General features: G+C 35.3%; 1 protein-coding gene across 7 annotated transcripts; it reads right to left on the bottom strand.

Annotated features, from left to right (window-relative positions):
- Positions 1 to 33,871: 33,871 nt before the first annotated feature.
- LOC115981985 (inorganic pyrophosphatase TTM2-like) lies at positions 33,872 to 48,666 on the bottom strand. 7 transcript variants are annotated; one of them, XM_031104451.1, is made up of 12 exons: positions 48,364 to 48,666; positions 46,027 to 46,383; positions 40,872 to 40,986; positions 39,627 to 39,822; positions 39,417 to 39,530; positions 39,132 to 39,305; positions 37,995 to 38,189; positions 37,352 to 37,474; positions 37,157 to 37,278; positions 36,086 to 36,209; positions 35,681 to 35,938; positions 33,872 to 34,462 (listed from the first exon to the last, which is right to left on the bottom strand). In XM_031104451.1, the coding sequence occupies exons 2-12, from the start codon at positions 46,361 to 46,363 to the stop codon at positions 34,247 to 34,249; spliced, it is 1,974 nt and encodes a 657-aa protein (XP_030960311.1). In that variant the 5' UTR covers positions 46,364 to 46,383; positions 48,364 to 48,666; the 3' UTR covers positions 33,872 to 34,246. The 7 variants fall into 7 exon arrangements, 5 of the variants coding, with proteins under 5 accessions (XP_030960311.1, XP_030960310.1, XP_030960313.1 ...); XM_031104450.1 differs by having other exon boundaries at positions 33,874 to 34,462; positions 35,681 to 35,953; XM_031104453.1 differs by lacking the exon at positions 33,872 to 34,462 and having other exon boundaries at positions 35,849 to 35,938; positions 36,086 to 36,181.
- Positions 48,667 to 72,089: the final 23,423 nt, after the last annotated feature.

Below are 72,089 nucleotides of genomic sequence, written 5' to 3'. Positions count from 1 at the left end.
TGAGATCCACTTGACGAACCAGAACAGAGAAAATTTCTGGATCGGTGGCGGTTGAAGCCATCTCATCGAGCCGCTCCAACTCGTCCAGGAGAGTGGTGTAGTTCACGCTGTCTCCTACATCGCCATCTTCCAGACCCTTCCGCCGCTTTACGTTGAAGCCGTACTCCATTGTTGTTTTTTGATCGGATGACAAAAACAGAGAGAGATAGAGATAGAGCCAAATTCAGAAATTTCAAATTAGAGTGCCGTTGTGTTTCTGTGTGATGCGGTAGGAGCGTGTAGTACTTCGAGTTAGATACTTATAGGAGCCCTAGGTGTGTAACTCTGTTGTTGTTATTTTACAACCTTAGGCAGCAAAAATTCTTTTTTTTTTTTTTGGTAAAAGAAAGACAGCAAAAATTCACTCAATTTGAGTTTGTGCCCTTAAAAAAACTTGCAATCTATGCAACCTTACTATTCATAGGTTGTAAAGAAAAAAAATATATTTAATCTTGTGGTTGTGTGTAAAGAGAAAAAGATAATCGGAAGAAAGAGAGAGAATAATATTTTTTATTATTTTATTAGGTAATTTATATTATTTTATTGGATGGTAAAAATAAAAACTGAGATGCAGAATGAGTTGTAAAATAAATAAAATAATGTTTGAAAATGCAAAACAGCTTACCAATATATGTGTATATATATATATATATATATATATACACACTAGCATCATATGAGGCTTTTTTTTTCTTTTTCTTTTTTTGTCTAGTGTTAATTTTGGATAAGTTTTTTTTTATTATTTATTTATTTTTTTACAAAATAGAAATTTTAATCTAACTTAATCTAAATATACATGTGTGTGAAACTCTTTTCTAGACACTTGAACCCCAGTCTTTGCCCCACATACTCCATAAGCACTTATACTTATGGAGTGACCATCACGCCAATGGTGTGCAGTGGTGATTAAGTTTGTTTTAAAAATATGGATTAGTGGAAGAGTGTCCTATTTTGTAGGCATTTTAAGTGGAGTTGGAGATATTTTTTCCAAGGTTGTCCTCAAGTTTTTTTTTCTTATTAAACATTATTTTTTAAATTTTGGATAAGTTCGTTTTGAAAACATAGATTAGTAGAAGAATGTTCTATTTTGTAGGCATTTTGAGTAGAGTTTAAAATATATTTTTGAGAGGTGATACGTCCACAACATTTTTTCAATATTTTCACAACAAATCATAGGTGGTTAGTTGTTATTGGTTCAAATTTGAACCTAATACTAAGATTACTTTTTGCCCCAACAATAACAACCAGTAACAACTTGCCATTTAGGATTTGTTGTAAAAATGTTGTAAAAAAAGTTGTGGACATATCATTTCTCTATATTTTAACTGAGTTGTCCTCAAGTATTTTTCCTGACGTAAGGTTTAGGAATATTTCTAAACCACATAAAAGTCAAGCCCAAAGAGAAGAATCTTCTTCTATCTATACTTCTATTTAAGAGGATTCCACTATTTAGAATGGATTTTTCGATGGTTCAAAAATACCTCTCTACTCTAAATTTAAGCACAAATATAACTTGAGAACTGTAGTAATAATACATCTTAAACTCTCACATGAAACATGGTCTACAATATAGGACAACTCTCTTGGTGGTTTTCAAACTTAACTTCAAATATATTAGAGATTTAAACTGCTACAACTCTCCCATATTCCCTCAATCACTAAACATACTCAGCCCATGTTTTCAAAATTTTTTTTCAACACAATGGATGGACCATAGTACTCTGCAAGTATGATCTACTACTTGGATTACAGAGATTTATATATAATAACCAAAAGAATTGAATGTTGGTTTTGGAAGTGTTGTGTTTAGGAATCGTCTTTGGATTCTTTATAGGCGTATCAATTCCTTCTATTTCTTTGTCCAATGGTATGTTGCCCTGAATCCATTTCTTCCTTCTAATTATTGAATTCTGATGGTGAACTAAAAATCAGATCATCTCCAATTCATCCATAGAGTCATCTGGGATCAAGAAGGTTAACCCAACATAGGAAGGCCAATCCACTGTGGGGAGGTCGTTCGTGGGTATGAAGGTCGTCCATCAGGGAAATAGCTTGATGACCTCGCAACACTTGGAAAATTTTCAGAATGGATTTACGCATAAAAGCTTATGATTCGGACCACATTCTACTGTTTAAAAGTATGAGCAAAATCCTTGTTCATCGCTATAACTTCCCACTAAGTTCTTAACTTCTAATGACAGCTGTAAAAGATAAGATTGAACCTTCTAACTTCTATAGTAGTTGTGGGAGTTAAGTCTGAATTTTTTAACTTTCGTACGCGTTGAGGAAGTTACTAAACAAGTAACCACTCCAAAGCTCACTATATAAGGACCCATCCACATCAAATGAAAGTAAGTTTCCACTGCTCCTAAAGTTGGAATTCTTGAGTTCTAGAGGAAAAACTAACTTAAGCATCGGAGGGTTCTTGGCCGGTTCACCCTGGTTACCTTTGATCTAGTGTTTCTTTCTTTTCAAGCCTATTTCAAGTCCATTGAAGCCCGGAGCATTCAGCCTACTAATTTTCTGTGCATCATCAGTTGGCGTCATTTGCGGGAAAGAATAAATTTGTGATTTGCAATTTATCTTTCTTAGACAAAAGGCTGTATGGTTCAGACAAGGTCAATGGCTACTAGTCTAGGCCATCAGGAGAGTGGGAACGCTTCCATTCACCCTAACTGTGCTCACTAGTCAGCACCTATCACACAATCGCCTTCCATCCAACAAATACAATCCATGGTAGGCGCCATGGCAGAATTAACCCGTCAGAATCAAGAACTGATCCGGGAGATCAACCAAAGGAGGCAACATCACGAACGATGTGTGGAAGGACAAGCTTAAAGTCAAGAAGTTAGAGAAGGAGAAAATGTTGAGCATGAGAAATACTTTAGGGGTACCACTTCATGAAGGGTGCCACATTTGGAGAGGGAGATGGATCAAATTAAGAGAGTCATGGATGAGATGAGGGAGAATCCGCGAAGGATGAATCACGTAGATGATTTAGTTCATCAAACTAATTCCCCTTTCATAGCTTCTATCAATAGTTATCCCTTGCCTTCCAAGTTCAAGATGCCTTCCTTGGATTCATATGATGGAATACGCGATCTGTGTGATCACATAGCAACCTTCAAGGAGTTCTATATGAGATAATGTGCAGGGCCTTCCCAACCACCCTTAAGGAGCCAACGCGAGTGTGGTTTAGCAAGATACCTCCAAACACTGTTGATTTTTTCGAAGAGTTAAGTAAGTTGTTCGTCAACAACTTTATCAGAGGACAAAGGCATAAACGCTCCTCTTCCAACTTGTTGACTATAGAGCAAGGGGAAAATGAGAGCTTGCGGTCTTTCATCACTTGCTTCAATAGGGAAGCCTTGATGGTAAACGAGATGGATGACACGCTATTATTGGTAGCCTTCCATAATGGAGTTAGTTCGGATTTATTCATCCACAAGCTATATGATCAAGAGCCACATACCATGGCTGAACTCATCCACTCAGGCCAAAGCTTCATGAATGCAGAAGATGCAATCATTACCAAAAAGAGGAAAAGAGCAAAGTGAATGGAAGCAGACCTCCCACACCATCTTGAGCAAGGCCTTTGACTAAAGAAGGCCCGGACGGGAGTGAAGAAAGATAGAGATAACAGGAAGGTAGGATCATCTTCAGGAAGGAGTCAACACTACACACCCTTGAATGCACCACTTGATCAGGTGCCTATGCAAATCAAGGATGATCCATCCTTAAAGTGGCTAGAAAAGATAAAGAGAGATCCCAATAAGCGCAATAAAAGCAAGTATTACTACTTCCATAGAGATCATGAGCATGACACGGACGAGTGCTATGATTTAAAGTAGTAGATAGAGAATCTTATTAGGCAGGGAAAGTTGAGGCATTTTATTGGATGAGATCATAAAGATGAGAAGTTGAAAGGAAAGGTAGAAGAGCTGTCACGGCCCCCACTTGGAGAAATAAGAGTTATTGTAGGAGGAACTTCGACAGAGCAATCTTCCAAGTCAAGGAAGACATACCTGAAGGTGGTACAAAACGTCCAACTCTTGGGACGACCACCAAGGATGAGGGGGGCAGATGAGTAGGCCATTACTTTTACCGACGAGGATGCTGGAAGGGTCCATCACTCACATAACGATGCAATCATCATCATTTTGCTCATTGCGGATTACAATACTAGAAGGGTGTTGGTAGATCATTCTATATTACCCCCCGCCTTCCAGCAAATGAGACTTGGACGAGATCAATTTCGTCCAGTAAATTAGCCCTTGGTAGGATTTGGAGGAATGAAAGTGTAACCTGTGGGCACTATTACACTACTTGTGGTGGTGAGAGAATATCCATAACAGATAGCCAAAGAAGTAAATTTCCTTGTCGTGGATTGTTCATCTTCCTATAACATCATCATTAGACGACCAACTTTAAATAGTTGGAAGGCAGTAACATCTACCTACCACCTATTTGTCAAGTTCCCAACAGATTACGGAATAGGGCAAGTACAAAGGGATCAGTTAGCCGCTAGAGAATACTACCTAGCCATGTTGGCCATGGATGAGCATGTGCAGACGATGAACATAGAGGAAAGAAGGGTTGTTGTAGAGCCCACTGAAATACTGGAAGACATCACTCTGGAAAAGGGTAATCTCGAGAAGTTTATCAGAATTGGAACAAGTATGAAGGAGAAGACGAAGCAAGACCTCGTCTAGTTCTTAAGGAAGAGTATCAATGTTTTTGCATGGAGTCATAAAGACATGCTAGGAATTGACCCAAGTGTTATTACCCATTGATTGAATGTGTATTTATCTTCCAAGCCCGTTCGTCAGAAAAAGAGGGTCTTTGCTTTTGAACGGGATAATGCTATCAAGGAAGAGGTCCATAAGTTAACCACAGCAGAATTTATTTGGGAAGTCTATTACCCAGATTGATTAGCTAATGTGGTGATGGTCAAGAAGGCAAATGGCAAGTAGAGGATGTGTGTAGACTTTACTGATTTAAATAAGGCTTGCCCCAAAGACAGTTATTCGTTGCCACGCATTGACCAGTTGGTAGACTTAACAGCAAGTCATCAATTGCTAAGCTTCATGGACGCCTTCTCAGGATATAACCAGATAAAGATGGACGAGGCAGATCAGGAGAAGACATCCTTCATTACTAATCAATTTTTATTTTGTTACAAAGTGATGCCCTTTGGTTTGAAGAATGTGGGGGCAACTTATTAGAGGTTAGTCAATCCTATGTTCCATCCACAGATAGGACGGAATGTAGAAGTTTATGTGGATGATATGTTGGTGAAGAGCTTGGATGAGAAGAAACATTTGGACAACCTATAGGAGACCTTTGACACACTTAGACGATACAATATGAAGTTGAATCCAAGTAAGTGTGCATTCAGGGTTTTGATAGGGAAGTTTCTAGGATTCATGGTTTCATGGAGAGGAATTGAAGCGAATCCTGACAAGATCCAAGCCATTTTGAACATGGAACCACCAAAGAATGTCAAGAAAGTCCAGTCCCTCACTAGACGAGTTGCAGCTCTAAACAGGTTTGTTTTAAAAACTACAGATAAATGTTTGCATTTTTTTCAAAGTTTGCAAGAAGGCATTCGAATAGATGGACGAGTGCCAAAAGGCTTTTCAGGATCTTAAAGTTTATCTTACCACGGCTCCCCTGCTAAGTCCATCCATATCAGGTGAGGAGCTGTACTTAAACTTAGTAGTATCCCCACATGCAGTAAGTTTAGCATTGATCAAGGAAGAAGGAAAAGTACAGAAGCCTATGTATTATACAAGCCGAGCACTACGGGGAGCAGAAGGACGATATTCGATGATTGAAAAGTTGGCTTTTACATTAATAACGGCTTCCAGGAAGCTAAGGCATTACTTCTAGGCATATGTCATCAATGTCATGATGGATCATCCACTCAGGAAAGCGATGAACAAGTTGGAAGCCGTAGGACAATTGATCTAGTTGGCTATAGAGTTTAGTGAGTTTGATATCAGGTATCAACCTAGAAATTCAATAAAGGCTCAAGTTCTAGCAGATTTCATTGCAAAATTCACTCCAAGTTATGGTAATCTAGATGGAATGGAAGAGACTAAGACATGGGTCGTCCATGTAGATGGGTTGTCTACACTATATGCAGGAGGAATAGAAGTTGTATTGCAGTCCCCTGAAGGAGATAAGTTAAAGTATATGTATCGTCTACAGTACCAAGCAACCAACAATGAGGTTGAATATGAAGCCCTTCTTAAAGGGCTGGAATTGGCTAAGTCCTTAGGAGCCGAGTCAGTGGTCATCCAAGGAGACTCCCAGTTGATCATAGGCTAGGTAAATGGAACATGTGAAGCAAAAGAAGAACGGATGCAGAAATACCTTAGTAGGGTGAAATTCCTTATTAAGAAGTTTAAGGAAGCCAATTTCCTTCAAATACTAAGGGAGGAAAACATGGAAGCAGATGCCTTAGCAAAGGCAGCATCTGCAGATGGATTGGTAGATGAACTTGACGAAGTTCAGTACATGCCTACCATAGATCTTCCAGAGATGCAACAGATAGAAGGTAAAGGGAATTGGATGACCTTGATAATAGCTTACCTCAAGGATGGAAGGCTTCCAGAAGAAAGAGACGAAGCCAAAAAGCTAAGGATCAGATCAACTAAGTATGTTCTTATAGACGAAGTGCTATACAAGCTAGGCTTTTCTCAACCTTACTTAAGGTGTTTAGCTCCAAACAAAGCAAACTACGTGTTGAGGGAAATTCATGAAGGAGCATGTGGCAACCATTCATGAGCTAGAGCACTTGTCCATAAGGTCATCTGTGCAAGGTATTATTGGCTGACCATTCAAGCAAATGTTAAGGCTTATGTGAAGGTGTGTGATTAATGTCAATGCTTCAGTAACGTCCCTAGACAACCATTAGAGTACTTTACCTTGATGATAGCCCCATGGCCCTTTACGCAATGGGGATTGGATATTTTGGGTCCCTTTCTAATTGGAACTAGGTAGATGAAGTTTTTGGTAGCGGGGATTGATTACTTTACTAAGTGGGATTACTTTACTAAGTGGGTGGAAGCTGAACCCTTAGCAAAGATCACACAGCAGAACGTCAAGAACTTTGTCTGGAAGAGCATTATATGTAGGTTTGGGGTACCTAGGGTACTAGTGTCAAATAGTTGACGACAGTTCAATAACACACCTTTCAGAGATTTCTGCGAGTAATTTGGAATCAGGAATCATTATTCCTCACCCTCCCACCCACAAGCAAATGGACAAGCAGAAATTGCAAATCAATCCTTGTTAAAGATCATCAAGACTTGGCTTGAGGGGGCAAAGGGAGTATGGCCAGATGAATTACCAAGTGTTCTATGGGCTTACAGGACGACTATGAGGACCCCTACAGGGGAAACTCCTTTTAAACTAGCCTATGGAAGTAAAGCAGTCGTACTTGCAGAGGTACACATGGCTAACCACAGGTGATGAAGTATCAGGACAAAGAAAACGAAGAACAACTTCGTCCTAACCTCGATCTAATTGAAGAGGTAAGGATGGATGTGGAGCACAAAACAACGAGGTATAAAAATCTTATGGCTAGGCAATACGATGTAATGGTGAAACCTAGGCACTTCAACATTGGGGACCTTGGCAACCAGAAACTCGGCCCATGGAAAGTTGGGGCCTAATTGGGAAGGACCTTATAGGGTTATTAATTGCAAAAGGCAATGATCATACTACTTGGAAGCTCTAGATGGACGGAAGCTAGAGCACCCCTAGAATGTTAAGCATATAAGAAGATACTATCAATGAAGGGTCAGCGTGGACGAGCATCATCATGGACAAAGTTGAAGCTATGTGTTACTCTCTTCATAATTATTTATGTTTATTGCTAGTACTACATATTTTTAATATTCCTTGAAAGTGCATTAGTTTTCAACTTTTGCGTTGTCTATGGACGAATTTGTGATGGACGAAGTCATGTACTTGGTCTGTTTGTTTGTATATAAGTATTTTTAATTCCCCAAAGACACTAGCTTTTAAGCATGTGCCATGCTTGTGGACGATGTTTATGTTATGTATATACAGTTTGGATTCTCAATGTATATAATGTTGTATGAATTTTTTATTTTCATGTTTTTTTCATTTAAACTAATCCATAAGAAGGCTAAAGGCATAAAACGAGTAAAATCTCTGGACGTGGGGATGTTTATAAGCTTTCCTTAAAATAAGGATGAAGCAAAGGAAAATAAACCTCAGGTATATTCGTCTAATCAATGGACGAGGTAAAACCTCAGGTATATTTGTCTGATCAATGGATGAGAAAAAACGTGCACATAAAAATACTTAAAATCCATGGATGAATTTGACCAGCCAAACAATCCAATCTTTGGACGAGTAAATGCTGGGAATGTTTTACCCAAAGATGAGTAAAGAACCATCTAGCCTATGGACGAGGGACAATGCAAGCTATAAGTCAAATTTATGGACAAATAAAGCTAGCAAAAGAAATACCATTCATAGACGAGTTATACTTGGGAAACAGAGAATGGTAGAATTGTTGAGCATGAAAAATTTATCCTAAAATGGACGATGTAAATGAAGGAAATTCGTTCATTCAGTTAGGACGATATAAAATGTTTTCATGAGTGGATGGACTGCACTTAAAACCATAAAAATAACATGGATGATGTAAACAAAGGAAATTTGTTCATAGAGCACATAACATGTTCAACATTAAATGAAGAGTGAAAGTCAAAACAAATATTCATTCATAAAGTATAAAAAAGGGTAAACGACCATCGTCCAAAAACCCTTGAGTTATTTAAAGCCAAATGAAAGCTATTATATTTTTTTGCGTCCATAAACTTGGACAAGAGAATTGTACTTGAATGAATTCAAAAAAGAAAAAAGAAAAAAGAAGGTAAAGCCCAAAACACGAGCACTTCCAATAAACTAAAATGATAAAAATTTTCTAAAAGAAAAATAAATTTATTGAGATAAACCACTGGGGGCACCACCCCCAGACTTTGGATCGTCCTGCCTGGCATTAGTGGCGTCCTGAGTAGTTTCAGTTGAAACATCGTCCACCACGTTGACAGCCTCGAAACTCGTCGGAAGCAAGGAACTCTCTGTGGCAGTGGGAATTTTGAAGGAGTCGAAGTCCACTTCGAGATAGGTCTCCTTGGCATCAACACGAAAGTCCTCATAACTAGCAGCATAATGACAATTTAGACGATTTTTGAACTCGTCTAACCTCATAAAGGCTGCAATGGCTTCTTCCTAAGCCTTCTCCATGGATGTGAGCCCTAAAACCTTTCCCTCAAGGTAAGCAATATAGGTCTCCTTTTCAATGGAGTCAGCCTTCAGCTCTTCCACTTCGTCCTTCAACTTCTTCTCAATTCCCTGTAGACTATTAAGATCTTTAATCAACCTGATCACCTTCCCCTTCTTTAAAAGAACCTCATTGTTCAACTTTTTGCTTTTCTCCTTGGCAGCCTTAGCCTCATCACAAAGCTCCTTGGCTTGGGTGGACACAGTGTAAAACTTTGACATAGCCTATAGATGGACAAAGGAGAGTTAAAAAATTTTCATTGAATTTTTTGGAAAATAAAACAAAGACAATGAAAATTACATACCTTGAAAAGGTCATGGATGGCAGAACGCTCAAAGTCCTTCAATGACATGTTATAGCATGAGTTCACCTCATTGTCAGTGATGATTCCTTTGAACGTCCTCCAAGCATAACCCTCGTCTAGTACCAAGTTGGGAGGATGCTTGGTTTTCTCTGAAGGGTGGGCCCTATGAGGAGTTTTGGTTGCAGGAGGAGGGAGGTCCTCAGGTTGGACGGATGAAGGAGCAGTCTGGATGGGAACCAAGTTCACTACCGAGGTGTCTAGGTGTACCGTCACAGAAGGGAACTTTGGAACCTTGGGAGGAGGAGTCTTGCCAGATTTCTGTTTCTTGGAACCTCGACAAGTAGGAAGGTCACCAAGATCCATAGAGCTGGATATACCTTTCCCTTTTCTAGTATGGATGCTAGGCTTCTGGCCGACCAAGGGAGTGGCATCATCCAAGACCTATGCACCCTCTTCACCCTCAATACCGCTTGCAACACCTTTCCCTTTATTTTCCTTCATGGTGGCCAACCCTATGTTGAAAATGACAAAGTTAGTAATATTAAAAAAAAAAAGAAAAAAAAGAAGAAGAAATGGGCGATACTTACTTCGACGAGTGGTCTCCTTTTGAGTAAGGTTTTCAGCAGTAGGCTCAAGACCAAGTCTCCAAGCAGCTAGACGACTAAGGGTCACCAAGCTATAGAAGGACCTCTCAGGGAAGGCACGAACTTTGTCAATACGCTCTAAATAAAAATTGTCCAAGTGTAGACGAGTAACAACTGCACCAATACAACAGAAGGTTAGACAAGGAAAAAGTTAGATAAAATAAATAAAAGAAAGGAAGAAAGACATACCCTCAGGATGAAGATGACCTAGGGGTTTGGTAAAAGGAGGGAAGGGGGCACTATTTATATCAACTGGGTCCTCAGCCCAATTTCTAGAAATAAAAAAGAATTATTTTTTCCAAAACCTGTCAGAAGAACTACGGCCCTTAATCAAACTAAACTGAGGGCCTCTAAAAGAGAACTGGTAAAAACCAGTAGATTGTTTAATCTCTGAGGCCTTATAACAATAAAGGAACTCGTCCACTATGATTGGATGGTTCCCATCAAGCACCTCATGTCATAACACTTGCATGACAAATATTGTCCTCCATCCATTAGGGTTGAGCTGGTTTGGTCCAATACCCAACCTATGAAAGAGACCTCTACAAAAGGAGTTCAAAGGAAATCTAAGACCTGCTAGAATATAGGAGGTATATACACCAAAATCTGAAGAAGGAGAACAACACCATTCGCCTACTTCAGGTAGACGAGGTCTAAACTCGCTAGGAATTTGGTATCTACCTATAAGAGTATTTAACTTATTCGCGTCTAGAGTAGACGCTACCTCGGGGGCACAACTATAGATTACATTCTCTTCCTTCTCTTTGTCTTGAAGGGGACTAGGTGACCTTTTAGACGAGCTAGCCTCAGTCCCAGAAGTCATCCTATGTTACATCTCCTAGAAATCCTTTAAAGGAAAACCAAGGACCCCAGACGAATAATGCTCGTCTGAGGAACTACTGTCACTACTATAACTTGTACTACTCTCACTACTTTCATAACTATCGCAACCACTCCCAGAGGACACGTTTGGATACTCGTCTATCTCTCTTTCTAGGCTAATACTAGACGCAGACATAAGTAGAAGAATGAACAAAGATGAAAACCTAAGGATGAAGGGAAGGAAGTACCTGACGAGACTAGAAGACGAGGACTAGAAGAGGCTCTTGGACGAAATGGAAGAAAGGAAATTATTAGAACAGTAAAGGGTAAGAGAGAATGTACATATTTATAGGGCCCAGAGGTGGGTCAACGAAGCGACATGGACCAACCAAAAGTTGACACGTGGCATTTTCCTCGAAAAATAGATCGACGTGACCAGCCAACTAATGAGATTATGACACGTGGCACAATCTGGAACAATAAAATTCACCTAGAGTAAGGACGACACGTGGTGTAACGATTGACCATAAAAATGTTGACGCGTGTCAAAAACCGATAGTTATACTACAGTGTTTTGGACGACCCTTAGACAAGGGGGCAACTGATGGTGAACTAAAAATCGAACCATCTCCAATTTGTCCATAGAGTCATCTAGGACCAAGAAGGTTAACCCAACATAGAAAGGCCAATCCACCGTGGGGAGGTTGTCCGTGGGTATAAAGGTTATCCATCAGGGAAATAGCTGGACAACCTCGCAACACTTAGAAAATTTTCAGAATGGATTTACACACAAAAGCTTATGATTCGGACCATCTTCTACTGTTTAGAAGTATGAGCAAAATCCTTGTTCATTGCTATAACTTCCCACTAAGTTCTTAACTTTCTAATGATAGTTGTAAAAGATAAGATTAAACCTTCTAACTTCTATAGCAGTTGTGGGAGTTAAGTCTGAATCTTCTAACTTCCGTACACATTAAGGAAGTTACTAAACAAGTAACTTCTCCAAAGCTTACTATATAAGGACTCATCCACATCAAATGAAAGTAAGTTTCCATTGCTCCTAAAGTTGGAATTCTTGAGTTCTAGAGGGAAAACTAACTTAAGCATCAGAGAGTTCTTGGCCGGTTCACTCCGGTCACCTTCTATCTACTGTTTCTTTCTTTTCAGGCCTACTTCCAGTCCATTGAAGCCCGAAGTATTCAGCCTATTGATTTTCTGTGCATCATCAAATTCCATTAACATATATTTTATTTTTTTAATACCAATTTAGGGGTACGTAGGCAAAAACATAGCTTTCATAATTCAAACGGGATTTCCAACTGATGTCCACACAATTGCAATCAAAGGGAAAACAACAAACCACTAAAGCTAAGCGTGGAAATCATATTTTTTTTGTAAAGGCAAGATGTGGTTTAGTTATTTGAAAATGTAGTTTCTTTTTTATTTTTTGGAGTCTTGGGGCTGTTGGGCTAATTTACTGATTAATTAATTAATGTAAATGTTAGTAGAATGGAAGTATGGTGAGTGGTTTTGGAATATGCAGGTCGTAAATCATAATCTAGATGGCCGTTTTGTATTAGCATTAATATTTTTTGTATAAACATCTCTAAAATGAACACTCCAAAATGTAAAATTGTGTAATTGTTTATCCTATTTTCTTTAATCAGAAGGATACGAAAATAGGAAAACATTTTATTCAAAAACAATGATGCATTTGTCAAGTTGTAGAACCACATTTGGTTTGACAAGAATGATATATATATATATATATATATATAAGTTATTTTGATTTAATGCTGACATATTTGCCTTTTCATTTCTCTTAGTCTGAGATGATTGAGATTTGAGAGCTATTTGGATTGATTAATCTAATTGGTCAAGTAATCCTATTCTATAATCAATTTCTATTAGGTCGGATCCAATTAATTCTGCAACTTTATGCAAACTTTGTTACTACTAAGATATGGCCATGTACAAGAATTCAAATGTCATTCAATGAATCGGTTGGTCATTTGATTTTTTCATTTCTTTTTTGTTGAATAAAAAGAGGCTCTTTGGTGTGGACTCATCAACCTCATGCCACATGACGGTAATGAGTAATACCATGTGTACCATTAGGAGTTGATGGGGCTATCATTGTGGCACAACACATTCGTTGAAGTGCTACTACTATAATTGCTCAACTCTTGCCAAGTATTATGTGAAACGATACGAAGACTCCTACCACCAAGCCACACCCCATGGTGGTGGGCATTCGACTTCTTGATGTTAACATTGTCAATTCTGGATATTATGAAGGGATAGTGCATAGTGTTGACTATGTTTATAATGGATGTTTATATAGAGCATGGTGCTGAGATATGAGTTAGTGACAGTTTGTAGTATTTTATTGACAGTACAAAAAATGCGAGCTATAGCCGTGTTATTTTTAGCCACGTTTACAAAAAACGTGGCTATAGCTAACCTATAGCCACGTTAAGTGCGGCCACAGACTTAACCTATAGCCACGTTTTTAAAACAGGGTTATAGGTAAAACACGACTATAGGTTAAGTCTATAGCCGAGTTTGTAAGTGTTTTTCGCTGTGTTTTTTTTTTTTGGATAGGGCCTATTGCCGCATTCAAAAAATGTGGCTATAGGTTCAACTGAATAATATATATATATTTTTAAAGGGGGACCTATAGCCGTGTTTTTAAAATGTGGCTATAGGTCCAACTGAATAATATATATTTTTTAAAGGAGAACCTATAGCCGCGTTCAAAAAACGTGGCTATAGGTTCAGCTGGATAATATATATATTTTTTAAAAGGAGGACCTATAGCCGTGTTTTTAAAATGCGGCTATAGGTTCAACCGATTAATATATATATATATATATATATTTATATATATTTTAAGGTGGACCTATAGCCGTGTTTCTAAGTGTTTAGAAGCGTAGCTATAGGTCCTAAAGGCAAACCTAAAATAAAAAACCTAAATCTCTTTCAGTCTGTCACACTGCACTTGACCAGCCCTTTCTTATCACTCTGATGCTGTACTCAGCCCTCTCTCGGTCTCCATTGTCAACTCTCTCACTCTCTCACACTCCTCACTTTCTCACTCTAATTCTTGGACCTTTATTTTTCACTTGAAATTTCAAATATAAAACTTTTTTTTTTATAGAAGGTTAGAAAAATAAAAATAAAATACATCTTAAAGTTTATAAGATTCTTTCGTGTGCTTAGAGACTCTTCTAATTTTTTTTTAGAGTTTAATACTTTCTATTTATCTTAATTCAAGGTTGCTGCATTTTTCAATCACAAAAATACCTACAAGTGTGATGAGATATATACGAAAAAATTATTTTACCCACAAACTCATAAATCTCATCACACGTCTAGGTATTTTTGTGATTGGAAAAAATAGATGATTAAAAATTATTAACTTTTACAATTCGTTTGGGAGTCCATAAAGGAATGGAATGGAACGAATAAATCATAGAAGAATACTAGCCTCTGAGCACACACTTATGCGCGTGCTCAAAGACTCTTTTGTTTTTTTGGGTAAATGTTAATAATTTGCATCAATTATAATTTGAAATTACTACATTTTTCAATCACAAAAGAAAAATCTAGGGGTGTGCAATTAAATGTTATGTCCTACAAAAAAGCTTGTGGTAAATGTTGTCATTCTAACACAAATCTCAATATTAACATAATATATATATATATATATATATATTTTTTTTTTTCTATTCTATTCTATTTCAATCTTTATAAAGGTCCAAATTAATAAAATGTAATGACCCAATCTTTTTCTCTTTCTCATCAAGGTTGAATTCAGATTCTTCAAGATTGTATTGAAATACAACGTATTGAAATAGTCTATTGGTGAAATTTTTTAGTTCACAAAATACCAATTTAAAAAAATATAAATTGAACTATCATAAATAAGGAGTTCTAAAATTTTACTAACCCTTTTCTTTTCTTTTTTTTTTTGGCAAGAATCTAACATCAAATTAATGTTGAGATTAAAAAATATGTATAATGTGTATGTAAAAGAACTTTAATGAAAATAATTAATAAATTATAACAAATACATGCTTAATAATAAGCCAAAAAGAATATTGTCCTCAAAATCTAAATTGAGGGGATGGAAACAACATATCATCGTTGGAACCAATGTCATAAACATGTAATTCATATATGATATACAAAATAATAAATCTTCCAAAAGGAGAATAAGAGATTTGTAAAAATTAATATATCAATTCTCATGGAAGATAGGCCACTATGAAAGCATGTCTAACAATATTTAATCATTGATTTTCAAATCATAAGCATATAAAATATATCAAATTTGATGAAATTAGCTTAAGTAAAAGCAACAAATGCATAAAACCTATTCAATTTTATTATAATAAAAAAATTAGAGTAAATAAATACATACTTGTAAGGTTGTAGGTGCCATAAATAGGAGAAGGAAAGACTAAATCATAAAATCATACAATTAGCAGGAGAATGAAAAAATTACACCAAAGAACCGTGTGTGTGTGTATATATATATACTCCACCTAAAAGGAGTTCATGTAAAAATCAAACATCCTAAACTTCTTGAAGAATACGATATGGAAAAAAAAAAAAAAAAAAGTCTGTGAGAGCGTATGTCAAATAAAAAAGGATATAGATGTTCTCAAGAATTAATTAGTTATTTATTTATTAATTTTTAGAAGGACGTTCTCAAGAAGTTGATATGGAATAAAGAAAGGAGCCCATGAGGCGTTAAATTAGAAAAGATATAGATGAACAATGATTATTCAAACTGATTAGGTCTCTCTTAGGTATAGTAGTTGTATGCCACCAACTATCTAAATTTAATTTCTTTTAAAAGAAATTTAATAAATTTTCTACAATTTGGTGCAGCCACTTGGCATAATCACGACTTCTAAACCCAACTTTATCTTTACCTAATTTATTAAATCATCCTCTATATCTATACCTAATTATCTATACTATCTTTCTCAAAAAAGATTATCTATACTATCTATTAAAATAATAATAATTATTATTATTTATACTACTGTTTAAGGGTTCTCTTATTTTATTCATCCAAAAAAAAAAAAAAAAAATTCTCTTATTTGGGATACATATTTTGATGGTTCAAAAATACTCTTACACTATACTTTTTTTTTTTTTTTTGATATACCGTACATTTAAATAGAGACAAAATTAAAAATACATCTCTAACTTCCATGTTAAACATGGTCTACAAAATCAGACCACATTTGTTGATTTTTTTTGTTTTTCCCCTTTATCAAGACTTACCTTTTGTTTGTTTGTTTGTTTTTTTTTTTTTTTTTTGTTTTTTTTTTTTTTTTTTTTGGGTAAAGGAGGATATATGCATTAAAACTAAATCAGTTATTACAAATCTCTTCTTCTTTATTTTGCATTTGAAGGGGGAAAAAAACACTCCTACCATAAAACTGATACTATAACTTTTCATTTAACACTTACATTTAGGCACTACTATATATTCTTTTCTTTTTTTTCTTTAAATGATAAGTCAATTGCCAAAATAAATGCTATAACTTTCTCATTAATTCCTTATCCTACCATAAAACTGATACTATAACTTTTCATTTATATTCCTTACATTTAGGCACTACTATATATTCTTTTCTTTTTTTTCTTTAAATGATAAGTCAATTGCCAAAATAAATGCTCTCTCTCTCTCTCTCTCTCTCATAAGCAAAGGTAATTCCTTAGTACTCATTTTTTTTTAATGTTTTTTTGCTCCCATGTTTGTATATGTCTTTTTTTTTTTTTTACATGCGTTTGTAATTCTGAAAAAGATTTTCCTTAACGAGATTAGGTGCTTAAACTTGAAACACTATTCTATACTAAAATTTATGTATATTTCAAATGGTCATTTTGTATATAGAAATACAAAGAAAGAACAGTCGTTGCAATATAGAAATATAAATAATTCTTTTTAATTAAAAAAAAAAGATCCTTTAAACGTGCACTATATAATTAAAATTGTGTCTACATGTTGTTCCCCTTCTTATTTTATTACTATTTTCCTTATGTCTCGTGACACACTACAAATACATTAAAATAATTAACATAATTATTCTTAAAAATAAAAGTTTATTATGAAAGTTTCAAAAATTTCAGAAAATACTAATTCAATAAAATTCTACAAACAAAATTTCTTCTAAATTTAGAAGATTTTTCTTTATAAACAATAGGAGTATCCATATCTAAAATAACTTTCATTATTTATTATATTTTATTTTAATTATAGATGATAATATTTTTGTTTTAATAGTAAAAGTTGGATTGTACAGGTAAAGCTTGCATTATATGATTCAATATTAAATGTTAGAGCATTCTCATTTGCTTATAAAAAAGAAAAAGAAAAAAAAAAAAAAGCATATACCTCACCAAAAAGTCACTTTATCTATTTTATATAACCACTTTTATAACATATCTCATTATTTATTTTATAATACATTACATTAAAATAATATTACCTTAATATTAACGTAGAAAAGAGAAAAGAGAAAGTGAGAGAAGAGTAGAGAAAGAGAATAAAAAATTAATAAAAAAGTTTTGCATGTTGCTAAAGTGCTTTATGCAATTGCATAAGGAGTTGCATAAAGCACATTAGCAATATGCAATTTATTTTTATTTTTATTTTTTTAAATTTTTTTTTTGTTTTTGGCATTTAGCTTGTGTTTATTTTATGTATTTTTTTTTTTATTTTTATGAATAATGTTATTTATTTTGCATTTTAATGGATTATGCAGCATAACCTAATGAGAATGCTCTAATAGTTGTACAGTATAATTTCTTGCCTTGTGGTTGCTAACTCCCAAAATGTTATTATAACATCCTTAAAAAAAAAAAAAAAAAAAAAAAAAAAAAAAAAAAAAAAACACTCTATGTCAAGATTCTTAAACTTTAAAAAAAAAATTGCAACTTTGCTATAGTAAAGTCCTATTTTTAAACACTTAATGTAGAAGTCCTTACTTTAAAAAAAAAAAAAAATTAATTTACTCTCTCTCCCTCTCTCTCTCTCACCACTAGACCAAAGCACCACCAATTTCTACAACCTAGGATTTCAAAGTCACGAAATTTTTTTTTTCATTCGTTTTCGGCCTGTCTCGACTCGTTTCGGCATGAGATGAAGCCAGGATGATGTTTTGTAATTTTTTGGATTTTTTTGCTTTTTTTTTTGGATTTCTATATCTCGGGTCGGGTAGGAATGGATCGAAACGAAAATTATTTTTTTCTCTATTTTTCGGCTTGTTCCAACCCGTTTCGGCTTGAAATGAAGCAGGGTTGAAGTTTTTGAATTTTTTTGCTATTTTTTTTTTTAATTTTCTAACTCGGGTCGGGTAGGAACGGATCAGAACGAAATTTTTTCCCACAGAAAATCAAAACCCACTTTGCTAGCAAGCCTAAACCCAATTTGTTAGTTGTCGAACCTTTGCTAGACTGCTAGTTTTGGAGAGAGAGAGAGAGAGAGAGAGAGAGAGAGAGAGAGAGAGAGATTAATAAATAAATGAATAGTGTTTATTGTGATGTGAAAAATAAAGAATTTGGATGTAGTCATGTGGGGTGAGTTGTGAAATGATATGCTAGATACAATAGCTTTTCAGAGTGTAAAATGAGGAATTTTTTAAACTCCAAATGCCAACTCTTTTATAAATATATTAAAATTATTAATGTAGGTTATAAGTAAACTTTATTACTAAAGTACTATTTAAAAAGTAAGACAAATAACTGGGACTATGTAGGAGTAGTACTAAGAGATACTTAAGGTTATGACAACATGAAAAGGTACACTTGGGGTTGGTGGTTAGGGTTTCTTCCACGTTGGGTATTGAATTTTTTGATTTTCGGTGGGGTAGCAATTGGTTTACTAGGTAGGTTTTGTCAAATCCTATCTTATTTATTATCTTCTCTAGTATAGTGATTGGGTTTCAATCTCTCTTTCTCTCTCTCTCTCTCTCTCTCTAAAGGTCTAATGGCTTGGCTATTTCCTTTTTCCTCTACTTTCTTTTCAAGTTAAGTTTAAGAAAAAGGTTTTCTGTTATTTTCTTGGCGTAATTTATGAGTAATTTGGTGCTAAATGATTACTTGGTGGATGAACTAGTATTGATCACATGGCCTCTCTAGTCTTCACCCTCAAGACTAGTCCCCCTCTCCATCTTCATTCATTTATTTTCCCTTTATTTCAATCCCATCTACCAAAATTTGATACTATCTGATGAACTCTGGGATATCAGTGGACTGAAAATGCCGGGCCTTGATAAACTTGAGACTGGATCTTGAGAAAACAAGTAAAAACTCAGAGGAGACCGGTAGAAGCCGGCCAAGAACCCTCCGATGGTGAAGTTAGTCTCTGACTGAAAAATGTAAACTCAGTTTCTCAAGAACAGAACGCCTTACTCTTTCATTGGCGTGTGCTTATATAGTATGCGGGAAGCGGTTACTTGTTTGGTAACCGCTCCTACAGTTGAGGAATCCAACAGGCTCGGAAGTAACTGACGTAGAAGTTTGCATTTCACAACGGTTGGGCTTGACTGGTGACGGTACGTTCTTCCACTCGGCGGAGATGTAGTAACCTCCCTTGTCCTTTATGGACGAGGGGATGGTAGCAAGCTCGTCCGTCCTTTATGGTCGGACGAACGGTAGAAAGCCTGTCTATCCTCAAGGACAGACGGATGATAGTGAGCTCGTCTGTCCTTAAGGACAGACGGACGAGTTGGCAGAGATATACCTCATGTCTATCCTTTGGACGGCGCATATGGACGGGAGATAACTTAGCAATTTTTCGTTGCACATCACTATCCTACACCAATAAAATATCAACACTACTCTCAAATTCACTTTGAATTTTAACTATTTTTTTTTTGACTTCCTCTTTACTTTACCAACCCCAAACCTAGTAATAAGAAATCTTGATCTTGTTCTTGTTTTTTGTTCTTTTCATCCATTAATATCAATCTACGCTTTTTTTTTTTTTGGGTTGTTTATAGATAGGGGCACATTCTATTTGGAGCTCAATAAACCTTTGATTTTGTGACCTGAAGTAAAACCCAACTCCCAATTTAACTTTCCTAATCTTTTAACTCCTAATCCTTTAATCTTCCCATATTTCTAAAAAAATTGCAACTCATTGGGTTTTTTATGAGGATTTAGGAATGTTTCAAATGAAGAGTAATTATTAGGTATTCTTAGAGTACAATGATGCCTCTCACACTTATGATACATCCCACTAATTAAATTCATAGTGGGATCTACCATGAATATGAAAGAAATGAATGCCACGTCATCATGCTTTAGGAGCACATAATAATTTTCCTTGAATAAAACCAAGTTTGGGATAGAATTAGGTCAAATGCTTGTATGTTATCTATATAATAATAACTAATAGTCAAAATGTTTGACTTTTTGTTGACCATGCCTCATTACACCACATGGCTACACAAATTATTGCCATGTCTACCATTAAAAACACATAACAAAGTGTCTTTTCATTTTGGGATTAAGTCAAGCGCTTATTACTTTAGACTCTTTGGGTAGTTTTAAACTTTTCATGTTTCATAGTTCTTCCCACAAAAACCCAAAAAAAAAAAAAAAACAAAAAACAAAAAACCATTTATTTCTTCTCCCTCTCTTTCTGTGTTCTCCTCCCTCTCACTACCTCTCTCTGTACTTTATTTCTTGCATTATTTACAAAAATATGACTTCGCTTCACGGAAACATCAATCAACAAGTGCCAAATGAAGTCCAAAGGTTAGATCCCTTCTCTCATTTTATAATTTATTAATCAAATTATACCTTTCTTTAACACAATCCAAAAGATACAATGAACGGCCAAAACTGCTTTAAACTTGTTAACCTCTTCCAATTGCCGCAACAGTTGTTTTGATTCTTTTTACACATATAAGGATATTGGAGAGTAAGCGGTGGACGAGTATGACAAGGAGTCTGAGTTGCTATTCTTTTCATCTCCTAAATACTCAGCCTCCACTAACACTCTTGTTCGAGCCTTTCTCTTCCCTAATGACAGTATTAACCAACTCCTCCGAGAAGGTCTCTCTCTCTCTCCGACTAAATCCATTTTAGTACAAATAGCATAAGATATTCTTGAATCGTTTTAACTTTTATTTAGTTTTACTAATTGGTTTATATTTGAATTGCTTATAGTTTGATTATTGTTGGTTTCAATAGTCGATTTGGATTATAATTGTCTAATCACACCTTAGAATTTGTTCAATTAATTGGGTTTGGTGTTTGTTCCCATCTCATTAATTTTTTAATATACTTTCTTATTATGATTTTGGAGCTGATAAAGGTAATCGTAAATGTGCACACAGAGATAGATGGAGAGAGACTGAGAGAGGAATTGTCAGACTGTCAAATTGCCACCATATCAAATCATCACCCACCTTCAACCCTGCCTCTTGACACCTTCATATACTACAAGAACCACTACCAGTACAGGTATTTTTAACAACAAATATTTGTGTTAAATATTATTTAGGTTTTTTTATTTAGGGTTAATTTTTTTTTTTTTTTTTTAGTTATTTGGGCTATTGGCTTTAATTAAGGTTGAATGATGAGAAAAAGTATAGCATGATAGAAGACATCTACAACACCAAGAAGCAGAAAAGGCGGAGAAATAATTGAAAGGGTTTTTTGGTATTGGTTTGATAGTCTCCCTCAAATGTGTGGGCCTCTTTGATGGTGAGCATGCTTAGATTGGAGGATTTTGTGTTGATAAAGGAATTTGGGTTAGGGTATGCTGGCAGACATATGTGTTTTTTTTTTTTTTTTTTTTTTTTTAATAATGGTTTTTGCTTTGTTTCTTAGGTTTAGATGGTTTATCCTTGATCACCATTAAAATTTGTAGTTGAAGCTTGAATGTTGTAGTGTAGTCATTTGATAAATGCAAATTAATTATTGTTTAATTTTGTTGCTTTAAATTTAAAGATGTTAAAATCTGTTGAATAAGTTATAATGATCATTGCAATGGAATACTTGCTTTCTAAATCTAAATCAAACAACTAGAAGGTTGTGCTTTATGTTAATTTGAGATTTTCATTTGAATAAAGCAAATTGATTTATAAGGAAGGTAGTGGTCAAGGGTGAAAGATTTTAATTTAAATACTGTCTTGGCTTTTGGGTCCTTTGGGCATATTTTGATATGATTAGGCAAGGTCACTATGTAGAATCCATTATGTCATTTAGAGTACAAAATATTTACATTTCATACTCTATGCAAATTGAGTGAGTTGATTTATGTATAGAAACTGAGGACAACTGAACCAACACACAAGAAAGAGGTTGTGGCATTGATTAAAATCTACTAGATTTGAAAGCCATTGAAGGTAGTCCCTTTCTCTATCTCTCTTGCCTTTATTTTTCTTCTATAAACTGTATTTGGAAGTTGCCTTGGACCTAGCCAATGCACCACTCAAAAACTATGACAAGCTATCTGAAAAATAGAGGAAACCAAAAAACTCTTCCATTTTTCCTGGTTGTACTATCTTTTAGGTTTTAAGTAGTTATTGAAGAGAGATGCAAGTTGATTGTTTACTATTTAATGGTGCTTTCTTATTTTATTTATTTTATTTTTCTTTGGTTCATTTGTGTGGATTGCAAATTGTCAAAATTGAACTATAATCTAAAGGAAAATTACTGGCTAGGGTGCCTCAGCATTATTTTGGAGCATTGGATGCTTTTTTCACTATAGTGAGGAAGGTCAATTTACTTGCTATAATATTGTGCCTTTTATTTCTAGTATCTCAATACGTTATTTCTAATACCTTTAAAAACCTATGAAGGATTAGGATCTCCATGGAATGATCTCAAAACCCCCAATTTTTATTAGGTAAATCAATTAATTGACAAGAGGTTTATGTGAGGATTTCCGTGTAGAAGTCAGATGGTTACAAGGAGAATAGAGAGATTGCAGAGAAATGGATTCAACTATTTAGTACTCTCTATTTCTTAGTCCTAGCTATGAATGCAATGGACACATTTAGTTGATAAAAATTAATTTTACAAATTAGTTAGCTAGAAATATGAGGTATCATAATTGAAAATCGTTCATAACATCCTTGACATAAATAAAGGAATTGTCTTAGTGATTTGTAAGTAGATTTTAATATAGTAGAAACATAAAGTCAAATTTCCATTTTATATGTTGGGTATGATTAGATGCACATCAATCAATCATTAGATTCATGCTTTGTTCATAATTATTTATTTATTTATTTTATATCATGTTATCAAATTTGTCCAAGATTTGGAAGGAGTTGAACTATGTGGGACCCTAAAAAATGTTGTCTTAGCAGCATGTTAGTAGAGTACAATTTCGTTCTTTTTTTTTCTTCTTTTAAAAAAATGTAATAAGTAATGGAAGAATTATTCACTAATGGGATAGGTTCTATGGATGACTTGGAGATGGGAAATAACACAAAAGTAAGAGCAAAGAATACTCAACTAAGCCAGAAGTTTTTTAATTAGTTTTTGAGTTTGCCATTTGCTTTACTGCTTTCTTGGCTGCTAATGTAAGTTTAGACTGAATTAATGAAAATTAGTTTATAAGAGATGAGGGAACTTTCCAAGTTAATTTTTTCATCTGTCAAGGATACCACCTTCTTTAAAGTTGTGGTGTAGTTGATCCTGATTAGATCATGCTATAAGGAAGTAGATAATTGTAACATTTATACATGCATAATTTGCAAAAAGAAAGAACTACAAGTTTACAACATAAAGGGAAGTTAAAGGATTTGTAATGTAAATGCATAGATCCATAAGATAGTTCGAGACGACTAGATAATCTACTAATGGTTTCTTTGCTATATTACATGGAGATTTATGTTGAGATTAAGTACTTTTAATGATATTTTTGTGTAAGAGATTATTTGTAATTAAAATGATTTATGTGCAAAGTAGCAGTATGATATAAATGTTTTGGTTTACAAAATCATCATATTTAATTGCTAATGCTACTATGTTAGTGAATGCTTCAATTCTGGGAGTAGTAGCTCGAGAAGAAATGCAATCTATCTTAAAGCTTGGACAAAAATGGTTAATTCCAGTGCCCTTTAATGGCAGAAGCAGTGGCCATTTTATGGGCAGTGCAGTTAGCCAAGACACAGGAATTCAAGAAAATCACAGGGAAAGAGCTTGCCAAATCCTTTTTTCTCTTAGAATAGTCCCTTGAGTCCTTTAGTTCTTTGTTGTTTCTATTTTCTGTTGTTACCACTGTTCATCAGCATGAACATTTAGTACTTTCATTCTTTGTCTCTTTTTCGTTATGAATAATATTACTTATTACCTAAAAAAAAAAAAATTAGAGCTTGCCAAATCATGCTTTCATGAACTCAAGCTCTTTGCAAATAATTTCTCCATGAACATGTTGTCTGTTATTCAATATTGCCAAATTAACCTCAATCATTGTAATATATAGTAGTTAATGTGAAGCAATTTGAACAAAAAATGTCAGACTCTATAAAGCCCAAATCCAAGCCTGTGTTTCACGGTTTCAACTTTTCAATGGAAACCCTTTATGTTCCACGGTTTCAACTTTCTGTCTCCCCACCTTTTGTTTCACGGTTTCAAATTTAGTTCCTGATGATGCCGAAAAAATCACCAGTGGGCCATACGGTCCTCACGTGCTCCTGACAAGAACCTGCACAACACAAAAGCTGAAGACCTTAAGAGGAGTATCGGTGTGGTACCGGCCAAATACCCTCCGACGGTCAAGTTAGAGAAATCTCTTATTCACAACTCTAAGTACCAGAGCTGGGGTGAATTATGTGTCCCCTGGTTGGTGAGGGTATTGGGGCTTTTATAGTAGTAGAGGGTTGACCTCTCTTCCTTGGACTAGAAGTCTTTTCCTTATAGGAGTCTTCTTTAGGCATATTTGGCGGAATCCTTTCCTTATAGGAATCCTTTTAAGTAGCATCAAACGTGGAGAGCAAGACATTTCCTTATATATGCAATCGTGGGCAGCAAGTAAACTTGTATCAGGGTCGTCAGCTTACCTTACATCCTTCAGCCTTACTGGCGTCTGCCTTCAGGTGCGTTTTGCGGACTCCCTACACTTCGTTTGTTGACACCTACTAATGGAAGCTGACGGTTTTACATGTAACCGTCGGCTTATGCCTGATGGCTTTATCTAAAACCGTTAGCTTATGCCTTATATGAGTAAGCATTATTTTTATCCATATTCGCTTCATCCCTTTTCATTGGTGATTCTAATATTGTAAATTTATCCTTATCACTCATTAATACACATATCTTGTGGGATCCTTTCCTGCCTTCAGCTTTCTCCCTGTCTAGGCGTAGATGCCAATAGGTCAGAAGATGAAGTCGTCAGCTTAACGGCTTCATCTTGTGTGAAGTCGTCAGTTTAGAAACTGACAGCTTCATCTTGTGTGAAGTCGTTAGCTTAGAGACTGACGGCTTCAACTTGCGTGAAGTCTTCAACTTAGAGATTGACGGCTTCATCTTGCATGAAGTCTTAAGCTTAAAGACCGACGGCTTCATCTTGCGTGAAGTCTTCAACTTAGAGACTGACAGCTTCATCTTGCATGAAGTCTTCAGCTTAAAGATTGACGGCTTCATCTTCAGCTTCATCTTGCGTGAAGTCTTCAGCTTAGAGACTGACGGCTTCATCTTTCGTGAAGTCTTCAGCTTAGAGATTGACAGCTTCATTTTGCATGAAGTCTTCAGTTTAGAGACTGATGGCTTCATCTTTTGTGAAGTCTTTAGCTTAGAGACTGACGGCTTCATCTTGCGTGAAGTCTTCAGCTTAGAGACTGACAGCTTCATCTTTTGTGAAGTCTTCAGCTTAAAGACTGACAGCTTCATTTTGCTTGAAGTCGTCAGTATGCATAATAGAGCTGACGGGTCTTTGGAGATCAATCAACAACTTTTATTTTGTCAAAAAATTCCCCTTATCAGCTGCCCCCTACTCCATAGCCTCGTTAGCTTTAGTTGACGGGTTATGGAGTTAACATCGTCAGAAAGGTTATTCATGTGTGATGCCTCTAGCCACCTTTATCTACTGCCCCCTACTATTTTTGAGGAAGGTGACGATCTTACCAAGTCCGGGGCGGACCTAAAAGATGATAGCGTCGTCCTTGCCCAGCCTGCCGTGGATCAGCCCATCGTCCCTTTGACTCCGTCGGCCAATCCTTATGCTGAAGACCCTTCCGCTCCAGGCGTCTAGGCCCTTCTTCCAAAGGGTGATGAAAAGCCTCGAAACCCCCTGGCTTCATGAACTTAAGCTTTTTTCTTTCTTTATTGTAAATGTAAAGCTAATTTTAGACAATGTTTGACGCCCGCTTGTTTTTGGGCTTGTGCTTGTAAGAACATTACTTTATTTGTAGTATTTTATGCCTGTCGCTTTCAATATATATGTGTTACTTTTTATTTGACATGTGTGTCTATCCTTGGCATTTGTATGTATGTTAGGATACGTTCGTACTTGGTAATTTAAGGAGAATCCATCCACTTAAGGTGTCTTTTAGACACGTCTTCTTTAACGGTTTCAAACCATCTTCTTCTTCGAACGCGTCCCTTTTGTGGACTGGTGGATTTGTTCATGAATTCGTCCATTTGTAGATAATGGCGTCAGCTTGCTTTTACTTGATGGACTCGTCCACTTGTGGAACAACTCATACATTCATCCACTTTGTAGATTTTGTAATAAATTCATTCATTTTGTGGGTTTCGTAATGAACTCGTCCACTTGGCAGACTTTATATTGAACCTGTCCACTTTGTAGACTTAACAAACCCGTCCACTTGGTGGACTTTGTAATAAGGTCGCTCACTTTGTGGATTTAGTAATAAATTCGTCCACTTCGTGGACTTAGCAGTAGACTCGTCCACTTGGTGGACTTAGTAGTAGACTCGTCCGCTTTGTGGACTTAGTAATAAATTCGTCTACTTCGTGGTCTTAGCAGTAGACTTGTCCACTTTGTGGACTTTATAGTAGACTCGTCCACTTTGTTGAGGTGACTAAGTGTTGGTATCTCGTCACCTTATGAGTCGTTCACTTGGGGTCGTGGACTAATTGAGGTGACTAAATTTTGGTGCCTCATCACCTTTTTGGTCGTCTACTTGTAGGCGACTTAGTATGGTGATCATCCACCCATAGTCGACTTTAGTCACGCGTCTACCCATAGGTGACTTAACGTAGTAACCGTCCACCCATAGGCGACTTTGGCCATGCGTCTACCCGTAGGTGACTTAGTGTAGTGACCGTCCACCCGTAGGCGACTTTGACCATGCGTCTACCCGTAGGTGACTTAACGTAGTGACCGTCCACCCGTAGGCGACTTTGGCCATGCGTCTACCCGTAGGTGACTTAACGTAGTGACCGTCCACCCTTAGGCGACTTTGGCCATGCATCTACCCGTAGGTGACTTAGCGTAGTGACCGTCCACCCGTAGGTGACTTTGGCCATGTTTGAATAAACTCCTCTTATTATAATAAACCATGCATTCATAGAAAAAGTAGTTCTTAAAAAGAAAACGAAGACCTACCCTTTAGGCTTTAAAAGAGTTATTGTAGCAAAAACTGAAGTAAATAGAAAAACTGAGTATAACTAAAATTCACTAAGGTAAACTAGAAATAAAGGGGTGCTCTTCATGCCATCCTTTTTACTGGTAGTACTTCCATAGGTGTTTGGTGTTCCACGGGTGCTGTAGCTATTGTCCGTCCAGCGTCTCCAGTTCTTGCCATCTTTTGCCCTTTGTCCTGTCGCGTATCCTCCTACCTTTCTCTCTTCTCTCGAGTCAAAAGCGCGTCTTTAGCATTCATGTACTTGGTTTCCCTGTAAAGTACGTCTGACATAGTCTTCGGGTTGTTCTTGTATAGTGAAAATAGGAACTTACCCTTCCGAAGCCCATTTGTGAAAGCGGATACAAGTATCTTGTCGTCAGCTTCATCGATTGAAAGCGCCTCTTTGTTAAAGCGTGCTATGTAAGTCCTTTGCGTCTTATCTTCCCGCTACTTGATGCTTATCAAGCATGCTGTAGACTTCTTATACCTGTGTCCCCCGATGAAGTGCGAAGCAAACTGGGCGCTTAGCTCCTTGAAAGTACTGATGGAGTTAGGTGTCAGCCTACTAAACCATATCCTTACAGGACCCTTCAGCGTGGTGGGGAAAACTCTGCACATGATCTCGTCGGGTACCCCTTGAAGGTGCATCAGGGTCTTGAAGGACTCCAAATGATCTAGAGGGTCTTTGTTTCCGTCGTAGTTTTCCACCTGTGGCATACAGAATTTTGGTGGAAGGGGGAAGGAGTTGACGAACGCGGTGAACGGCGAGTCGGTTCGATGGACCAGATCATCAAGGTTGCTGGACACCCGTCCTTTGAGGGTGTTCATCATGACATCCATCTGTTCCTTCATCGCCTGCATCTCCTCGACAATGTGGGGTGGAGCCATATCAGTGACGGATGGACGGCTCATATCTTGTCACTCTGGTCTGCTTTGGGCATTACTACCTTCTGGCCCTTCTTGGTCTCTTCGCTCGACACTGGTACCTTCTTGATTTTCCTTTTGGGTATCCATAGCAGCATTCTTTTGCCATAGTTGTTCTTCAAGGTCCTGATTCTGTTTGGTGAGACGTTCCACTGCTGCCATGAGGGTTTGGACCTGCCTCTCCAAGGCAGTGGGTCGTGGCTCATCTCCCTGAACGTTGTTGGTAGTTGCCATTGAGCGAGTAAGTACCATGCAACTCTTTGTTAGGGAAACGATAGGCTAAAGTGCGCTTTGTTCCCACAGACGACGCCAACTGATGATGCCGAAAAAATCACTAGTGAGCCACACGGTCCTCACGTGCTCCTGACAAGAACTTGCACAACACAAAAGCTGAAAACCTTAAGAGGAATACCGGTGTGGTACCAGCCAAATACCCTCCGACGGTCAAGTTAGAGAAATCTCTTGTTTACAACTCTAGAGTACCAGAACTGGGGTGAATTATGCGTCCTTTGGTTGGTGAGGGTATTGGGGCTTTTATAGTAGTAGAGGGTTGACCTTTCTTCCTTGGACTAGAAGTCTTTTCCTTATAAGAGTTTTCTTTAGGCGTATTTGGCAGAATCCTTTTAAGTAGTATCAAACGTGGAGAGTAAGACATTTCCTTATATATGCAATTGTGGGCAGCAAGTAAACTTGTATCAGGGTTGTCAGCTTACCCTACATCCTTCAGCCTTACTGGCGTCTGCCTTCAGGTGCGTTTTGCGGACTCCCTACACTTCGTTTGTTGACACCTACTAATGGAAGCTGACGGTTTTACATGTAACCGTTAGCTTATGCCTGATGGCTTTATCTAAAACTGTTAGCTTATGCCTTATATGAGTAAGCATTATTTTTATCCATATTCGCTTCATCACTTTTCATTGGTGATTCTAATATTGTAAATTTATCCTTATCACTCATTAATACACATATCTCGTGGGATCCTTTCCTGCCTTCAGCTTTCTCCCCATCTAGGCGTAGATGCCAATAGGTCAGAAGATGAAGTCGTCAGCTTAATGGCTTCATCTTGTGTGAAGTCCTCAATTTAGAGACTGACAGCTTCATCTTGTGTGAAGTCGTTAGCTTAGAGACTGACGGTTTCAACTTGCGTGAAGTCTTCAGCTTAGAGACTGACAGCTTCATCTTGCTTGAAGTCTTCAGCTTAAAGACTGACGGCTTCATCTTCAGCTTCATCTTGCGTGAAGTCTTCAGCTTAGAGACTGACAGCTTCATCTTTTGAGAAGTCTTCAGCTTAAAGACTGACGGCTTCATCTTTCGTGAAGTCTTCAGTTTAGAGACTGACAGCTTCGTCTTGCGTGAAGATTTCAGTTTAGAGACTGCCGGCTTCATCTTTTGTGAAGTCTTCAGCTTATAGACTGATGGCTTCATCTTGCGTGAAGTCTTCAGCTTAGAGACTAACAGCTTCATCTTTTGTGAAGTCTTCAACTTAGAGACTGACAGCTTCATCTTGCGTGAAGTCGTCAGTATGCATAATAGAGCTGACGGGTCTTTGGAGATCAATCAGCAACTTTTATTTTGTCAAAAAATTCCCCTTATCAGTTCCTTTCCCTTTATCTCATCACAATACCTCGACGAAACAAATCACCGTTTTAGTTTTTCAACAGAAACCCTTCAATGTTTCAACCTTTCAGAGTTCAAATCTTCAGAGTTCTGCTTTTTAATGGCATCCTCTCCGTCTTCCTTCATTCCTCTCTTCCTTTCCTCACAATATATTAATATTGACAGAAGCTGAATGATTCAGTTCAAGTATCTCTAAATCCCCCACAAAATTCTCTAAGTAGAAACCAATGGCTTTGTAAGTGGGTATGTGTTTCTTATTTGAATTGCGATCATGGGAATTATTTTTTATTGAAGATTGGTAGTAAAGGTTGGGTTTCTTGGGTCTTTTATTAGAAAATACAAATAGATTTTTTGGTGTTCTTTGTTTGATTCTTTGTTTGTTTCATATGTGTTAAGTTTAGAAATTGTTTTAGTTTCACTATTAATGCTTTGGCATGTCATATAGACTTCAATTTTATTTACTATTTTGGTATATGAATATTGATATGGGGGGAAAAATAGTTCTATGGTAAAAAAAGTCAAATGTTAACAATGTGAAACCTACAACTTAACTCATCTGAACTTCTGTTGGTTAGGCCCTCCAATATTCGGAATTTTATAACCAACTCCAAATAGGACTCCAAATTTACTTTCGTATTTGCTTATGTTTTTTATTTTGCATGAGGTAATGTTTTGTATTCAATTCTTTACAGTGCTATTTGATTACAATTTGGATGTCATGAATTCAAACTTAATTTGTGTTGATAAAATTGTTGGTGGGTTGATTACAATTTGGTATGTTTGATTCTCTATTCTTTCTCTAACATAACAAAATTTGTTTAAATTTATAGGTATCAAAGTTGCATCAATGAAGTTATGGTTGTAGAGCTTTTTAGTTTGTTTTCTTTGAATTGTGCTTAGCCCATGCATGACGGGAAATTTGATGGGTTTCTAAAATTTCCTCTTAGGAATATGAATGAATAATTTTTGGGTTTGTTTGAATAGTTGTTGCTTTAGTTTTTTTTTTTTTTTTTTAAAAAAAAAGTAATGAAATTTAGTAATTTTATTGTTGGTTACTCTATCATGTGAGTAGTAAATTTGTGTTTCTAGACTTAAGCTCTTTCTGATATTTGACTACTTTTAGTTTAGGCTTAGAATAATTTTGATTTCTTGGCATCATTTATTACAAAAACAGACACCAATGAACTACACAGAAATCTAAACCAAAGTAACTTTTTTTCTAAGATGTTATAAATTTTTAATAAATTATAACTGTAGAAGATCTTAAGTCTTTTGTTTGCTTTTATTGTTAGATTAGGTTCATGACTTTTTATGTGATAGGCTTTAGTTGAGTTAAATTTTGTCAAGGTTGGATAAAGAATTAATATAACCTTGAATGATAAGTTTTGGCATGGTTTCTAACTGAGCTAAAAAGATAATGAATGATAACTATTTAGAGAACTTTGAAGAATGGCAAGGCTAATGAAGAATGCTAGGACATAAAAATTGCATGATCATTGCCAACATTGACAAAAGCCATCAATAATGAACTCCCTTACTAGGTTCGTTATTAAGGCTTAAAAGATGTTGGAAGTGTTGGTGGGGACTAAATGTTATGTGGCAAAAGATCAGCTGGACCTATTATGATACTACAACTTGCATGTTATTATAAGGGAAACAGTCTATATGTGATTTTTGATTTGGAGAACACGAGGGTGAGTTGTCTTTTATCTTTTTTCTTTTGATAAAGATAGTGGGTTTGGACGCATGGCTTATAAATATAGTATTTTGACATTAAGCATAGTTCAAGTTTGGTTTGGATTGTGTTTGTTAGCCAAGTGCTAATGTACTAGGAAAGCTAAGGCATAAAACTATATTAATATGTAGGCTAATTTTTTTAGCACATTCAATAGTTTTTTTTTTTAATAATTTTTTTTATGGTTAATAATAACAGCTTCAATAGTTTTCTGTTGCTAATGGACTAGGAAAAAACATTCAATGGTTTTTATTTTTTATTTTTTTTTATAGAATAAATCGATTGTTCTTATGCAAAGTAATTTAGAGGATATTATTGGCTTCAAGGCTCTTTATTGTATGCATTTTCTTATGAGACATTTTGGCTCTGTCTTTGTATTCAATATTGAAGTTAAGGTAGTTAGATGTATATTTTAGTGATCTAGGGAGGTGGATGAAAATTGTTAGTGACTAAGATACTTGGTAGATTCTTTCAAACATTGTGCTTTAATTGGAGTGACTAATTGGTTGCTATACATAGAGCTAAACTTGGACACTGATGCTATGTTCGAGGAACTTCATCTTATTTTAGTTTTTTATGTCGCTCCTCTTTCAAATAATGATTCAAAGTAGTTGTTTCTTCAAGTAATTTCTATTTGAAACCAAGGTAAACTACTTATAGTTTTGATACTGTTTTGTAGAAAGTGAATGATTGAAACTTTACTTTTAGTTTTAATATTGAGCTATATTTTATTTGCAATGAGATGCTGATTCCAATTCCATTGATGACTTACAGAAGTCCCCTCTCTATATTTGTCATCAATAAGTTATTTATGAAATATTTTCCATATTATCATTTGATCCTTTTCAAGTTTTATATAGGCAATTCCCATTATTAACAAGAATGCAGCCATGAAATGCAATAGCGACTTTTGTACATGAGCTATGATGCCACTTAGGTTGATTACTTGATGAACAAATTAGTCTCTTATCAGTTCTTTTAGTTCTTTTTTTTTTTTTAATTTTTTAAATTTTTAATTTTTTATTATTATTATTTTTTTAAACCATGTGGTTGATTAATTATATTTTTATTTAACTAGCCCGTGCATCACATAAGTTAGCGACTAGTTTTATTAAAAACCAAAAAGGTTGAAACGTAATTAAAAAAAAAATGTTATGTCATTGCTCCATTAGACACAGACATGGAAACTAATAGAAATTAATAACACTCATTTGAAACCTTAGGGATTAACAATGTATCTTGGTCTTTATTTTTAAAGTTTTTGTTTGTAATTTAATTGAATTTAAACGATTTGATTGGTCTAACTAACGTACATAACATGTTTAGGTGGTATTTAATAAACACTTGATTAACAATTATGAACAAAAGGCCCTTTCTCCAATCATCACGTAATTTTAGGGGTATGGATCAAAATTTTGAACTTTAAGGTACAAATCAAAATGACCCTAATTTGGTATAAATTTCAATTTAGTAAAAAAAAAAAAAATTATACTCTTTTTAAAACTTAATTATTAGAAAAAAAGATGATATTCAAAAGGCTTTATTATTTATTCTAAATAGTTTTATAACTAATTCTTATAATTGGATTTTGATAAAAACTTAAAGTTTTATTATAATCAACTATATTTTAAGTAAATTTCTTTTATTTTTACCATTTATTTTAGTATTCAATTTTAAACATGTTATTGAAATATTTTATTGAGTTTTCATGTAATTCTTGTTTAGTATAGCATTAAAACAGAAGCTCAACAAAGGATACAAATTAGATTTCATTATACTTCAATTTTGTACTAATTGTCATTCCAATTGAATTTCACATGTTCAAAATTTATGCCAAGTGTCCCTTCAATTTAAAACTACTCCTAATCCATTTAAATAGAGCACTAGGCTTTGTGGGGGACTTCTTAACTCATATAAATTCAGTACTTCACTAACTTGTAGATTTTTCTCTTTTGATTTTTTTTTTTTTTGATTTTTTTTTTATAACTTTGAAAATATCATAAAATGCAAATGAATCATTGTTGACATGACAATGGAGGCCCCCAACGTTACAAAATTGGCCCCGGCATCCTTCCTTAAACAAACCCTCAAGGTCAAGGAGAACCTTGAAAGTTCCTATGTGCCTCTACTACCTCTAAAGACTATCCATCATTGTTAAATCAACTATCTTTCTTAAGCTTAAAGGTAAAATTGCAAAACAGTAAGAAAAAAAAAAAGATTCACTAGATTGTAAAAGTCTATTGGGTGGAGGAATCAAACTCGGGTTAAAAATCCCTTAATCAGGAAGATTCCTAGACCACCAACAGCTAATGTGAGCATAACTGTGATGGGTTCAACATCAGCTATAATGCTTCTCTTGTTTGTTGTTTTTACTTGGCGAGACCTCTCTCCTAAATTGTCACGGACAAGATTGTTAAGATTGTCCAACTGATGGATGATTTGACGTTGTCCCCGTGCAATACCTGATATCTGGTTTCAAAGCAGAGGCACAAACAAATTTAAAATATGAAAATGAATCACCAGCCAACAAGCAATCATATTTGGGAAATGACTTTTGGAGACTAGATATGAAAATACTATAGAACTTTTTATAAACCTGAGGATCAAATCTTTGTTCAAAACATAGAGGATGTAATTACAAGAGCATAATAAGAACGATCCACAGCCAAATGAAATGGTTAAGTCTCTTCTGATCAAGAAATTATCAGAATATGAAAGGAAATGCACCTCCCACCACAACTTGAACTTTCAGTGTGCAATTTCTCATTCATAACGAATATTGTTCTACAAGCTCTCAATTGTTTTTGGTATTTTGATCTAATAGTAAATATCCTTTTTTTTTTTTTTTTTTTTTTTTTTTTTTTTTTGCATTCATTCTATCTAATTCTCTCCCACGTGGCACTTTTCTCACAACTAGTAAGTCTGATCTATCACAACTAGTAAGTCTGAATAATTTTTTAATGGATGCATTCTTCTATAAATTCTCCCACGTGGCACAATTTTCTCACAAATAATCTCCTATCTATCACAACTAGTAAGTCTGAAGCCACTACAAGTTATGTATCAGCTGAAATGACAGGTTGTTAGTGGTGTACAATAAAAATGATGTAAATGGCAGTCCCATGTTAAACTAATGTCGCACTAATCACAATCTGCCACCTCAAACTTGAAAAATTTGTTGTGGTTGTGACATCGTTGCTATCACAACATATCAATTACTATAACACAAATTAGACCAATGCCAGGAGGTAAAAGCCCCATCGCCTTGATTCTAGAGACCTGGGTTCAAAACCCAAGTGTGTGCAAACTGACTAATATCTAATAATTATAAAATTTATTTATTTATAAAAAGAGTAACTAGTCAATGAAAAAAAATACCTAACCTCGCTCGTCAATCAACTTTTATTCTCTTTTCATTTTTTTTTTTTTTTTTGGCAACAGTGTGAGTTTGCAAATAAAGGAGCATATATAAACCTGACTGAATTACAAACTTACCAAAAGAATTAATTGATAACTTTCTAGTTATATACACTATATTCTAAACAACACAAATATTGTAAGGTGTCATCATAGCAAGCAGCGCAACATCTCAATTTCATCTCAACGTGTCTCTTATAGTTATTAACCCATAGAGCTATAAAAACAGAGGGGAAAAATAGTAGGGGTATAAAGAGATTATTTTAATACCTCTTCCATCAAAGGAGATTCCTTAGCCAACTGGGAGGAAGATGATGAATTAGGCATTATAGATCCAGTCAATGAACCATTGCCTAAACTAGAGATGAAGTAAGAAGTGGGAGCAGAGCCATTGCAGGTGTCAGCTTGAGCAGACATGTTTTGTTGGCTGGGAGAATTTCTCTTGATGGTTAACTTCGAATTCATCTCTTCAATACGATTTGTAAATTCATCCATTCTATCATTCAGCGAGGTAATTTGTTCTAAAAGCTGAGTAAAGACCCCCTAGCAAAAATGAGTAAATAAATAAAGAAAAAAAGAAAGGCAGATTGACAAATATATATATATATATATATTGATTGCTAGTATTGTAGGAAAAGCACAATATCAGAAGCACTAAGAATAATGCAAGTCTACCTGATTCGCCGGCATTGAAGGGGACTCCGAGTTTCTATCATCAAACCTTTGACCGTTGGCACTATATCCAGAAAGCTTTGCCAGATTTTTGTCCCTCTGGGTTGTATACGAATGTGACATACCACTGTTCAAAATCTCATTGTCACTCAAAGACAGAAAACTTTAACTGAAGATAAAGAAGAAGAAAAAATGATAAAGAAAAGATTTGAGAAATTGTCAGTGGTTGATTTAAAACCTAGAGTGGTAAAGAAATTCATTTCATAAAGCACGTGCACATAGTCTCACATACAACTTGTTTTGAGGCTTTGGGCCATTTGGTTTTGACGTAGAATCCTTTAGAAACAGACTTTCTTCTCTTGAACATGGTCCAAAATTGTCTTTGGTATCAGTCTATGACATAACTAGATCTTCACACCTCAAATGAGTTCCAATAAAATATGAATCTAAGGGAAACACTAATCTTGTATGGAAGACTAAGTGATCTTTACTTAGTTTCTCAAGACAATAACGATATCAGATAACGAGAGAATATAATTTATCACATGGAAAGTCTAGCAACGGATTGGCATGAATATCTGTTTTTAGAACATAGAAGATAAATTACAAGTTGCCAAGATGGAAAAGAATCTGTATTGCTAGAGCAAGAGACTTTAATTCTAGAAACCACTTTGAGTTCTCACCAGGCTGGTTTCTACTTTTAAGGCTGTACTCCTAACTGACAAAAGAGAAAAATGGACCATACATCCTTGGTGACACAGCACTGCATATGACTTCACAGAGACGAAGAAAAACCAAATTCCAAGCAAAGACATGGACATGCTCTTTGCAATTTCAAATCCACAGAATTATAGCTTATAACCTGCTAAAAGTTGAATTGAAATTCAAGTTACCAACTCAAACAATTGAAAAGCACTCGTAACACGTACAAATATATCCAAATCTCAAATTGGTAGATCTCAGACATTGATCAACCAGCTTAGGTTGTCTAGCACACTAGTCAGAATACAGTGTCAACATCTATGTATTAAATCACAACAAGAATAACTAGAGAAAAGGACCAGAAAAGTGCACCTCTTAAGATGCTTATTTCTCATGGCAACTCTATCTGCAGAGGCTCTAGAAAGTGCTTCTTTGGGGCTTGAAACCAGATCCTCATCCAGGCTGAGCTTTGTCTTTAAATCTTCTGGCAGGGCCTGTGGCATGATTAGATCACAACTACCAACGCATGGAATTGAAAGGCATTCTAAAGTTTTGGAATTTTCATACCATGACCTCATTTACAAGCTTTTCCAGTTGAATTTGTTCGATATAAGTACGAGGAACATATGAACCTTCCAATCCCAGCTGCTCGGCAACACATTTTACAACTAAGCGATCCTTTCCTTGCACCTTTTTACCAAAAAACAAGAAATTTAGACTTGTGCAGAGCCCAAATAGAGGGCTTCAAAGAGAGCTCAGAAAATGAATGATTTAAGAGTTGCATTAAGCACCATAATCAGAAACTATAACATCTGAGTATCATAGATTTATACCTTAGCCTCAACCACTTATGCTGCATCACAATTGACAACAAAGTACAACAAAGATTTTTACTGAAATGAAAGATTAGGCAATAACAACTCCATGAGCCAGTCCAGGCTGGGCCAGGCCAATACTTTTCCCCTTAGGGTTGGGCCTTGGCCGATAGTACCAGGTTCTAAGGTAAGGCCAGATGTTGGCCTACACTAAGAATGTTCATGGTACAGGTCCAGACAAAACTGGCACAGCCCAGCTACAGATAGCCATATTAAAGAGAATTGAAGCATATGCCTAAGCATAGGTTAGATAGAACTAAAAGTTTACAATATTCGTAGAACCCTATCTGATTATTAAGTAATTAATAGATGAAGGTGCAAAAATATAGAGGTACCTGAACATAATGACGATTTACTTGCTCTAGCCAATCAATTTTTACAGAGACCCTATCATCTGAGAATACATGGCTGCTTCTCTTAAGGATAGATGCTATTGTGTATCCCAAGGCCATTAGCCCACCAAGAAGACGAACACTGACCTCAAACGTAATTCTTGGTGAAATGACAAATGGATTATCAGTCACCCATTCCTGAAAAATAGAAGTACAAGCCATCGATTAGGTAATACCATACCAACAATAGAGTTTTGCCTTCCATTTATCAAAACAATTTTTAGCAAGTATGGGGAGCCACTGAAAGGTGGGATGCCAAGGATAAGGGAAACTTATCCCATTATCTCAAGGTCAAACTGGCTTTCATAAATGGTGACATCATATTCTAACACAAAGCTTCTAGCCTTATCATGTATAAGAGAAAGTGACATTCCTTAGGACTTCCAAGCATCATATTTTGACAGAGAATGTAATGCAGTAACAAGGAGGTCTGTAAAAGTAAAAAAAAAAACTACAAGAGAATGTTAAAAATAAAACTGTAGACTGGAATTTTTAATGAGAATCTATTCTGATGGCAAGAATTGACTTAGCACAAAAAAACTTGTCTTGCTTATCCCTCAAATTCATCTTCTGCTCCTTACATGCACGTAGGTGAGCCTATTTACATTCATTTTGGGGATGTGCATGTATAAATTTTGACCTAGAACAAATTGGGGAATTTTTCTATATGTGATTGTGGTGTGCTAAGGTTTAAGAGAATTTATGGATCTAGGGTTTAGAGTTGTAGAAGAATGCGTTAGGGCTTAAAATTGGCTAGGGTTTGATGAGTTTTTTATTGCTATTTGATAGAGAAAGTACATGAGGGTTAAGGGTTTCAATAGGTAAGAGAGAAGATTTCATTTAGTGTTGAAATAAAGATAGGAAGAAACTGAAATTGAATTTCTCCACAATCTGTAACAGCAACAGAAACATGAAATCCTTTTTATATGAAGCTATTTCTAGGACCATACCCTTACTAAACAAACAAGTCAAAATACACAGCCATAAAAAACAGTGTTATTTCTCAAAATATGCTAGGCACTAAAATAGTCAGGATGCACAGTAATAGGAACAATAATAATTGGTTTTTAAGAGGCAAACCTCAAACATGAGACTGTATTTTCCATCTTTATTCCGCATCCGTAAATATGATTGGCAAGATTCTGGATCTTCACCAGGTGGCAGAAGATATATATCATAAGTCTGTTCCATTGTTTCAGTATGATTTTCACTGAAAACAGCCTTGACTTTGTCCTCAGTCACCATCCTTGTTGACTACAATAAAAGGTAGCACTCAGTTATCAATGTAGACAAAGATGTAGTATTTGAGAACCATTGATAAAAGCGAAAAATAAGAAGTAAAGTATGAATAACATAGATAATAACCTTTAATATATAAGTAGGACTCTGAAATCCAGTAAAAGGATTGAATTTGTTGATGATTTTAATATGTGCTGTTTGTAGATCTGGCTCGATAAAGGCCTTGTACATTGGATATACCTGTTGATAAAAGTATACTTGAGAACTTCCAAAAAAGTTATAATTCTTAAATATAACAATTAAAAGGAAGAGGGGGGGGGGGAGGTTGGAACAAACCGTTTCAGATATTTGATGAATTATCTCTTCTGGTTCTTGGCCAGCACGTTGTATATCCCGTAAAACCCGTTTGACGAGGTCGAAGTGAACTCCACCAGTTACAGACACACGAAGGTCCAGTAGAGGTCGCAACCTTTCACTCAAAGCATAGATGCCCTCAATGATCACAATGCGGGAGGTTGGGACTTCAAGTGTCCTGTCATAGATATATGCATTTAGATACTTACCAGGTGAGTATGAAAGAGTTGTAGAAATTTAACCAGAAAATATATATTCAAAAAAAAGTTTTGGAAAACCATATACATTAGCAGAATCAGAGTTGAATATGGCTTTTGATTTCAAGATATAGAGAGGATATATTACCCAATCAGAGTTGAATTTCCTTATCTTTTTGGTTCTTGGGTGGGGAGGTGGTTCAGAATACAAAATATAGATCTTTTCAATAATGAAAGAGGTTGCAAAATTGGCATGGTCCCAATCCCCTACCTTACAATATATAAGTATATGAAAGAACACAATAACCACTACTTTTTAAGTCTGATAACAGAAAAACTCAGGATGTCATTATGTTCATCATTCCGAATGAAAAAGATGAAAAACTCCATTGTTAGCTTTGAATACTTGCAAACAACAACAATAACAAGTCTTTATCCCAAATTTTTGGGGTTGGCTATAGATCCTCAATAGATTATTTGGGGTCAGTCACATGTATTCTTTTCCTTTATTAAGTTCTATCTGAAGTCGTATTCTTTGTTACCCCCTTAATTGATAAGTCAATTTTTATTAATTCTACTAATGTTATTTTAGGGCTTCCTTTACCTTTTTAAATTACCTTAACTTGGAATCTTGGATCAACTTACATTTTATTACCAATTCATTAGTCGCTCTCCCTTGAACAAAAAATGTCGTACCCAATGCACAAAGCTCTCACTTTTGCCAGTTCTAAGAGAGGTCATGGTAGGTAGCCTTACCACAATTTTTATTTATTTATTTTTTTTTTTGGAGAGGCTAATTCCTAGACTTGAACTTGCGACTTGTTGCTTTTGGTGGAAGGCACTTACCATCGCACCAAGGCTCAACCTCTAGGCTTAGAATACTTGGGACTCTTAAAATTCACATCTAAAGTCTCCATGTATTGTTCCTTCAGCTATCATGAAACAGTATAATTTAAAACAGCTTACTCAAAGAATGAGAAGACCCATACATATTACCAAACTTAGAAGTATTAGATGCATGAGCAAGTACCTGTATCCCGTGCGGGAGCTAGACTTGAAATCATAAATTGGAACCTGGACCTGCTTTCCTGCCTTTAAATCATGGACATTCTGGAGCAAGGTGTCATAGTCTGTCAAGCGTGGATCTGTTTCATAAAGACATTAGAACCAACAGAGTTATGCTGTGTCTTATTTCCCAACTTGAAACTGTTAGCTTACTCTGGTTAGATATTTACAATTATAAGTGATTTCCAAAACACACTATTTGATGGAATTTGGTAATATTGTCATGTCAGCTTTACAAAAAATACACATGCATGCTCACTTCTTGCAAGTGTGCAAAAGTACTACTTAACTTTAAATAAAATTTCCTTGAAACCAAACAAAATTTGGAAACAATACGTTTATATACCATGTGGAATACTTTACAGATATGTTCATTCACTAAAAACCAACAATCAAGGCAGAAAATAGGCTAGTTAGGGACAGCACCAAGGGCCAAGACTACAAAACTTACAACCTAAGAATCCTAACCATGAAACAATCATTAAATCAGGCTCCACATATCGACTGAAGATGACCCAATCTTACAACGAGGTTTTTGCCTGACCATATTAGAAAAGAATTGGAAAACAGACACAGTGATGGAGCTTTTGTTCAGCATCCTATGATATGAAAAAGATAGAAATAATATATGAAAAAGATAGAAATAATATTTGAAAGAAGTTGCAATTTTCATGTTTTTCCTAAAAAGGTTGTACCAAGTGCACAAACCTCCCACTTTCTGTGGGGTTTGGGAGAGGTGACAAAGAATCAGTATCCAGCCTGAAGTGATACTGTAGGCATGAAAAATTAATGAAAATAACACAGATCCTTACTTGAAAAGTAGATAGTAGACGTTGTAAAGATTGTAAGGTGATACTAGGAGAGAGTGTAACCACTCAACATAGAGTGGTGGTACTAGATATTTTTATTAGAAGATGGAAAAGAAGAGATATTAGACAAAGAGACAAAGAAACCCAAGGATTAAGAGGTTTAAGGGAGAGGCAAGATGTGTTTAAAGATAAAATAATCAAAGAAGGAAAGTGGAATTTAGACAAAGATGTAGATAAGATGTGGAATGAAATGGCTACTTGTATTAAAAGAGTGGCTAAAAACATACTTGGAGAATCTAAAGGATGTGGGAAACCAACTAAGGAGACTTGGTGGTGGAATACGGAGCTTCGAGCAACAATTAAATTAAAGAGAGAGGCTAAATGTAGGCTAAATGTTGGGCTTATGATAAATTATATAACAAGTTGGGGATGAAAGAGGGAGAGAAGTATATTTGTAAACTTCCTAAGACAAGGGAAATGAAAAGAAGAGACTTGAATGGTGCCTGGTACATTAAAGATCAAAGAGTGATAGTAAAAGAAGATCACATTAAGGAGAGATGAAAAAGCTATTTTGATAAATTTTTTAATGGAAACCATATGAAAAATTGGAGCGACTTGGGTGACCCAATGGAGGATAAAAACAATAGATTTGTTTGAATAATTAGGATGACTGAGGTAAAGGATGCATTAAGAGGGATGAAAATGGGAAAAGTGGGACTAGATGAAATCCCCAGTGAAGTTTGGAAGTGCTTGTGTGATGTGGGTGTATGATGGTTGACAAACCAATTCAATAAGATCTTAAGTATTCACATAATGCCTAGTGAGTGGAGGAGAAGTACTCAAATTCCTATTCACAAGAACAAGCGGGTATTACAAAATGTACAAATTATTGTTAAATAAACTTATGAGTCACACTATAAAACTTTGGAAAGAGTGATTGAACATAGGTTAAGACATGAAACAACAATATTAGATAGTCAATTTGGTTTTATGCTAAGACATTCTACCATGAAAGCTATTTTCTCACTTAGACATCTAATGGAAAAATATAGAGAGGCTTCTAGATCTTCATAAGGTTTTTAATGATCTAGAGAAAGCATATAATAGGGTCCCTAGAGAGGTCATGTGGTCAGTTTTGGAAAAGAAAAGAGTTCCTCTAACATATATTAAGTTGATTAAAGATATGTATGCTGAAGTTGTAACTAGTGTGAAAACAAGTGGAGGAATTACAAGTAAGTTTCTTATCAAAATAGGTTTGCATTAAGAGTTAGCATTAAGTCCATATCTCTTTGCACTAGTGATAAATGAGCTCACTAAATTGATTCAAGAGGAAGTCTGTTGGTGTATGCTTTTTGCAAATGATATTTGCAAATGATATAGTTTAGTGAATGAAACTAGAAGTAGAGTTAGTGCCAAGTTAGAAATTTGGTGGGACATGCTAGAATCTAAAGGCTTCTGATTAAGTGGGACTAAAACAAAATACATGAAATGTAAGTTTAGTAAAATTAGAAATACAATTGAAGGGGTGGTACAACTCGATGGCCAAGAGATACTAAATAGCGAGAGCTTTCGATATCTATTAAGTTAAAGATGGAGAGATTGAAAAGGATGTGAATAATAGGATAAGAATAAGGTGGATGAAGTGGAGAAGCGCATTAGTATGGTGCGATTGAAAAATACCTATTAAGTTAAAGGGAAAATTTTATAAGACTGTCATGTGACCAACTATGCTCTATAATACCGAATGTTGGATTTTTAAGAGGTAACACATTCATAAAATAAATAAGAATGTTAAAATGGATAAGTGGAAATACATGGAAAGATAGGATTCAAAATGAGAAAATCAGCTTAAAGATAGGAGTAGCTCCTATTGATAAAAAGATGAGAGAAAGTCGTTTGAAACGGTTTGATCATGTTTAGAGGAGACCAATTAATGCACCGGTAAGAAAGAGTAAGTTAATCCAAGTTTAGGCAATTAAAAAAATTAGAGGAAGACCCAAAATAATATTAGTAGAAGTAATTAAAAAGGACTTATCAGCTAAGGGAGTAATAGAGAATATGACTTCATATAGAACAGAATGAAGGAAAAGAATGCATGGGGCCGACCCTAAGTAAAATCTGTTGAGGATCCATAGTCAACCCCAAAATTTTGGGATTAAGTCTTGTTGTTGTACAAATGTTTCAACTTCCAAGTATCAAGGATTCAAGGCTTAAGCACAAATAAAACACAGACCAATTGATGTGGCAAGCGCAAAGAAATATTTAGTTTTATTTAATTTGGATGTCAATTATATTTTTATTGGTGAGTTAGATTTAGTTATTATTTAGATTATTAGTATTTTTTTAATGTCCTAGACTCAAGGTTATTTTTGTAATTCAATAATTGAGATTTCTCAAGTTATTTAAATTTAGGTTTCTAAGTCAATTAGAACTAGGATTTTCCTATGTCGGTTAGAATTAGAGTTTAGTAGTATATATAAGGAGCATAATGTATTCCTGTGAATACGGAATTATTTTGATGATGAATAAAACTTCTCTTAAAACTCCCCAATGGTCTAGTACTGACTTTGGCCAATCCTAAGGTCCCATTTGGTTGGGGTGATTTTAGTAGGGATGGAAAAGAGGGAGAGAAAAATAGGAGAAAAAAAATGGAGGGGGTTATTTGGTTAGGAGTTAAGAGGGGGAGGGATTTTGGTGGGCCCAGGTGTTTTCTCCCCAAGCCCACCAAAATCCTCTCTCCAATCTTGAGAAAACACCCCTCCCACCCACTGTGTGTTAACTTGGGTTTTTTTTTTTATGTCTTTCACCTCTAATACAAGAAAAATATATATAATATAATGGAAAAAAATTATTTTATTTTATGATTACCAAAAAAAATTATTTCTTCTATTATATAATATGGGTATGAGAGTAAATTTATACAAACAATATTTTCTATCTTCTTATTTTTCTTCTCAACCAAATAAATGAATTTTCTAACCTTCTACTTTTCCATCCTTCCAACCAAACATCATCAGAGAAAACTAAAATATTTTCTATCGTCCCACTTTTCCATCACCCACCAAAAAGACCCTAAGTGTTAACTATTGAAGGTTTTCACTAACTTGGTGCTAACTCCAAGTAGGCCTAGGTACTGACACCAAGCAGGCCTAAGTACTTGACTCTTGAGTTATTTATCCTAAATTTTTGTTATTTAATTTTATTGTTGCATCAGTTTGGTTTGTCCAGCATCAAATTTGGTAGAGCAGGACAAACCAACTCATCAATTCATTTTGCTGATGTCAAGTAACCCACATCATGAAGCAATCTAGAGAAATAATTTCAGAAGACAGTCTACAATCCAAAATGATCACCCTCTACACAATTCTTGTAGTGAAGTAAACCTTTGAAGGGGTACCTTGTAAGAGTTAAAGTACTACAAGGGATCCAAATCGCATAAGAGTTTTAGCACAAGGGATACAAATCGCATATGAACTATGAACACAAAATATGTGTGTCGGTTGGCTGAATAGAGACAATGAAATAACACAAACAAGCAACTGTAAAGATGAACCAGAGAACAGATACATATATAGGAGGCTGCTACTGGGGTCAAGGAAAATATCAGTCCCCAGTGGCCAATGGCTAATGAAGCTGAGGAGCTTTCCAAAGGGACAATGGTGACCAGATTAATTAACATCATCTGATATTGAAAAACTTCATGGATGTTTTCTCCATCCAATTTGTGAATATATAAAAATTTGTTTGAACAGCAAGCATTTCATTAGAATTCAAAAATACATGCGTGCACACACACTCACAAATCCATAGACAATGTGTGTGAAAGTGTGTTGGTAATAGGGAAAGAATTTATGGATGAAACAGAACCACAGAAGAAAATGAGCAATCAATCAAGCCAACAATATTCAAGCTCTGAGACTTAAAACTGTAATGTAAATAAAAATGCATATGTCAATGCTCTGCATCGGTCTGACCTGAGACTTAAGTCACTCAATTGATTAGTTTCCTCACAAGTTTCACCAATGAGCTCTAGCTCAACTGGCACTTCGTCCTCCCTTTATTATGGAATGGAGGGTAAGGTCATGGGTTCAAAACCTACAGGTGTGTGTAACTTACCAATGAAAAAAAAGTTTACTCACAAGTTTGGATATTGACATTCATATGACTACCAAGACACAATTACAGATATTATCCTGCAAGGCTTATGCAAGAACATCTCAGATATTACAGTTACTTCCAGAGAATAGCCAACCAATAAAATTATTGAAAAAGCTCTGTAAAAGAAGAAAATGAGTAAGAAAGAGGGTTTACCGTCAAAGTTGCCATCAACAATCCGGCTAGCATCATTATAATTATCCATTGAAATAACAGCAACACTGGGCATAAAACTGAGTATCTTTTCTGTAAACACTGTCTTTCCAGCACCAGAAGGACCTGCCACGCCTACCAGTATTATTCCCTCATTCTTTTGGGCTAACAATTGGCATGCACGGATCACCACAAAGAAACCCTTCTCAAATGACAAAGGATCATGGATTGAAGCAATCTCATAGCGATCACAGTCCTTTCTCTTAACCAATCGAACTTGATCTTTTAAGAGAACACCTCGTTTCTGATGTGAATCAGCACTAGAAGTATCTTGATCCATTGAACATATGCTGGTTCCCTCTGATTACAAAAAACAGATAAAGCACCAACATGAACAAATTTGAAAACATATAAGGCGAAAACTGAAAACCAAAAATTTTAAGTCACTGTGAAAAGATAAAAGTAAGAATTTGCAATTATAAACTATATACAGTATTAATCTGCGTGAATAACATAAGCAATATTCCAAGGATTCTTGACTATGAAATGGAGAGCTTTAATTGAAAAAGTATTACAATATCCAATGAAGAAAAGAAAACTTTCGGAGTTTTCTCTCAGAAATATGTAGCATTGGTCTGTACTAGTTGATTTGAGAGATCAAAAATGATTTTGATTATATTTAAAGTAGGTAAATTAAACAGAATAGAGACAAGTCATCAAAGTTTGAGATGAACCCCACCAAAGCAAAGGAAAATTTGTCAATTTTTTCAATAGAATAAGCAGAAAAGAAAAACAACACTGTCTCATACTGTGCACTATCATTTATACAACAGAATGATTAAATTTCAAGAAAATGGAAACAATACTGCAGTAATTTTTGTGAAAAAAAAAAGAAAAATCAAGCCACAGAACCAAATTAAATCCATCCTTCTAAAGAGTTAATCTAGAGCAGTTCTTGCTTTGGTTGAGTAAACTCAGAAAGACATGTAAGTTTCTTACACCTAAAAAACTATGTTACCAGAAAAATAAGTGTTAATCACACTTTATTCGCCTATAGTTTTGATTTGAGCATTACATCAAACACAAAGTACTTCTAATATATTTTTTAAGACCCAAATCATCAAAATTTGCATATGTATATCACGTGTCTCAAAGAGAAACCCAGTAACAACCTTATTACAATCTGAATACTCATGAACTAGAAGCAAAAAAACTTATACCACAAGTGAACATAGTGCTCGTTTTAAACAACAAGTTGGCAACTCAATCTCAAACTAAACCAAAGGTGGGTAATTTGTAATTTTCCCTAAAAATAAAGTTAGTTTTTTCCCATGGGAGAAATTAAATTAAGTTAGGTGATGATGTCTAGGTAAACCATGTTTACATAATAATGGGCTAGATGCATGAATCCCATCAGATATTGGTGGCAAAAGAAAAAGATGCTCATTCTTCAGATAAAGTGTGAATGAAATCTACCAGCTGATGCCATGGCACCAATATAAGTCCTTTTCTAAGCTAGCAATGCTTCCGTGCTCATCTAATCGAGGGCATAATACACACAACTATTTCTCCCATAATGACCAACAGCAGTTTTTATTCTAACAATTGAACTTGATATTTCATGCTTCTCTTTAATATCACACAACACAGCAAAACTTACCAGTTAGTCTCCAAGATTGGAGCTAATTATACAGGTAAAAATTAAAGCATTCAAAAACCTTATTTGAAAATTTGAGGTTTGCTAACAAAATTTAAGGTTTTTTTTTTTTGGGTGAAATAATCAAGGAAATTCATAGTCATCAGACCCTGATCATCACGAGAATCAATAATAATGTCATAAACATCATAAATTTAATGTATAAAACTGATACATTTTGAGGTAATTCCAATATTATATCCAAGAAGTTGCTGTAGAACAGTAACCTTCAATAAACAATACAAACTATAGATGTTCCATAACTTTGTCAGGACATGCTTTTGAGCATTACATCAAACACAAAGTACCAAACTAAGATTAAAAGATCCAAAGAAACACATTTCTCACTCATCTTAAAACAATAATACAAACAAAAAAGAAAAGAAATTTGATCCAAACACCATTATAGAAAGAAAGCATAAAATAAGGATCACCCAGAAAAAGAATATCACAAAATTAACATTACCCAAAAAACACAAAACACAGAACCACCCTTTTAATACCCTATTTGGATCTAACTCTTAGTAACCGACTCACACAACACACACAACATCAAAATGAGAATAAAAATATGAGAATTGCACATAGATAATAATTGCAAAACAAACAAAACCCAGAAAAGATAAAAGATAAAAAAGACAAACCAATGTGTGATATTGGCGATTTTGGAATCACGGAGCGAGATGTTTGTTTTGAGTGGCAATGAGTAACGGTGAATTTATGAGCAAAAGAATAAAAACCCGAGTAGAAGAAGAAGAACAAGGTCGGTGGTTTCTTCAATATAATATTATTATTGGTTTCCCGCTATACAAAGGAATGTGATTTTCCGTGATTTTTTGGGAAGTGGGATTCTACACACAATCTCTCTGTGTGTAAACACTCCCAAGAGAGAAAAAGAGATTGAGAGAGAGAGAGAGAGAGTCACCGAGAAGGAGAAAAGACCTCTATTTTTATATTGTTCTTTTTCTCTTTTCTTATATATTAGTATTATTTATATATAGACTTCTAGAGTTAGTCACAGCTCGCATTCGCAAAAAGAGTGCTGTGTTGAATAAGTTGTGTGATATTAGACCTTCATCCCCATTCCCAGTTGTGTGTGTGTGTTTACCATCGAGTTTATCTCAAAAGAAAAACAAGTGGGTAAGTCCCACAGCGATTAAGAGTGAGTTTGAGTCAAGGTTTAAAGCCTTCTAACACACTTCAAGAGTTACCGGCTTTTGTAGTGGGTTAGTTGTGTGATATTAGACCTTCATCCCCATTCCCAGTTGTGTGTGTGTGTTTACTATCGAGTCTATCTCAAAAAAAAAAAAGGAAACAAAAAAATCTAGCACCACACTCCTGTTACTCTTGAACAGGAACATGATCTTTGGGCCACCAAATCAAGATACAATTGGGCTATTCTTGGCGATAGAAATACTTCCTTTTTTCATACCTCTACCATTGTTAGAAGGAAAAGAAATAGGATAGATAAAATCATTGATAGCTCGGGTAATTGGGTGCATGAGGCAAATGAGGTTGCCGATGTTGTTAGAAAAGGATTTATGAAGCTGTTCTGTACTGAGAAACATAGTGCTCCCAGAAATTATTGGGTGCTACCCAGTTGGTCCAATGTCCTGTCTGAGGAAGCCTTGTTTTCCCTCAACCACCCCATCTCTCTGGAGGAAATTAGGGATGCCCTGTGGTCCATTAAGCCTTTCAAAGCCCCTGGACCGGATGGTCTCCATGCAAGCTTTTATCAAAACTCTTGGGCCATTGTTCATGAATCTGTTGAAAAGGTGGTTTTTGAGGCTTTTCAGACTAGCTCCATCCCTGATTATCTTAATCAAACCTTGCTGGTCCTAATACCCAAATGCTAAGGTCCTGATTCCATTAATCACTTCCGTCCTATAAGCTTTTGCAACACAGCTTACAAAATCATATCCAAACTCATTGTCCAAAGACTTAGACCCTTTCTGGACCAAATTATCTCTCCCCTCCAATCTGCCTTTGTTCTTGGGAGACGAGGTATGGACAACATGATCATTGTTCAAGAACTAATCCACACCCTCAGTTTAAAGAAAGGAAAATCTGGTTTCATGGCAATCAAGATTGACTTAGAAAAAGCCTACGATAGGCTAGATTGGAACTTCATAAGAGATATGCTAAATCTGTTTAAATTTCCTCCTCACTTGATAAAGCTTATCTTAAGTTGTGTTTCGACTACATCCATCTCCGTTCTATTCAATGGAGGTAAGCTGGATCCGTTTCTACCCTCGAGAGGTATTAGACAGGGGGATCCCCTTTCCCCATATATTTTCATCCTTTGTATGGAAATGCTAAGTTTCTTCATTCATGACAAATGTTCTAACAATCTGTGGGACCCCTTGAAGGTAGCTTGTGGCGGACCTGCCTTCTCCCATCTGTGTTATGCTGATGATTTAGTTCTTTTTGCCAAAGCTGACCTCAAAAATAGCCAAAGCATCAAAGATGTGTTAGAGTCGTTCTGCAAGCTATCTGGTCTCAAAGTTAATTTGTTAAAATCCACAATATTCTTCTCTCCCAATGTTTCCCAGATTTCCCGGGATTTTGTTTGTGAAACCATCGGTTTTGAAGCCACCTCAAACTTAGGGAAGTATTTGGGGTTTCCCCTAAAACAGCTAGGTTCCACTGGGCATGACTTTGACTTCATCATTGATAGGGTGAAAAGTAAGTTGGCTGGATGGAAATCTAACCTTCTCTCAATGGCTGGGAGATGTGTCCTCACTAATTCTGTTACCTCAGCCATTCCGGCCTATATTATGCAAGGCACAATCCTTCCTGCCAGAATTCATAATGATCTTGATAAAATTAACAGAAATTTTATTTGGGGATCTACTGAGGTTAAAAGGAAAATTCACCTTGTTGGCTGGGATAAAGTGACTAGCCATAAAGATGAGGGAGGCTTAGGAATTAAAGCTGCGAAACAGAAAAATCTGTCTCTTACAACCAAGTTATGTTGGAGATTCAAAAATTGTAAAGGGGAGTTGTGGGCTGAAACTCTCAAAAGGAAATACTTGAATAGAAATCACCTTCGCAAACATGGGTTCTCTAGAACTTGGTCGGCCATCACCAAGAGTGAGGAACCATGCACCAAAGGATCTCACTGGATTATTGGCAACAACAACAACTTGTCCTTTTGGTATGATAAGTGGACCACCTTTGGCCCTCTAAGGCAGTTGATACAGGGTCCACTCACCCTTGCTGAAGAAAATCTTATGGTAAAGAACACCATGGCTGATGGTCAATGGGATTGCTCCCAAATATCCTTTGTAATTCCTGATAGTTGGTTGTTGATTTTGAAAGCCATTCCCCTTAGAAAAGCCTCTGTTGGCAAGGATATTCTCTGTTGGGATGGGAAAGCCAAAGGTCTTTTTGACTCTAAACATGCCTATAATCTGGCTTTTGGAGAGGTAGGTCCTACTTTCTCCTTTGACGGCAGATGGATTTGGAAACTCAAATGCTACCCTAAGATGCATTTATTCATTTGGAAATGTATTCATAATAGTCTCCCAGTTAAAAATACACTTCATCACAGAGGGCTCACAGAAAATCCCTCATGCATTCACTGCTCTCGGGTGGAAGACATTTCTCATGTCCTTAGGGATTGTCATGTGGCCAAAAGGTTCTGGATTGAGGCAGGGATTCCTGCTAATGACCCTGAATTTTTCTTTTCACCCTGTAATAGATGGCTTAAATCTAATGCCCTCACTAGTAGCACCATTCCTAATAAATCCTTTACCTGGGACATCTTCTTCCTTTTTGGTATTTGGAACCTTTGGCTTCAAAGAAATAGATGCAACTTTCAACATTCTAATCTCAAACCTTCTCTGTTGAGTGATGTTGAAATCCTTGCATCTGAGTTCTCTTGTATTGTCATTCCCCAAAGGTCTGTTTATGAAAAACACTTAATTCAGGTTAGATGGAAACTCCTAAGCCCAGGATGGTTTAAATTAAATACAGATGGTTCAGCCCTGGGCTGCCCAGGCCCGACAGGTGGGGGTGGACTCATCTGTGATGATCATGGCAGATGGGTGAAGGGATTCCTTAGAAGAATCGGTAAGGTCAGTAGCCTTGAAGCCGAGCTATGGGCTATCCGGGATGGCCTCATTCTCTGCAACCAGCTTCTAATCCAGGAGTTAGTTATAGAACTTGATGCTAAAGCTGTTATTAGCCTTCTAACCTGCAATACAGAGTCCTTTGCTCAATATGCTCCTCTTATTGATGACTGCAGGAACATGCTACACCGGCACCCTTTGTGGAAGATCTAGCACTGTTATAGGGAATCTAATGCTTGCGCCGATGCTTTGGCCAAGAAGGCAGTCTCTAGTCATCTAGATTTTTGTATATTAGACACTCCACCTGTGGAGTTGTCCCAACTACTGATGCAAGACCTTTCTAGTCTTTTTTGTAATCGGGTTTGTAACTACACAGCCCCTGTGGTTGTTGTTTAGCTTTTAATATATTCCATGTTTACCAAAAAAAAATTACTCTTGAATGAAATTGTGTCATAATTAAAATATTGTTTTCATTTTTTTTTTCCTTTTTGAGTAAGTCTGCGTTTAGTTGAATGTAAAATATTTTCCGAGTGTAAAATATTTTCAGGTGTAAAATATTTTCAAGAAAGGAAAATATTTTCAAGTGTTTGGCTGCATTATGAAAATTGTTCTAGAAAATATTTTCATGTATTTGGTTGCATTCTGAAAATGCTATTTTCCTACTAGTTTCTCACATTTTCTCAGCTACCAAACAAATTTTATAATAAAAAATTTCAATATATAAACTTAAAAAACCAAAAATCAAAACAACACCATTCGTTAAAATCCACAATTCGGTCAGACTGAGAGAGGGAGGAAGAGAGAGTGATAAAAAATTGAGGAAAAGGGAGAGATCGGTCATGGGCCATGGGCGACGAGATTAGTCATGGGCGACGAGATCGAGATGACGAGATCATTGGTGCGATGAGATCGAGACGACGAGATCGACGGCGTCGATGAGCATTGGGTCAAGAACGAGAATGAGATCGGTAATGTCGGTGTCAATGAGATCGGTTTTGGGTGGATCAATCTTGGGTGGTGACGATCTAGATGGCGGCGCCAGTGCTGGGGTGCAATCTAGATGGCGACACCGGTGCTGGGGTGCTGGCGGCATTGGTGATGGGGTGCAATCGGTTTTAGGTGGATCGGTAACTCTCTCTCTCTCTCTTTGCGCGTCTGAGACCCGGAATGATTTGAAGTGAAAATAAAAATGTAAACCAATTTCCGGGACAAAGCCATCTCATAATTTTCATTTTCATTTTCTCTTTATTTTAAACTTTTTCTTCATATTTATGTACGATTATGAGACAAGAAAGACAAAAGCAATATGACCAATTACGTGTTGTGCCAAATGTAACATAACCGGCATGAGCTGTTACATGTGGTTGTCCTGTTGGGTTTGATGATTGTCATTGATGAAGCCAATGAAACTTCGACACCGTAATATTATCCAACGTGCTTTGATTAGTTCCCCTTTTCAATCATTGACTGCATGGTCTAGTACCAAGTGGATTATTGCTTTCCGATCCCCATGATATAGAATCTGTACATGGCTTTTATGGTTCAATTTTATTTCCTACTTATATTTAAATTTCAAAACTAAGTTCCTCCCCTTAATTTGTCATCTTATCTTACCAGATCTTGTGATCCGTTTGAATTGAGGGAGTGAGAAGTGGAGTAGAGTAGATTAAAGTAGATTTAGCACAAAATTAACTTATTTTTAACTAACTCTACTCTACCCTCTTCCATTCCTTGTCATTCCTTCCTTTATCCAAATATATCATTAATGTCAAAAGACTATACCATTCATTCATTAATTGAAGTCAAGGTTTGGTTCCAGACTTACTTGGAACTATCATATTTTAACTTATTATGTAATGATCAAAAAGATTAGTCATATAATTTTAGTCACATGCATGAATGATTTTATATATCACACATAACTGGTTGGTAAAGATAACTCCAAACCTTGGAACCAAACTTTGCCCTTAGTTGAATACTGAATGTAATAGATACGCAAATTAAGGCAATCCCTACCTATGAGGCTATGACAAAATTGACAGTGCATAATGTCTTAAGGTGTACGTAGTAAATCATGGCATAAGACTTGCTGTACAGCAAAAGAAATGGAGAATCTGAGTTATTGGGTAGAATTAAATGTGTTATTGAGTTAAAGTACTGTTACACACATGTTTCGTTAATAACATGAGCAATTAACTTGCTTGTAATGTTCCAGCATCTTTACCAAAATTATCACGATGTCCTAATTGGTGGGTGGCTAATGCAGACTATCACTTTCATTTCTTGTTTGAGGGCATCATGATTCATGAGTTCAAATTCCTTTGGTTTGACTAGGGAGTAGTATTATTATTATTCATTATTCAGAACTAAAATAGAGTAAAAAAATGATATGATAGTGTGAGCAGTGAGCACTATATATCATGGTTCTTGTAAAGAAATCGGGATTATTATTTTTATTTTATTTTTCCATTTATAAATAAAAGAACAATGACAAGCTCTCTATATGCATCATCCAACAGCAACATATCATTGCATCAAAAGCTCACCCAGTATATGTTGTAGCTTCGTCTTCAACCCTCCATATAAATTATCGTGCTAAGAGTTGAATCAATGGTAATAATGGCAGGGGAAAAGATACTTTTTTTTCTTTTACATGATTAATTTATTATGTTTCCGAATAATTCAATTGTAGATTTACCATATTCTCAATCTTTTGTATTGTCCTTCTTCTTTTTTTCTCTCTCTCTCTTTTTTTTTTTTTTTTTTTTTTTTTTTTAATTTTATGGAGAAATAAATATATATACGACCGTTAACATGATATCATGATACTCAATATTAAAATTTTTTTTTTCTATATAAGTCAGTGGTTTAAGTGGAACAAAAGCTATGCAAATTATTATTTTGCCACAATAATAATCATCTTTGCAAACATGCGACTCGATCACGTCCATTTGATTAGTACATTATTGATTAACTAGTGTGTAACATCGTGCATATGTATGGATACATTTAAAAACAATCACAATTACATATATATATAATTTAGAATCTAATTAGATCTAGACTCTTTTGTTTTTGCATTCAATAATTTACTTGCCTTAAAAATTAAAAAAAATTAGATGGAACACATGCGCAAAATTGAATTTCAATTAAAATTTAATTTAGAATTTAATTAAATTTAGACTTTTTAATTTTTGCACCTAATAATTTACTTGAAACACAAATTTAAAAATTAGATGAGACATATGGCGCAAAATTAGACTTTAGTTTAGAATTTAATTGGATTTTCTCTTAGTTTGGCTATTAATATATATATATATATATATAACTTATTAACTTGAATTGTTTTTAGTTATACAAAAAAAAAAATCTCATAAATATAAAATCATTCAAAAATTATATTTTTATGGTTTATTTATATTGGACTACTCGTTTGTTATAGTAAATTAACTCATTTGACACAAAAATTAAAAAAACTTATATTAGATGGGATCATAGGACACATGGTACAAAATGAAACTCTAATTGAAATCCAAATTTTACATTAAATTAATTCACTTGGTACAAAAATTTAAAAACTTAAATTAGATGGAATACATAACGTAAAATTAGACTATAATTTAATTCTAATTTGAAATCTAGTTAGATTTTTTCTTAACTTTACCTATTTTTATATATAAATATATAAATTTCATTATGTCCCACATGATAAAGGTTTTTTTTTTTTTTTTTTTTTTTTGGGGGGGGGGAGGGGGGTACACTTAAAAAGTTTAAAGTGGAAGTTTCTAGCTAAGAATTTTATTTCCATGGATATTGAAAAGTAAATAATAAGAAAAAGATATATGCTTTTAATATGGAAATGACAAAATGGAAATGGTAGGGGGGAATCGATTCGATTCTCACAGCTGACCAAAAAGAAACATCAGTGAAAATGACAGAAAAAGACTGCTCAAAGCAACAATGAAAGGTCAGTGTTTTGCTTTATTTGAACTCCAAGATTGACAGAGGGAGCCAATGAGCCACTGGAAGTGGAAGATTTATTGGGTAATTGAATAAAAGCCTGCAATCAACCATTGCCCGCTTTATTTAATGATAACCAGGGTGGAAAAATCCATGGACACTACTCACTAACTATTCCGCAACTTTTGTAAATATTTTTTCTTTTTTAAGTGGTGGATGAGGATGATAATATTTAAATAGACGAGTAATGATACAGACATATTTGACAAATTTTTCACAAGAGTTGACAAGTTTTTATTAGTTTTTATTTAAATATATAATTGACATCATTTTTTTTATTTATTACGAATAATTTGCCACGTTAAAAAATGTCAAATATTTTTGTGTTTTAAACTTTCTCTTATATATAGACCCACCACTAATATCATTTTTATTCTCTAATAAAATTTGGAGTACTAAAAAACTAACTTTTAAAATATTAGAGATGAAAAGTGAAATTCATGCAAACTTTAGGAAAAAATAAATATTTTAACCAAATATTTTGTATTGTGCATGGTATATATTTTATTTGGTAGAAACCGAAAAACATTAAAAGAAAAGAGTTATAGTCTTTATAAAAAGTAGACTTACTTACTCAAGGGGGTATTCTAACACTTAGACACAATTTTTTTCTTATAAACCCCCCTTTTTTTTCATTCCAAGTAGAACATAAACCATTGTTCATGTATATTCATTGCATCTCTCTCTCTCTCTCCAAATGCTACAACTTGTGGGTTTTAGTTAGCTCAATTGGTAAAATCTCTGATACTTGAATAAGAGATCTGGGATTCAATTCCTATCTACACCAAAAACCTGTTGATGTCTTAGTCTAATGATAAATAGTTATCATCAGGAGCAGATGCCATAGGTTGAAATTCTCTATAAAAAAAAATGCTACAACTTTTTTTAATATATTTTCTCTATATAAATGTATATTTCTATTTACTCTTACTATCTCGGTTACTATTTATTTACATATTTTGGATGTGTTTTTGTAATATTGTTCTTTTTTTAAAATGGGTTATAGTCTTCTAAATTGTGTCATGGTAGGTTATTTTTTCATAGATTTTGTTAAATACAAGTGAATTTTCAAATATTCAAGTATTTTATTTTGGCACATTTCAAATTTCTCCTTCTCTCAAAAATATTATTATAACATTCAAAGTCCATCACAAAATTATAAACTTATATTCACCAAAAGCATAAGAGATAGCTTTTGTAATAATCAATTACACAAATATTTGGTAAACACATTCAAATACATAGCCAAGTAGATTGTATTTTTAGATAAACTCAAATTCTTATGCTTCAAATTGTCCCTGAGCTAGAACTCTCACACGATGGGTCTCTTGTATCGCATCCTGTTGAACCCGCAACCTCAGCCAATGTTGACCCCAATTCCATAGGAATGGAGATCCGGTCTGATAAATCAGGCCAACCCTTTTAAGTCATCTCCAATGAAGGTTTTAGTTTGGAATTGTAGGGGCGCGGGCAACTCAAATTTCTGCAGAAACTTCTCTGACATCATCCATCTTCACAAACCTTCTATTGTTGTAGTCTTGGAAACTCGCATCTCTGGAGACAGGCTTGATTCCATTAGCTCTAACCTTGGGTTTGACAATGTTTGCCGCTTTGATGCAATTGGGTTCAGTGGAGGCATTTGGGTTCTTTGGAATTCTTAGGACATAAGCCTAGACATCCTCTCCATGACTGACCAAACCATTCATGCCTTTGTGCAGGTGAGTGCTTCAAATCCCTCCCCTGTATGGTTATTTACTGCTATTTATGCAAACCCAAACTTAAATACTTGCATACAACTTTGGGAAAATCTGTCTGCTTAAGCCTCCTCTCACTCCCAACCCTGGCTCTTAGTTGGTGACTTTAATGATATTTTGGATCATCAGGAAAATTTTAGCTACACTCCTCCTAACCACAACCTATGTCTCTCTTCAATAATTTTCTGTATAAGTGCAACTTGTTGGACCTTGGCTACAATGGTCCTCATTTCACTTGGACCAATAAAAGGGACTCTAGACTTGACCAGAGAAGACTAGATAAGGCTCTCTGCAACCCCAACTGACAACTTCTGTTTGAAGAAACCAAGGTTCTCCACCTCCCCAAGACTTCATCGGATCACAACGCCATCCTCATTGATACCTTGCCTCCCCCCCTGACTGAAACAACTGCCTCTTCCACCTAGAAACCATCTAGTTTAGTGACCCCCTCCTTCCCAAACATCATCCAAGAAGCTTGGAACACCCACCCAAATAACACAATCCTTGCCTTTAAAGATTTCACTAGAAGAGTTAAAATTTGGAATTGGGACATTTTTGGAAATATCTTCCATAGAAAGAGGCAGCTTCTTGCTTGAATAAATGGAGGTTACTCTTTGCTCCAAGTACTCCCCCTTTCTTCTTAACCTTGAGAAAGAGTTGAACATGGAATACCAACAAGTCTTGAGAAAGAATTTTGGGCCCTAAAATCCAGAACTGAATGGACCTTATTAGGTAGACGTGGCAAAACGGGGGGATCGAGTGGGTTCGAGTCGAGTCAATTGAGTCACAGGTCGAGTTAGGTCGCAGGTTGGGTCAAGTTGACCCATATTTTTCAAACAATTTTTTTTTTTTTTTTTGAAATAGATGCAATCTATCAATTATTTATGAGTTCTTTAACTGTGATTAGATTCTCACTGGTGATATTGTTACCACTTACCAATTACCACTAAACACTTGATACCCAAATTTGGTGCAACTCTTATTCCAGCTTTCTAGAAGCTAATCTTGGTATAATCTTCGATCTATTTAAAGTAGGAAGAGAAAATGAAGGTGGTAAGTAAAGAATAACAAATTATAATGGAGTACATAACATATTAAGTAAAGAAGAATAAGTAAATATTTTATAAAAATTATACCTCAATTTCAGTCTACTTAACGTTGGTAGATATAGCAAAACGGGCGAGTCGGGTGGGGTTCAGGTCGAGTCAATCAGGTTTGCGAGTCAATTGAGTCGTAGGTCAAAACGAGTCATTTTTAAACAGGTCAATCAAGTTACGGGTCAATCGGGTTGGGTCAGAAAATTCTGACCTGTTTTGCCATGTCTATTATTAGGTAACCGTAAAAAAAAAAAAAAAAAAAAAAAAAAAAAAAAAAAAAAAAAAAAAAAAAAAAAAAAAAAAAAAATCATCTCTCTACCATCCATAGAAGACATCACAACAAGATTTGGGGCCTCAAAGACTTTATGGGCAACTGGACTTATTCCCCACCTGATATCCAAAATCAAATCCTCTCCCACTTCATAAACCTCTACTCCTCTGACTCAACTTATGAGCAACTATCTTTCCCCATGCCCTATAATTTCCCCTCTATCCCCCCTTCTGCTTACAATCACCTTGCCTAAAATGTTACTGACTTAGAAATCAAAGAAGCAATTTTCTCCTTCAAGCCCCTAAAAGCCCTTGGCCCTGATGGTTTCCATCCCATTTTCTTTTAGAAATTTTGGAATACTATTGGAAACTCTGTCACATCCCTCATTAAAGACATCTTCTACTCCAGGAAAATTTCATGTGACCTCAATTCCACCCTCATTTGCCTCATTCCCAAAACATCCAAGCCTGAGACTGTGCATCAACTTAGACCTATTGGTCTTTACCCTTACAAAATAGTCACAAAGATCCTTATCCGTAGACTCAAGCCCCACCTACACAGCTTGATTCACCCCATTTAGGCTAGCTTTATCCCAGGGAGAAAAGTTAGTGACAATATTATCATTGCCCAAGAGATTGTGCATACCATGACAAATTCTAAAAGCAAGAAGGCACCATGGCTATCAAGATTGACTTAAAGAAAGCCTTTGACAAACTTGAGTGAGTTTTCATTAGACGCACCATCCTCTTCTTCAATTTTACACCTGATTAGAAAGACACCATAATGTCTTGCATCTCCACCTCCAGTCTATCTATCCTTCTAATTGGTGAACGCCTCAACCCCTTCCTTCCTTTTAGAGGAATTAGACAAGGTGACCCCCTCTCCCCCTACATCTTCATCCTTTGCATGGAATATCTAGCTTGGCTCATTTAAGAGGAAGTCTCATCTGATAACTGGCATGGATTCAAAACCTCCAGAAATGGTCTTACTTTCACACATCTGTTTTTTGCTGATGACCTCATCCTCTTTGCCAAAGCTACAACAAAGAACTACCTCACCATCAAAATAGTTCTGGATACCTTCTGCAATATCTCTAGCCAAAAGATCAACTACTCAAATTCCAGAATTTTCTTCTCCCATAAGACTGACCCTAGAAATATTAAGAGGGTGGAAGATGAACTTCAAATATCCTTTACCAAGAATTTTGGGAAATACCTAGGTGCCCCTATCCTTCTAGATAGAAGGAATATGAGATCTTCTGATTTCATCATCAACAAGTTAAGAGATAGACTTGCAAGCTGGAAAGCGAACTTCCTCTCCATGGCCGACTGTCTCACTCTTATCAACTCAGTCACCACTACCATTCCGACCCACATCACCTTCTCCCTACCAAGATTTGTAAAGAAATTGACAAGTTGAATTGTAACTTCCTGTGGGGCGACTTTGACTCCAAGAAAAAGCTCCATCAAAAAAATTAGGATTCGGTTACAAAACCAAAATGTCTTGGTGGCTTGGGTATTAAAAAAAGTTCCCCTCAGAATCTAGCCTTGCTTGTGAAAAGAACTTGGGCTTTCCGCTCAAACTGCACTTATCTTTGGGCCATTACTCTCAAAAGAAAATATCCCCAAAATCTTTCATCTTGAAAGAAAATTTCTTCTACTTGGCATAGCCTCTCAAAAGCTAACCATATATGTGACAAGGGGACTGGTTGGCTCATTAAGGATAGAACCTTTATAAACTTTTGGAAGGATGACTAGACTGGCTAGGGCCTTCTCCGGAATTCTATCCAAGGCCCCTTGAATAAAGGGGAAGAATCCCTCATGGTTTGTGATGTTTGTGATCAAAATGGAAGATGGGACTTAGACAAACTTTCCATTAGCCTTCCTACCCGCTCTTTGGATATCATCCAGGCTACTCCAAAACCCATCCACCCTTCCCATCCGAATAAATTCTTTTGGCTCCCTTCCCTAAATGGCCGCTTCAACATTGGCTCGGCTTATCTTATTGCTCTTAACCTTGACCTTCTTTAAACCAACCAATCAAAATGGAAAATGGTTATGGAAGCTCCCCACCCTCCCAAAATTATTACCTTCCTCTAGCTTGCTTGTCATAATACTCTTCCCACAAAAGATCTCCTCTTTATAAGGAAAATCCTCACAAAAGCCACATGCCCTCTCTGTAACAACCACCCAAAATCCATCCTCCAAATCCTCAAGGATTCCCCTGTTGTCTACCCCATTTGGACAACCATTGGCATTCCTCTTACCCCCCAAATCTTCCACACCCCTCATGTGCTTCATTGGATCATGAAGATATCTACATCCTCTACCTCCTCTAGTTTCCACCCTTGTATCCCATGGAGTGTAGCATTCCCAATCACAAATTAGGCTATTTGGATAGCTAGAAACAAGTTGGTCATGGAAAATAAAGCTTTCAACACAAGTGATATTGTGAAAAAAATCAAATCCACCTCTTTCAAACTCCACTTCTCCCTTTCTGTCAAAGAGAGAAAGCCTTTCAATGATTGCATCCACATCAGTTGGTCCCCCCCTCTCTTGGGCTTCTTAAAACTAAATACTGATGGTTCAGTTCATGGCAATCCTGGTAGGGCTAGTGCAGGAGGGCTTATTGGAGATCACATAGGTTCTTGGATTGGTGCTTTCTCTAGAAATATAGGAATTACTCACTCTATGGCAGTTGAGCTTTAGGGTCTTCGTGATGGTCTCACTTTAGTAAAGGATTTAAACATATATAAATATATATATATATATATATATATATAAAATAAAAAAAAAACTCTACATTGAGCTAGATGTTAACATTGTGATCACTATCCTCACATCCTATGATAGTATATTTGACTCTTCTCACCCTTGGATGCTTTGATATCTAATTGTAGGTCACTCCTCCAGTTTTTTTAGGAAACTCACATCCACCACATCTATTGCAAAGGAAACAAGTATGTGGATATTTTGGCTAAGGGAGGATCTACCATTAGTGATAACTTTGTTTTGTATTCACTTCCCCCTCCCCCTATTTTGTATCAGTTATTTTCGGATGCTTGGGGTATTTCAAACCCGAGACTTTGTAATCCTTGATGTTGCTTAATTATATTCCCCTTTACCAATATATATATAAATATATATATATATATATATATATATATATATAATACAAACTAAAATCAAACTAAAACCATAAGAGGGAGAGAGAGGACTTGTGATGGGAATTAACAAACAATGCATCAATCCAAAACGGAGTTGCTAAAAACACAAAAAATCATCCAACCTAAGCAAAGCTGTAAAAAATAATAAAAACCTACCAAAAGAAAGTAGAAAATAGAAAAAAATAAATAGAGCAATTATCTTTTTCTGTGTGGACAAAACATGAACGGAATGTGAGAAAGAAATGTAGATAAAATAATAACAAGTTTATATAAAAGAAAGGGTAAATTTCATTAATCTGCCCTGAGGTTTGGGCGAATGCCAACAAAGTCTAAGATATTTCAAAACTAACCAACTTGGTCCCTAAACACTATTGGGCCCGTTAGTCATTTTCCTATTTTTCTCTCTCTCTCAGACCTATCTATTCCCTCTCTATGACTCTCTCTCTCTCTCTCTCTCTATATATATATATATATATATGTTTGATTGAATAGCATAGCCAAAACAAGAAAAAAAAAAATCTCATTGTGTTTTCCACCACCAAAACGCCACCCACCAAAAAAACCCACAAAACTGGTAAAACCATCGCAAACCACTGTATTGGAACCCATCCCCAAACAATACATTTACATATCTGACCACCCCTCCCCCCAAAAAAAAACCCATTAGAAAACCAAACTCGATACACCAAACGACAAGCCCACCAACGGCCACCACCGCATCAAGTGGCCCAAATCCCATAGATTTCCTAAAGTATTAACTACCGCCATTGAAACTTCACACTGCACATGTTAGGAACCTGGTGGTTCCTAATTGGGATGGATAGGAATTATAGAAAATTGATGAGAATTGTAGAGAAATTGACTTAATTCGAGGTAGTCACCTTCCATAGAGAGAGAGAGAGAGAGAGAGAGAGAGAGAGAGAGAGAGAGAGATGAACTAATGCACTAAAAAAATTGGTTTATTCTCTAATTGATCTCTAATGTTGAATTATAATCATGTATTTATAGGAAACTAGCTTTAATGTCATTGGCCCACATGGTTTAAGACAATTGGCTAGTTAATTCAACATGTGCTCAATAAATTAAGTCATGTGTTAAATGAGCTACATGTGCTCAAATCCTAACTAACTCATCTTAATTCTAATCTCAACCAACTAGCTAAATACCTAACTAAAGGGATTACAACAATTATTTCATATTCCTAACATTTCCCTCCCCTTGAAAACACCTTGCTCACAAGGTGTTGTTGTGAAATGACACCTTCATTAAAGGAGATCTTCCAATGGACCAATACCTTAGTGACATTTTGATCACCATATTCATGCATTTCTCTTTGACAAGCGGTCCAGTGCACATGAAGGTTTCTTCTTTGTAGATCTTCAAACTTTGCTCAAATTCTTGAGCCTTCAATGGTTCTTCAATCTTCAAGGTCTCATTGGTTCTTTGAACCTTAGAATGTTCTTGTATCCTCAAGACCTCATTTGATTCTAGAACCATTAAAATTGTTGGTGCTTGCATCTTGGATTCTTGGATCACCGACACTTGGATTGCCAATTCTTAAATTATAGACTCTTGAATGGAAGCCTCCATTGGTGCATTAAGAATTGGTTATGGGAAGATGATCATCACCTTCCTTGTTGGTTCTTTGGACTAAACTTCAAGGGCAGCGTGTACATGGATATCATCATCCACTTTGACACAAAAATCAACGTCTCGACTTGCAACAACAGTAGTAGACTCTTGGAACTTAATTTGTTCTTCGAGTTCCATTGAATCAAGAGATTGTAACTCCTCTTCCGTCATATTCTCAAGATCCTCTTGCAATCTTGAGAGCTCTTCTTTCATGGCTTTTTTAGATTCAATCAAGGTCTTGACCTTCTTTGAAATATCCTTGACATCTTATAAAACTTTGTTCACCATTTGTCATATTTCTTTCCAAAGTTCTCTTCGGTCACACTCATTCGTCTCAAAATCGTTGGCTTTGATACCACTTGTTAGGAACCCAGTGGTTCCTAATGGGGATGGATAGGAATTATAGGTGGATTGATGGGAATTGTAAGGAAATTGACTTAATTCGAGATAGTCATCCTCCATAGAGAGAGAGAGAGAGAGAGAGATGCACTAATGCACTAAGAAATTGGTTTATTCTCTAATTGATCTCTAATGTTGAATTACAATCATGTATTTATAGGAGACTAGCTCTAATGTCATTGGTCCACATGGTTCAAGATAATTGAATAGTTAATTCAACTTGTGCTCTATGAATTAAGTCATGTGTTAAATGAGTTACATGTGCTCAAATCCTAACTAACTCATCTTAATCCTAATCTCAATCAATTAGCTAGCTACCTAATTAAAGAGATTACAAAAATTATTTCATATTCCTAACAGCACACTACTTGATTAAGATCTACTCATGTTTTGTTTGGCGATTTGTCGCTCACCATCGCTTTAGAGAATCAGAGAGAGAGAGAGAGAGAGAGAGAGAGAACATATAGGTTTGAGAGAAGAGGAAAATGAGTAATAGGACCATGTTTACAGACTAAGTTGAGATTAGGGGCCAAATTAGTCAGTTTTGAAATTTCTTAAACTTAATTGGTATTAACCCAAATATTAAGATAAATTAATAAAACTTACCCTAAAATAGAGTGAAGAAAAGTGAAAAAAGAGGAGAGGGATGGAACTAGTAGACCCAAAGTAAGATGTCAATCTGTCTAAAAGAAAAGCTCCTAATTTTTAAAAAGTTGTGGTAGTACTGACAGTGACATTGACCCAAATATCAGATTTTTTTATTTTGGATAAAAAATAAGTGTGAATGGACTTTGGAAAGTCAAAAAAGAATCTTTGTCAACCACGTGTGACCTCATATGATGCCCATCTTTCCCCATCCCTCTTGCTTGACCAATTCAAAGATTATTGATGCTAGGCATAATTTTTGTCAATTTGATGGAGTAGCAAAGCCCTTCTATTGGTGACCTGAAAGAATCTAATCAAGAATGCATCAAAGAAGAGAGTGAAAAATGCAGACAAAAGCAATAAGAAACGCTTTATTTGACTGACTGGAATTATTTATATCTATCAAAAAGTAGGGGTGAGGCTTGCTTGATTTGAAATTGCAGGGGTGGAATTTTCTTCTCAATTTTTTCTTCGGTTGAGTGAATTTTCATCTTGACTTCACTGCTTTAGCCCAGTTAAGATAAACTGCCATAATTTCATTAGCAAGGAGGGTTACTCTAGAAGACAAATAGTTTCAAACTTTATAGCGTCTTCCTTACACTAACTACATTTCTTTTATTAATTCGTAGACAAAGTCATACCTACTTCTATGGTACATTATTTTAATCGATCTTGTTTTCCTAATGAAAGATAAATATCCTAGATCAACCCAGGTGGGTTGGCCAAGTGGTTGGGCACTTGGTCTCAAAGTGCTTGTCCCAGGTTCGATTGGGTGTGCTCCCTAGTTCGAATCTAGGTACCTGCATTTTGAAAAAACCTCCTGGGCCAACGATTTACCCCACTAGGGTCCATCTGTCGTGAACAGTAATTAGTCTTTGGTTGAAATTTTTGAGGATACACTGTGGGAAACCAAAAAAAAAAGAAGAAGATAAATATCCTAGATCTAAACATGTTTTTCCATACATTTCATTCTTAGGTTGACTTTGAAATTTTCCGTACGCTTATATGCATATAGAATTCTTTTACACCTTCAATAGCACATTATCACATCAAACTCTTTCAAATAGATGAGTAGAGGGTACCACATGCAAACACAAATCTCTTAGAAACTTTTAATTCACTGTATAATTATCAAATTAATTCTTCAATTGAGAAAGAGAGTGAAGCGCGAGGCTGAAGAAGACCTAAGTTTTTTTTTTTTTTTTTAAAGAGAAAATAAGAACCCTCAAACTTGCAACTTAGAGTTTTATTTGAAATTATAATTTCAACTCGCAATTTCAAACCTTGGTCATATGGTTGATGCGGTGACACTGTCAACTCTTGCCTTAGGCAAGTTAGGCAACCTCCTAAAGTTTTTTTTTTTTTTTTTACAAGATAGAAATTCTACTCTAGCCTAATCTATGTGTATATGTGTGTAAAGCTCTCTTCTAGAAACTTGAATTCCGATCCTTGTCCCCCACACCTCACAAGCACTTATACTTGTGGAGTGACCATCGCACCTAGGGTGTGTGGTGGTATCTCCTAAAGTTTTTAAATTTTATCCAATTAGGTAAGTTCTTTGATTTAAAAAAATAATTATAATAAAAAAGGCTAATTATGTTAACTAAATAAACTAAACCCTACATTATAGCCAAAAAAAAGAAAAGAAAAAGGGAAATAAACGTTTAAGAGAAAGAAAGAAAATGGGAAAGGAGGCCATTAAATTATACCTTAAATATAGTCAAAATATAAGGCAAAAAAAAAAAAAAGAAATTAGGAAAGGAAGCCAATAAATATACCCAAAATAAAACCAAAAAATTAAGGATAAAAAAGGTCTAAGAGAAAATAAAATCGGAAAAACTGTTTGTGACCTAGAAGCTAGAATGCATAAAGCAGCCCATGGGCTGATGTGGGGCTTTAAGTTAGGACTTAGGGGGCCATAGCTCACTATTTTTGTTATTGAAACAGAAATTGAGACTTCAATTCAATATTTATTTTTTTAGTAGAAAATTGTGATTTGAATTCATGATTTCTTAGGTAAAAATTGTGACTTTAACTCATAATATCTAAGCTACCATCCTGTCTTCAAAACCAGAATTTTATGTAAAAAGCAAAATGATGACTTTAGGCCACAATTTCAAGCCCTTTAAAATTTAAGTCCAACAGATATTGTCTCATTTCATTCTCTGTCTAACATTTTTCTCTTCTCACCTCATGACAATCGCCAGCCTATTTTCTCACCTCTAAATTAAACAGAATATTCTCTAAGCACAAAAAATGGGAAATTTTTTTCAATTGGGAGTAGGAGGGTTAACTGAGGTGTTGACTAGGCTTATTTGCTCTAATCAATGCAGAATTAGTCAAACACAAGCAAACCCAGAGCTTTGTTTGGCAAAATATCAAAGTTTGATTAAACCCCACGTTAACGGGGGTCAAAGTTTGATTAGAAAATATATCTATCCAATTGAAGCAAATTATCAACCTCAGTAATGCTAGAAAGCCTAGAATTACAAACTTTCATCAATATTCTTAAACCTCCTTAAAAATTAGTACTTATATATGAGCCAAAATCGGAATGAATTAAGCTGCATGTGGTAGTTATGTTTCTACTACAAGCTTTCCAACAATATCTCATTTACTTTTTTTTTTGAGAAGAATATATCTCATTTACTTAAATCCAAGATAAAGAAAGATCTTTAAATAAGCATGTGATAATGAAAATGTTAAATTTTTGTTGCTAAACCAACCAGGATACTTGCTTTGTCCACAAATTTATCGTGAACCACACCCCACCCTCCATCTCCCCCCACCCCCACCACCCCCCCCCAAAACACAAAGTTGATCCAAAAGGCAGGTATCTTATGAAACTAGCTAAAATTCTCTACAATACGGTTGGATCACTTTTTTCCAAACAACTTTGGGTCCTCAAATTTAGCAAAAAAATAAATAAAAAACTTCGGGTTCTCAAAAAAGTTTGAGTGCAAGCAAGACCCGAGATAGAAACTATGCTTAACATTTGAGGTACCAACTCTATGCACCGATTTCTCATAACTGGCATATGGGTGGAATGCAAATCAACTGCTTTCTCAAAAGTGCGACATCAAGTCACAATTATAATTGTGTTTTTTTATGTGTTTGTAATATTATGTGTGTGATAGTTTTTATCATTTTTAAAATAGACAACTTCCTCTTTAAAATGGTACCCTTGGTTTGTCATTTAGTAGTTCAAATGGCGAGAACAAATTTACACAAATTAAAAGCTGAAAAAAATATTTTATTATCAAGTTACACAAAATTTAGAGGACAGAACTTTTCAATCATTGGATTCTTATTAGTCAACAGCTAATCACTCCTTGCATGCATTCGGATGTATTATTATGTATATGCAATGTTCACAAAGACAAATCTTTGAGAAGAAAATTGTCTCCAAAGACAAAAAAGAAGTGTGTATTAGTTAGGTATAGTGATGCACATAAAGGAAACAACTACTCTTCTTCAATTGGTAAAATATTAATACTTGTATGAAGGCACATGATATTTGATGAAAGTCAATTCCAAACTGGTTCAAAAAGTTGAGGGTCCAGCCCATGTGGCATTAAATCAGCTTAATGAGCGTGAAATGTGATGCTACAAACTAAATCTACTCCATGTTAGACTAGATTAATTTCATATACTAGTAGGAGAAAGAGTATTCTATTTCTAATGTTAGAAAGAGATCGGAGAACCGTGAGGTGTGGCATGTTTTTGCTTTTATAAGCAAGAAGGTATATATATCATGCAAAGTTGTATGCATCTAGCCTCTACGGGAGGCTAGATGCATACAACTGCTGTAGGGTATATTGTTTCTTTATAAGCAGGGCGTGCATGGCTAGTGCAAATTAAGCAAGGACAAAACTAAAATAACAAGGAAGAAGAATTCGAGCACACAGTGTGGCGTGATAGAATTTTAAAGCTAGAAGTTTTATATTTGTTTATCAAAGCTACAACGTACAAGAGAGAATTGAAGCATTTACAGCAAAGATCTTGTTGCGTTATTGGTTCTACTGGGTTTCAAGTTTTTGTTGTGATATGTATCTATTCCTAGAGATTTATTGATTAATTTTTGTAGATTCTGAAATTATTGTGAACTCAAGTAAATTATAAACTTAAGTATTGTAATCTCTATTTACTATGGTGAATTAATTGGATTTATCTAATGGTTTTTTCCTCTACACTAGAGGGATTTTTCACATAAATTTGGTGTGTTGTTGGTTGTTTGATTATCTTAATACTTGTGTGATATTTTTTTTTTTTTTTTTTTACACTATTGCTTGAGGCTTTTTAATTTAATTAACCCATAGAAAGTAATTTGGCCTAAGAAGGGTAGTGTCAGTGCTTCCATTATCCCACTACAAAATTATCGACCTATATATACCGGCATTTTTAAACCACTTCTATAGATTTAGAAAGCATTGGTATAGACTCAATTGGGCTATCCTAGTGCTTTTAATGCCAGCACTTTCAACCGCTAACCAATAAATATGGCAATAGCCTCGGTCCTCAGGTGAGCAACACCGGCGGTTTAAAAAATGCCTGTATAGGTCTCAATGGTTTCGAGCAAGCTATCCTAGGCCTAGCAGTTTTAAAGTGCCATTATAGGGTTTTTTTAAATTTATTTTTAATATAGGCTATAGCAATGGTTCAAAAGCGCCGCTATAGCTATTTTAAAATTGTTTTTCAATACATGCTTTAGCGGTGGTTTAAAAGCGCCGCTGGGTCTTTTATCAATATGGGCTTTAGTGGTAGTTTAAAAGCGCCGCTATTTGTTTTTCTATGCAAAAATATTTTTCCAGTATTTTTTTTTCTCAACCAGTTTATAACTAAACAAAAATCAATATTAAATAAAAAGACTGGATCTAGTTTAAGCACATAATATAAACCCCACAATAATCAAACATATTCAAACTATCAAATTAATATAATACAATAATAAAATTTCTAGCTATAATAATTGTTATGCCCAAATACAAAATATTCCAAATGTCTAGAATGTCATATCAAAGTTGCAAACTATTTAATACGTTTAATGCAACAAGATAAATTAAATAGTCATCAAACCCAAAAAAAAACCACAAGCAGCATATTTCCTAATGAGATTCCCTTTATGATTGATTTTGCGTAGTAGGAGAATGGTCACCCTTATCATCAAAATCTAAATATAAAAAAAGAAATGTTAAAAGTTTATTTAACAACAATGTTACTAAATAACACAATAAGACTAACCTATTACCAATTGAATACATTAAATACACTTTCAAAACATTAATTACTCATGTCCTCTAAGTCAAGGCATGCCATCAAAGAAATAATTATTAATAAATTACCATCCATCGACAACCAATTAGTCAACACCGTAGTAAAGTACATATTCTAATAACAACATCACATGAAGGATGACTCTGATACCAAGATGTAGAAATAAATTTAGAGATGTGGAAGAAAATAAATATACCTTCAGCTAGGGGTGTTTACCAAACCGCATAAACTGCACAAACCGCAAAAACTGCACCAAAACTGTCCACAAAATGGCATAACCGCACCGTACCACATGGTGTAGTACAATTTGTGGTTTTATAATAAGAAAATCGCACAAACCACAGTGCACCCTCTTTATATATTAATATATTTAATTTTTTAATATTAAATATATTATTAATAGTTTAATAACCATAGTTTTCAACCAAAAAAAAGTTTAGTAACCCAAGCAAGCGTTGATTAGGAAAGCCAACCCAAAATAAAGAAAAACTAGTTCAATAGTTTAAAACTTGGCTCAAAACAAAGGGAAAAATCAGTTTTGGGTTGGGCAAGAAAAGCCCAAAATTTGAAAAATATAACGGCTTCAAACCACATCTTATACATTAGACTAGGGCTAAACTCTAAACTGCACTGCACCACATTGCACATGTGATCGCAAAAATGAGGTGCAGTTTGGTTATGGTTTTGGCTAAACCGCACCACAAAGTGCAGTGCTAAAAATGGCCCAAAACAGCAAACACCCCCTTTAGCTTCAACTATAGTTGTTTAAGTGTTTTAGAAAAAAAGAATACTCATTATAAAATAGTGTATAGATCAAGGTTATCAATTCCGTACCGTACCGGCCGTACCGGCCGGAATATACCGTACCGGCCAGCAATCCGGTACACTCGACCCCCCTGTTTCGTACCGGAAAAAATACCGGCTGTACCAGCCTCGTACCGGCCGTACCGGCCAATTTCGGGCAATACCGGCCGGTACCGGGCGTACCGGCCGGTACAGAAAAAAGTTTTTTTTTTTTTTTTAATTTTTTAATTTTTTTTTATTTTTAAGTTTTGTTATTTTTGAATTTTTGTTAGGACAGAATGATAACTTATTTGTATTAACTTATTAGTATTATTTGTTTTCTTAGTATGCAATGGTAACTTTTAAGCTTTCTATTTTATTTTTTTATTTTTTTTCCCTTTTAATTGATACTAAAGTTTAAAACCATGAATAATTAGTTCTGAATTGAGGAAATGTTTTATGGTAAACTTTTATATTTATTATAATATATATATACATAGACACATACATACATATATATATATATATATATATATTTATATTTATAAATATAAAAAATAGCGGTAAACCCGAAACGGTACACCGGTATTGACCGGTATCCGAAATATATCGTACCGATGGCCAAACCGGTATGGTCTCTGGTACGGTATTGACATCCTTGGTATAGATAAAAGAGATTTTTTGGTCTATGACATTTACCACATATATATCCTTTTGATGGAAACACATGCTATATATATAGGGTAGACTAGGGACCTTTTTAGATTAATATTTATTTCATAACTCACCTTTCATAACTAGAGTTGTCCAAATAGCTTGAAATTAAATAGTGGATCCTACTATATGTATACAATGTACATAGAAAATCATTATAATTTTGAGGATCCCAAAAGAAAATCATTATAATTATAATACAATGCCAAAAGCTTTGAGACTTGATTAACCTTAAAGTTACACGTGTTAGCAAATATTAACAATTAGGAATGCAACCCATAACCTTATATAACAATTATCACAACCAAGAGTCAAGTAATCCAACTTCATAACTCATAGAGGTAATTTACCAAACACTTGGCATGCAACAAGTATAATACTCCCATTCACATATGTCAAAACCATCTCAAATGCAAAGGAACACACTTTAAAATAAATTTATCTCAATACACGAGACAACAAGACCCATATATTCCTAACCCTCTAATCTTCCATTATTCACCAAAATTCATGAAGAATTTATCACATAAACATCATAAAAC

The sequence above is a fragment of the Quercus lobata genome, chromosome 3 (assembly GCF_001633185.2).
Source record: "Quercus lobata isolate SW786 chromosome 3, ValleyOak3.0 Primary Assembly, whole genome shotgun sequence".
NCBI lineage: Eukaryota > Viridiplantae > Streptophyta > Magnoliopsida > Fagales > Fagaceae > Quercus > Quercus lobata.
Note: the sequence above shows the minus strand (reverse complement) of the source record. Positions and strands in the feature narration are given on the sequence as shown.

Excerpts from the sequence above, each read along its gene's own strand:
- LOC115981985 (XM_031104450.1), bottom strand. The coding sequence starts at position 46,363 with ATGGATCAAGATACTTCTAGTGCTGATTCACATCAGAAACGAGGTGTT. Across the intron at positions 39,306-39,416 it reads GTCCTACTTATATATTAAAG|TCAACAAGGATGGTGACTGA; the intron begins GTTATTATCTAT and ends CTTTTATTGTAG. Across the intron at positions 37,279-37,351 it reads AGCTTGTAAATGAGGTCATG|GCCCTGCCAGAAGATTTAAA; the intron begins GTATGAAAATTC and ends ATCATGCCACAG.